The following is a 72,089-nucleotide window of genomic DNA, read 5'->3' as shown; positions in this document are numbered from 1 at the left end:
GATCTTTATTTTAGAAGATAAGCTTGAAGTTTTAATGCTTGTTTATAAAACCTTGACAAAATGAAACAAGTAATCTGTTAGATCTCAGAAAGCAAAGGGATAGTAAAAAGAAACACACACTTATTTTTTTTTTTCCTGTTCTATTTTTAAGCCAATCCTATGCTTATCTGGGGTTTGACTCATGATTTTGGATGGTTGAAATTGGCAGTGATGTCAAAATAGAAATCTTTCCAGTTTCAAAAGTAATGTTCTGGTTTCCAAAGTGTCTTCCCAGACAGTCTGTTTTGCTCCTTACTCAAAATGTTTATTTGTTCATCTGCTTCACTGTAGTGTATAAACAGTAGTGAAATATGCCACAGATGTTTTCTCATTCCTTATTTTTCTTTATGGTCAGATTACTAGATTTTGGTAAGGAGTAATATTACCTGTGTCCCTTTTCTTAAAAGATTGTCATTACTACTATGTGAGAATGGGAGACTTTCGAAAGATTTAGATGTTCTGTTGACGTGAATGTATTTGACATCTGCAGTATTGGTTGTTTAAAAGATGTTGATGCTTTTCATATGGTCCCTTGGCCAACTGAGCTTTATCTTTGAAATAATTATACATCCAATTATCCATCCAATAAACCTTGCCTTGTTCTTGATGTTCCCTAATTTTCTCACTTCGGTGAAAATGTGTCCTAGTTTAACCAAAACTGTCACACTACACCATCTTGCTCTTCTCTTTCACCTGCTGTATTCAAGATACCAAAAGAATTGAGGGAGAGGTAAGTGCAACATGTAAGCAGTGGGGAGGACTGGCTTTTTTGAGTTCAGCTGGCAGTGATGGTTACCATGGTGGAGATAATATAACTGTCTCAAGAAACTAGACATTTTACAGCAAAATAAAACAGATAAATTTAAATCACTTTCAGGAATGGTCTAGACACCAGGATATTCAGAGTATGCATGGAATTACTTGCTTAAACAGGGCTTGCTTATAGCCATATGCAAAAGATCATATTTAAAGTCATTCTGAGACAGTTAATAGCTGACCAAAGCACAGGACTTTCACCTTACATTGACCTACAATGTTTCCTTTTCTTTCAGTTTGTCCTATTTTTTAAGTACAGCAACAGACTGTCAATTGACCCACATAGCATAGTTATACCAGACCATGCCTGGGAACAAATGATTATTTCTAAATGCCTGAGAAGTGTCTACATTATTAATTAGAGTCAATTGACAGTCAATTTGTTCTTTTTATGAAATCAGGAAAAACTGTTCCATGCTGGGATCTGCAGGAAGATATATTTATCTGTTAAGGTTTTTAATATTTCGTAGGTTTTAATTAATATAAATCTTATTTTATTCAACAAGATTAGTGAAAATTACTTTAAAAATATATTGAAAGCATGTATGCTTAAGCAAATAACAAATGGTTCAGCTCATTAACTGTCTTTTCATACATTTCCCATAGTAAATCATTGTCAGCAAATGTTTTTTGCCAACGGATGGATTAAAGTTAGAAAGGACAGTCTACATTTAAACAGAATGCTATTCACAGCTACGGATACATTTAGCTCTTTCAGAAAAAGGGAATGGGAAGGTATAAATGGAGGACAGGAACACTGAACTGTTTAATCTCACTTGGCTTTCTGCAGCAAGGGATTGCCTCTATTGAAAAGAACGTCTCCGTTTATACTTAATTTGGTTGAACTATATGTGACATTAAGTAGTTTGCACTATGTGAAACCTCATATTCAATTATGTCACTTTCAAAAAGCGACCTTTACACTACTTTTGTGATAAAAATAGTTATGAAATCTCTACTCTAAAATGGGGTTACAAAGTCAAAGGATCTTAGTTGTGGAAGTATGTAATTATCCGTAGATTATTAATATTAAAAATGTGATTTGATACACTATGAAGTCCGCAATATAATGTCAAATCTTGTACTAATGAACACTGTTACCTTTAGTTTAAAGTGGTAATATATTAATAGGGCATGTTGTATCTTCAGCATCCTTCATAATTTAACAAGCTAATGGCACCTTGCAGACATAGTCATAAATGGCAAATAATTTTCTTGTCTAGATTTTACTTCTAGATGTCATTGTAGAACAAAACTGCTTTTTAAAAATACAATACAAGTAACTTTTTCTGGTGGTAGGCTAAAAGGCTAAGACAAAATAGAAGCTGCATAATATATATTAAAAAACATTCCAAAATTTGGAATTTTTACATTGCGTTTTGTCATAAGGAAAAGATTCTGAGCAGAATAGCTTGAGCAGAACCAGCCATCAAGTAGGTGAAAGCTGTCCCATTTGGTTTATGGGTGTGAGTTTCTATTTTTTAGATAGTATTGGTAATATTCCAGAACATTTTTACTTTTTTTTTTATTAAATACTTTTTATTTTCAGACTCAATCTCAAGGGAAGAACTTGTTGCAGCATGACAATATTTTTTCTTTTAAAATAACACACTGGTGGTAATCTTTGCACATGGTTTTCCTCTTGTAAATGCACTGAATTAGATCCTTATGTTCTGCAGGAATACAGTTTCTCTAACAGTTTCAGTAATCAAAAGCTGATAGACCAAGGCACTGAGTATATATACTGTGTGTGCAGGTGTCGGTGCCCGGGCGCTGGCAGTGGGGGTCTGTGGGGCCGCCTCTGTGGGGAGAGGCCAGGGCTGCCCCGAGCCGGACACAGCTGGCTCCAACCCACCCACCCCAGGGCACGGCTGAGCCCTGCAGCCACGGTGGCGGCACCTCGGGGAAAAGATACTGAAAACTGGGTGATAAATGCTGAGAAAAAGGGACTGCAAGACAAGAAGTGAAGGAGGTGCTCCATCTCCAGTTCCCAAAGGGACTGCTGCCCACGGAGGACCCTGATGTGAGCAACTGTAAAGATGGCCTGGTGAGAAGGGGAAAACTGGTGAGCAAAAAAAAATGTCTGCTGAAAGTACTGATAGAGAAATTGCCTGTCCCCTGGGAGCTGCGAGCCTGGGAACTAGACCTTGTGACCAGAAACACCTTTGAAAAGTGCAGCTGGCTTCTTCGAAGCACACCCGGGGTACCTAGAAACTGGCACATCCTGAGATACTACTGATAACTGCAAAAACAAGGCACTGTAATGGCAACTTATTATCTGATAAGGTGGAAAACAGGCTGGGAAAATATTATGGGTCAGAAAGAATAGAAAACAGCATCATCTAATGGCTGTTACAGGTGAAAAATAGAAATTAACAGCATTGAGGTAGGCTGCTTGAAGTAAGATGTCCTATGCACTCTTATGTCTCTATGTTATGAAAATGACTTTATTTTTTATCCAGAATCGAGCCTCTCTGATAACTTCCTGTGCTGCTTGTACTTTTTCTTTCCTACTCAGGTTGAATTTCACACCACCTCTGTATGAGACCTTGGACTCTCACCAGGGCCACCTGGATGACTCCATTCTGTGACTTGGATCACCTTTGAGGCGAGACTCTGCCTGTTATCTTATTGGTCCTCCTTTGGTCTCAATTTTGGGTCAGTTAGGTTTGTCCTCCCACCTCTGGGATGGGTAGGTCCCCCTTTGGGATCAGTTTGTCCTCCCCTTTGGGATGGTTTGGCCCCTTCTGAAGTCTGTCTAATTCACTTGATGCTGGTATTATATATTCATATAAGAAATCTAGCACAAGCATATCTGCTGTTACATTGTTGATAGATTGTTTCACTAACAAGAAATTTGTAGTAAGCTGTAATAGTATATACCTCCTTGGTTGTTGCTGTTATTGGTTATTGCTAGACGATTGATTGCTGCTATTATTAACTGCTGCCATACTATTGACTATACTATATTATTGCTGATAGTGACATGTAATAGCTTGATTATATACATTCACTTTATTAATCATAGGTATATTTCCTACTGGTGATTTTTGTGTATTTGTGGTAATCAGTAATAAAGTAGAGAAATTTAGAGGATAAAGCCTCTGCATCCTTGTGTGTTACAGAATTCTATGAACCCACAGTTGCTATCTCTACATGCCTGCAGGTCCGGTAACCCTTTAAATCCTGACAGACCCACAACAGAGCAGAGGAACTGGGTAAAAAGGAAGGAGAAGCTGGAAAAAAAAAGTGAGAAGCAAGGACTGGCAGAAAGAAAGCACTTTGTCATGACCCCAGTCTCCTGCACTGTGGGTGGCCCCACTGAAGGGGCTGAGAATAATCTGTGACAATATAGAGGGGAAGAAGACCAGGGAGTGGGAAGGAGAGATGTCTGGAGTGAAGCTGAGCCTGGGAAAGAGGGAAGGAAAGGTGTTTTCATGAAGTTTTTAAATGTTTGTCTTCCTTGTTTCCTAACACCCGAATCAGTAACTACACGTTTTAAAATAAGTCATTTCCCAAGTCAAGTCTGTTTTGCCTGCAACAGCAATTGGCAAGCGATTTCCTTATCTGTCATGGTCCTATCACTGGATGCTGCTGAGAAGTGCCTGAATTAATCTTCTTATTCCCCCCCACTATGTGGTGTTTATCCACATAGATAAGATCCACCTGAGTCTTCTCTGGGCTGGATAGTCCCAGTTCTCTCAGCCTTTCCTTATAGGAGAGGTGCTCCAGTGCCTTCAATATCTTTGCAGCCTTCCACAGAACTCACTCCAGTAAGTCTGTGTTTCTACTGTACTGGGGAGCCTAGTACTGGATCCACCACTCCAGATGTGGTCTCATCAGTACTGAGTAGAGGGGAAAGATCACCTTCCTCAACTTGCTGGCAATGCTTCTCCTAGTGCAGCCTAGGATACCTTCACTCTTGGTCGGAAGGGCACATTGCTGGCTCACGATCAGCTTGGTGTCCACCAGGAGCTCTAGGGCCTTCTCTGCAAAAATGCTTCCCAGCCAGCCACAGCTGTTGAGTATTACTTCTTTTCTGATTACAGCAACTACTGCTGACTCTGGATCTCATGCAGTGTACTGAGTGTGGGGAGAAATTCTGTGGGGAACTGTGAAGTTTTGATAGTGTTCCTTAAAGCATTTGTGACAGTTCCTACAATGTCCTGCAGATGTCTCTGCTTCTGCCTTAAGAAAATATGAACTACACTAGTCAAGTTTGAAAATGTTTCTGATTGGAGCTATACTACATCATTTAAGTGAAAACATCTTCCATAGATCCAGGAAGCTGAGATAAAGGTGCATGGAGTGAGAGTTTGGAGTGAGCATCTGAATTGTTTTCAAATTCATTGTGTCAGTTGTGACTCACTCGACTGGATATGCAGTCTGCAGCCTGACTTAGTCTCTGTCCCAGCTTCTTTTGACAGTCTGCAGAGTTTTAGCCACTTCAGTCCATGGAGTCCAAGGTGTGACTCATCTCATCCTGAATGAGACATCTATATATGGTTAGAGAGTTTGCAGCCTAGTGCCTATTTCATTTCATTGACTATGAACAGAGCCTACATTGACTTGCTTAGGTATCTACAGTAAAAAGGAAAATAAAACTGGATTGAATTACTCCAATCTATTCAGTGTCCTTCAAGAACTTGTAGCAGGCTATCCTCTTTTCCTCATTTATTCAGAGTGTAACTGTTTGAACAGAGATAAACACAGGTATAGATTCAACAAGATAAGTCCTCCTACCAGATAGCAGAAAACAAAACCAAAAAAAATGTGGTTCCATCTTCTGAATAGATTTGTTGTTATCAAACTAATCTTGAAGATGGCCATAGTCTCTGAAGGAGTTTCATTCAGAAATGGTCTTGTACATGAAAACAAACCACACATTATTACATGCAGGGCAATTACTTTGCTGTTTTGTTGGGTGAACTGTTGAGTTTGAGAGTCATAAGGAATTCCACAGGATACTTTCATGTTCCCAAGTGGAATATATGGGGCAAAAAAGCTGTCTTGTGTCACATTTCTTCTTCAAGGAGCTTTGGAGAATGTGACCTGTCTGAAAGTTTGATGAAGCACTCACAACTGTGCTAATTATTCTGTGTGTAGCTCTACTTCACTTCTCCTTTACCTTGTTCGCAATGTATTTCAGAAGTTTCACTAGATCCAAGAGTAATCACAGTCAGAGAAAACAAAAGTTTTTCTGTTTATGTGTTCCTTCTGTTTATTTCATGTGAGAAAATAGAAGAGTTGGAAATTACAAGTACCTTCTTTCAAAGAGCATGGTCTAGTTCTCTACAAGGAACTAGCACGATAAAAGGCTAAGAAAGGCTAGTTAGCACCAGAAAGAAGGAATAAGGGTCAGTAACCAGTAAATGTACACACCATCTTTGCACCTAATGCTGCAATGAAAGGCAGAAAACCAGAAGCAGAAAAAGCAGATTTATCACAGGGATTTGAGAAACAGTAACTCATGACAAGAGATGACATTTTTTTGACTCATGGAAAGTGGTCAGCCAAGATGAGATTAGCCACAGTAATTAATTAAAGCAAGCAAGATCATTAGAAACCAGAACATCAAACACAGATGTAAAGCTTAACTGAAATGTTTCTTAGCTAGTATTTTGGCACATCTAGGGTTCAATAAATTGTTTGAACCTTTTAAAACTTCCCCTATGTAGGGTAAGGGCAGTTCAAATAGAGGAGAGAGCATTCTGTTACTATACAGATCATCAGACAGCAGTGGGTAGGTTTATGCAACCTCAGTTTCAAAGTTCTAGGGAGAATAAATAAGTAAAAACCTCCACCAAGTTTCCATTACTATCTCAATTGGAAAGTCAATTCATTGTTAAGTTTCAACTATTGTTTTCTTCTTCTATATATGCTTTAGGAACTCTTGCTATTTTTCCCCTTAAGAGGTGAAGTAATTTTCCTGACTTTTGGAAAATATTCCTTCCAACTTACCACAAAAGTGCTGTTGTGTGGCCCTCAAAAATCTAACCATATGTATTCAACCACAATTTCCAAGTGATATCTTTGCTACTTGTGATTTAACTGCTTTCCGAAATGGATCCAAATATGCTCATGTATGCATGGAACCGGGTGATCCAGGTGATAAGTCATCTTATTATTTACTGTATGATGTTTCTGCAGAAAACCCACAACATTACTTAGCTTCTGGAGCTGCTGAGAATGTTTTATACCTGATGCTTGTAACTCTGAACATTGAAGGAATATTCTTTACTAGTCATGAACATGTAAAGTGATTACATTCAATTAGGTTTTTTTGTTGTTTTATCTTTTAGTACATGAGGCTTAAAATGCTGCTTGAGAAATTAATAGAATTAATTCATAGAAGACATTAATAAAAAATCAAATAAGGACAAATTGAAAACTGAGGAGAAGACTAGACCTTGGTTTAGAATTTTACAGATTAAATGTGGACTCTCAGTTTTACATTACCCCTGGTGTATACAGGCTGTGTGTTTAGGTTTGTAATGGGAAAGAGTGATCAATATCAATTGAAGAGCAGTATTGTTCTATTGTCTTTAAATATTACTTATGTAATATGTAAAGAATTAAAACTCCTATGTGGTAGACATGAGTATAAAATAGAAATGGCAATAATGAAAAAGAGAGATAACAAACAGTCCCTCAAACTGTAATTATAGCTCAATCACTTTTTTGAGGTTTTTTCCTAAATACAGCAGTTTCTTTCTGTAGAAGTCTCTGTAGAGACTTCATATATGCACATGAAAAACAGACTCATAGATATGGATTCAAGTTCATAGAAAATAGAATGTCAAAACTTCAGAAATTGAGTCACAATACATTTACAGTGAAGTGTGACCAAGAATTATGAAATTATTATTTATTGAAGTATGACAAGGGACCATCCTATATGATAGATTTAATGGTTATGAAAATGACCCTGGCATATGTAGATATCAAGATATGATCCATAAAACACTCATAAACCCCAGCAGCAATGAAAAAACTAAAAACAAAACAAACAAGCAAATAAAAACCAAACCAAATAAACAAAACAAAAAAAAAAAAAAAAAAAAAACCCACAAAACCCAAACCCACAAACTCAGAACTGAAAACTAAAACTAAGCTATCCAAGGCTGATTGCTCAGGCATTGACTAACATCTGAAAGTTTTAAGCTAGCTTCCTTAAAAATGATCTAATAAAAATCTTATCTTAACCTACAATTTTGCCTAGATTTTTAAATGTATGTTATAGGAAGGAAATGAAGGCAAAATACAGGCTGGGATTTTAAAATATATTTTTGGTCAAGGAAACTTACTTTCCATTCAGTCAAGTGAGGTAAAAATGGAAAAAAACCAACCATCACAGTAATTTGTTCCGTAGCTTTCAATACCTTAGATGAAAGTTAAAATGCCAGTATTTTTAGAACCTTGGATGTAGGAAACAATAAAAACATTTCCTTTTAGTTGCATATCAATATTTAAGCAACAGCTTAGAAGTTATAATGAGCTGAATTCAATCAAACTCCCTTGACCTAGCAGGAGAGGTATCAAAGCACAAGCGAGACTCTCTGTTGAAGTAAAAGAAATGTTAAGTCAGAGCACTGCAGTTAAAAACCCGTAATAGGCTCCCAAGAATATCTGAGAACCTTCAGACTTGCACTTATTTATTAGAGATGAGAATCTGAGACACTTAGCTGATTGCAGGTGCAAACTGTAAAAGTATAAGGTCAAAAGTTAAATGTCTTGAATGATAAATTGCTTCTTAGATCTTTAGTGATGTTACAAAACATTAGGATTCTTTGTATGTTAGTGAAACTGATCCTAGGTGTTGGGTTTTGCTTGGACCTAATTGAAATTCCTCTACATCTTAGCATAAAATATAAACCCAATCTGGTTGAAAAAGTCTGTGGGCTTTTTTTTTCTTTTTTTTTTTTTTTATTATGAATGTCACTGCTTTTTGTATTGACTAGATACAAAAATAGAAAGTTCCACTAAAAAAAATTTCATAATGTAAAAAAATACACTATAACATAATAAAATATTTTGTTACCATTACATTGTCATGAAACACCTGTGATATTTCTAGTTCAAATCAAACTGAAAGAATAAACTGAAGATTTCTATGGGTATTTAAAAGTTGCTTATTTCAAACTAAATTCTGAGCTGTTTTTACACCTATACAGAAAATTCCATTAGTCTTGAAATTGATCACTGCTGACTTCAGAAGTCAAGATTTCTATATATTCTTATGTACCACCAATCAGGTAAAAGGGTGTGGATGTCAGGCTTAATATCTTATATCACATGCATCTGTGATCTGATCATGTCTCATTGTCTGAGACATGATCTACTACTTTCTACACAGCTACAGTGTTTTTGAGTCAGCAGCTTCAGTTTAAAGTCATCCTTAAACTTAGCAAAGAGAAAGAACATTTAATCAAAATGAAGATCTACAGAACTCCTGTATGTGTTATGGGCTCACATACTGGTTTGACAGCTAAAGCAAAAGGTGTCTAAAGAAGGTAACCACATTAAAAACAGTAAGTATTAACTAGTCACCTTATTAATGGTTGTATGGCAGAGTGAATGCTCAAAAAATTTCAGAAGTGTTGTGTTATTCAGTGTTAAGATCAACATTGCTTTCCTCTGCCTCTGAAAATTCATTTAATTTCACAGATTATTATATATTAGTTTTGGATTTGGCCATATGTCATCTTTTAGAGTCACTTTCCTTCAAATCTATTAACTGTAGGCTTAGTGGACCACTCTTTCTGTCCACTGTATTTATTAAAAAAAAGAACAAAGCCAGAATGAAGGTATCGAAGGTTCTTACAGCCCAGCCTCACTGGACCTTACTCTAATAGGTGAGAAAAAAAAGTTTACACCAATATTACTGGAAAGCATGGTCCAACAGGAAGAAATTCATAAAGCCAAATGTTTGGTCCTGAGGGCCTGACATCCACCTTATTTGCATGGGTGGACAAAGGATGTATACTGACCTACTGTCGTGAGTTAGCCGTGGTAGGCAGCCAAGACCCACGCAGCCACTCGCTCACTCCCCCCTGGTGGGATGGGAGAGAGAATCGGAAAGGTAAAAGGGAGAAAACTCAAGGGTTGCGATAAAGACAATTCAACAGGTGAAGCAAAAGCCGTGCACGCAAGCAAAGAAAAGCAAGGAATTGATTCACTCCTTCCCATTGGCAGGCAGGTGTTCAGCCATCTCCAGGAAAGCAGGGCTCCAGCACGCGTAATGGTTACTTGGGAGGACAGATACAATCACTTTGAACATCCCCCCTTCATCCTTCCTCCTTCCCCACACCTATTATTGCTGAGTATGCATCACATGGTATGGAACACCCCTTTGGCCAGTTTGGGTCATCTGCCTGGTTGTGTCCCCTCCCAACATATTGGGTACCCCCAATTTATTCAGTGGAAGGCCGGAGTAAGAAACAGAGAAGGCCTTGGTGCTGTGAAAACACTGTTCAGCAAAAGCTAGAACTTCAGTACGTCATGTGTTTTTTTGGCACAAGTCTGAAAAACAGCACCATGTGAGGTGCTATGAAGAAAATTAACTCAATCCTAGCCAGTACAACTACACATCTGGTCCTAGGGACTGAGTGTCTGTTAGCCACTGCGATGCATCTTCAGGTTTAACTTCACTGAACAGAAATTCAATTTGTGCACCCTGAGACCACACTGCAGTATGAGCCAAATCATGGCTAAAGGGTTTGCTTCAAGAGCAAAAGTTTCAGACTAAGATACTAATGTAGATGTACCTGATGAGGCCACACAGGAATAAATTACTAAGGAGGAACAGAGCCATACAGAGCTTTGAAAACTGCAATAAATATTTTTTATTTAATGCATGGAAAAGACCATAGAGGAATTCAAAGATTAATTAAGTGACATGTTTAAGTCTGTGGCCGGGGAGAAATGGTGTGTAGTGAATACAATGATGTCTAACGAGGCTTGTCATAATCTCACAAAAGTTACAAGGATCAAGCCATAAAATCTAGACAAAAAAGCAGGCGTGTCCAGTAGCAACTCACAGAAAAACACTGGCACATCATCATTGGGAATACTCTATCTATTCTGTTCCCTACAATTTAAGCCAAATACCAACAAGCATCACAGAAGATACTACAGGATCTTTCCTTGTTTAGAATAATTGGTGACTGCTAAGAAAATGATTCCTTCCTACATGTTAAGGATGACTTGCAGGAAGGGAATCGAACAACTGAAAATGAAGCGAAACAGCACTTCAATGTAATCCCTAATAAGGACATTAACATTCTAGTAAGTTTGACTTTATTTCTAGCAGAACTTTTGCTAATTCGTAAACTGAGACTGAAAGAGTATATATTTCTTCTATATTCCTCCTGAGCTAAAAATTATAACAGCTGAATACCTATGTCAAAGATGTTCAGGCAAGTGACAAATGCAAAGTCATTATCATTACTGGAGGATCAGAAAATCATCATTCAAGCTCCATTAACACAGGACAGGAAATCTTTCAGAAGATCTCTTGGCAATAATTTGCAAAATCATCTGTGTTCTTCCAAGTAGAATTTTTTTCCTAAAAACAAGATGTTTAAAATAGCTGCTTCTATTTGCGACTTCTCTTGAAGTTGTTAATCTTGTGATTATGACAATACAGATGGTGAGAAGATACATAAGACACTACAGACTTGGGTTAGTTTTGGGTACTGAATAAGTAGTAGACAGATATGAACTCCTAAAAGACATCCATTTTGCATCAAAAGAGGGTAAAAAAAAGACTAAAATGTAGGACATATGTACATTTCTTTTCAGACAAAACTCTACTTTTGTCTCACAGCAAACTTCCATGGCCCTTACAGAGAACTTTATCTTAATTTCATACATTCTTGTCATTTCCATCAAGAGAATTACATTCAATAAAGCCAAAGCAATCTGATAAAGTACCAAAATAATCAGAATATAGGACAAAACATAATTTACCTGGCTATGTACAACAGAAATTTTAATATCACAACCTGCAAGAGACCTATTGGCAGCGAAGTACCGGCGCTGAACTACTTCAGAGGATTAATGGTAGTCTGGTATATTATACTGCTGTTAGGAAGTACTACAGTACTTGAGAATCGAATAAATTTGGGAGTGAACAGAAATAACTAATGGAATACTGAACAAGGCTTCTGCTAGTTAAAGATAGGCAAATTCATTTTTTTATTAACCCCCTTGAACATCCTGAGCTTGAAATGTCAGCCTAGGCTTGAGTGATTTATTTTGTGCTCTTCTAAAGGAAGAATGAGATAAAAGGAGGAATGACAGATGAAAAGCTAGGGAAAAATATGCTTTGAGAGCTGGAAAAGATGGTAGGCACAGTAAAGTAATGATATGGATTAATTTTAGAGGTTTATAAATAGAAAAAATTCTGCACAGAATATTATTTGTAGTATAAGTATTAGGTTTCTCCTAAACTGAAGCTGAAGTTAGTTCCTTTGCTTGTTCACCTCTGTCTCACCTTTCCTCCAACTAAATCAAGCCACTTTTCCAAGGATTTTTTGAAGGCAGTGTATGGGATACACTGTATGTATGGGATACATTTAAACAGCTTCACACAAAGCAAGTGTCCTTCTTGGTATAGCTCTTTCCACTATTGAGTGAGGACATCTGAGTAGTTACTGTTGACTCACAATTTATTCTCCTTTCATAACTTTTTTTTTGTGGTTATACTTTGGCATTTATTTTCTTAATTAAAAAAAAAAAGAAATTGTACCGTTATGACCTAACCAGCTTGCACACATAAAGTGGACTATGCAACAGCATCTTCGGCTACGTTTGGGGAAAATGTCACTGAGATAGTAATTAAGTCTGTTAATTCTTGTCCATAAGTGGCAACGGGTACCTGGGGTTACTCACCGTATATACCCCACATGTGCATGCTGCTTTGTGTTGCTTGCTGTCAGGGGACAGCAAGAACAATCTGCTCCCCAAGAGAAGGAGAAGTGGGAGCCAAGGGTGACAGCAAGGCAGGCAAGGCAAACAGCTCCTTGACTGCCATCAAAAATTGCCTAAGCAAGAAGAGCAGAGGAGGCCCAGTGAAAATAACCAACTTCAGCCAAGAGTCCAGTGAGTGCCAGACAAGTCCTTGGAACAAGACAGGTATAAAGTTGAGCCAGGATGTCAAGTCAGCAGTCAGGATCAGCCAAGCCAAGCACAGGCATAGCTAAAGCATACCTCATACTGTAGGTATGGACCAAATGCAAGGGCCTGAACTTAAAATGCAGTTCTCAAATGAAGAGGGTAAAACCCTAATGAGCCACAGCTCGTTCTCACAGCTCTTTCTCACACAGCAGTCTGATACAGGGTTTCATAGCTCCACCACCATAGGGAGCTGGCAGGAAAGACATTGCAGAGGCTGACAGTGTACTTGGCTCTCTGGTGCTTGCTTGTATGGTTGAAAGTGTAAGTTAAAGCCCAAGATTTATTGTATCCACTCCTTTTTACAGACAGGTAGGAAGGTAAATCTCTTGAAAGTTAATAATTGTCAGAAATTATGGGACAGAATTTCTGATAATAGGTAGAGAGGTTCTTCCACATTCCTTACATGTATATGGAAAATATATCTTAGAAAAAAGAACCATGGACAATGGCATAGGAAGGTGGGCTACAGCTACAGTTTAGATTGTTCTTACATTTCAGTTTTGTAGCTTCTAACGTGTTCCAAGCTTTGTACCTACTTTGATTTTCAGGACTCTCTGTTCCTAGTATAGCATAGGGAGTTTATAAAACTGCTCAACAACTTGCCATTTTTTTTTACCCTTGCCCTTTTTTCTTCCCCCAAAAAGATCTGATTTAGCTATTTTTCCCTTATATGAGTTGTTTATGCATTTCTTATGTAATTAGGGTTAGATAGACCCAGAGTTGCAGCTGCTGTATACCAGCTCTTCACAAAATATTTGCAGGAATTAGAATCTAACTGACACTGGTTGGGTGTTTGAGTGAATCAGTAAAAAGTCTTGTCTTTACCCTGAAAAGCTTTAATTACAAATCAAGCAAATTTCCAATTGGATGAAAAGCTTTAATGTGATAACAAAAGATTACAGCATTGGCTGAAATAAATCTTGTCATTTCCGCAATTTTTGTCATATAACTTTTTTTTTCTTTTAGGATCCTTTCAGTCTGCATGATCCTATTTTAAATGACACACTGACTTGTGTTGACTGTACCATACACTTCAGTATTTTGGCTCTTCTTTGCATCATGAGGCGCGAATTAGTTGATTTTGTTCTTTCTGGAGCTGAAATGCTATGTAACTGAGCTGGCAGAAGAACCTAAGAGAAGTGACTCAGCCACAAAAATGGAAGGGAGTGATAGGCTTAGTTTATGACCAAAGTGTCTTTAATATATATGGCACAGAACATAATATTTTGTAACATTCAAAGGGTATATTCCTGTTTCTGAACTTAAGGATCGGTTTCTATCTGTCCAGGTTTCTGATTATAAATATATAGACACGTTTATATGCAAGAACTGATGAAAACCATAAAATTATTTCATCCATTATAAACTGGAGATACAGGAATGTTTTGAGATACAACTGTTAAGTAAAAGCCCGTTTATCTGAGCTGCCACCTATCAAATTTCTGGAAAGTATGACTCTAATAAAGAACTAAAAACATTGCTATTTTGATAATAACAGGTAAACTGAACTTGCCAGCTGTTGTTAGCAGAGTATTTTAACTCTCTTTTCCTAAGGAAACAATGCTTATGCAGTCATGTAATTTTAATGTGTGCATGCAGCAAAGTGTGAACTGGTTTGCCAGTTTCAGTTCACATGTGGCAGAGTGGTGGGAATCTCAAACATGAAGAAACTCTTGTAAGTTTTGGGAAACTGGGTAACTAGATAAAAGCAAGACCCCTTATTAAGGACCCTGCAGTGGGGAAAAGCTGTAGCGTGAGCTGATGCTGAGGGGTTCAGATACAATGCAGACAGAGATCCATGTGGGAAATTTTTAATTGGAGTTCATACTTTATTAAAATCTCACAAAAATAATTCATCCCAAGATAATTAATTAATTTAGCCAAGGAAAAGAGTGTTCATTCATTGATAGAATGATTTGTTTAGGCACGTTTTGGAGTCAGACAGAATTGCTTTGGTTTGCTGTACTGATGCCTTGTATCGATTTATTATTTTCATGTATTCATTGTTAACATTCAAAAATTTTTTTGTTTCTCTCATTATTCTCCATTTCCATCCCACATCTTTTCTTGTTTCTGCTGAATATGTCTGAGACAGCTTTATCTGCCTGAGGTATGAACATTCCTCCCCACTTCCTAGGCTACAAGGAGCCATTTTCAGGTTCACTGAGTATTATAACTTCCTTGAAGCTGCTCTGACCTGTTCAGTGACTTTCTGTAGAGTTAAATGACTGGAGGGACAGCAGGAGGAAGCAGGACAGGAAAAGTGGCTTATCAAGTTTTCACTAGTTGGGGTTAGGCGGGGTCAGCCACACAGGAAGCCTTTTCAGAAGTGCTTAACTTCCCTTTCTGCCTAGTGTAGGACCCCAGATGTTACTCCTTCCCCAGCCCTGAAGAAATCTACACTTGAAAAAATAATACTATTGAGATACTTTTCACAGGGGTTCAAAGACATGGGATCTACTTTTTATTTCAGTTTATTGGAATGAAAACTATTACGTTTGGTTCCAATGGGAACCAAAAGGCCATACTTGCACTTATCAGCCTCATCTGGGACCTGCCTGTGGATCTGGAAGCTCCATTTAAGCTAAGGTCTGGGGCCCCACTAACCACTGAGTGATGTGGTTAGTATACATGTGCCTAGTCCTGCTACCTACTGTTCTGCCCTCCTGGCTGGGCTTCCTGGATGGGCCTTGGACTGAGCTTATTTATAGCTTTATCTCTACTTCTGCCTCTAGCCCAAACTCCTGCCATTTTTGACTGATCTTCAGGGCTGGACTGTGGACCTGACTCATTGCCTTGCCTTGACTGGGATGGTCATCTGGGCCTGTTGCTACCACCACCCCTGATCAGGTACCATGGGACTGCAGCCTGCAGGAGCAACACTGCCCAGCCTGGAGTACTGGAGCCACTGTGGCTCCCAGCTCATCTCCGTCCCAGAGCAGCCGCACTCCTGCTGCTTCCTGACATCTAGCTTAGTTTTTCTGAGAAAATTATTTTAAAATGAAACATATATAAATTAAATATGCAAACATAATTTTTAATCTGTTAATGCTAGTAGCAGTTTTACTGAAATATTTAATATAGGAAGAGCTTAGAAATTAAAATAATTAATTAGTGAGTATATATTGTGGGATTTCAGTTCCTTATGTTATTGAAATACTCTAATTGATGGCAGTGGAGCAAAATGCAGCTGTTCTAACTATGAACGTTTTCTATATTTGTAATGAAACTTTAAAACAACCAGCCAGATTGCTTGCGTAACTGTTTAGAATAAAATCATCAGTACCTGCTAGGATAAGCCTCAGATTAAGTTTCTCATAACATCTGGCCAAGAAGCATAGTACATCATTTAGAAAAAAAGTGCTAATCTAGTGCAGTGTTTACTTTCACAAGGCATCTGACGCATAGTTCTGTCATCAAGAAAAACTGATATTAAAATATAAGAATTTAGATATGACTAAGTTTGGCTAATTTAAACTTCAGGTTGATTAACATGAGAATGTAAAAATAAGATACACAAAGTGACTGATACAGTGGGTTCCATCAAAAACTCAACTCCTATTCCCTCAAGAGCTACGTTATTTTCCAATAGCTAGGAGAATATAATCATTAATAAGAAAGGTGATTAAAGTTTCATCATTCTGCTCTTTTAGTTTCAGGGAAACTAAGATGAAATCAAGACTGAGTCTCATTTCTGTCATGGTTACGGCATCATTAGGAGTCTTTCCATTAGTTCCAGGATTACTGACTCAGACATCCTGCTGTCTGTAACAGACTAAAGTGTTTGACTGAGATCTAAATCCACCACCTAGGTTAGAAATGAGTATTCTATGGCTGCTGTATGTGAAAAAACAAATAAAGTGTTATATGGTTTGAGGCCAAGGTGACTGGGATGCCCACACTAAGAACAGAATTTTACTGAAATCTCAGATTAACAGATAAATATTTGAAAATCTAGTTTATATCTAATGTTTGCCATGGTCTTGTTTTCATCTCCCCCACCCACCTTTCATGTTTAAACTATCTCTACTTGGCTAGGACGGGAAGCAGAAGTGCTGAAATACATAATCTTGTAAGACTTCCAGCCCAGCTGTGGCAAATCAAGTGGCTTTAGACAGTTGGAATACAGTTCAAAAAAGCATTCAGAGTTTTTGGTGTTTGTCCAAGCGTTGAGACTCTTTGTGGCTTACCCATCACTCTTTGTAATGTATTAGAAAGTAAACATACTCTGTCAATGCGTAAAAATGATATGAAAGTAAATCTGCTCCTGACCTTACTGTCCATATACAGGCACGACTCTGACTGACTTCAGTGGAGGTTCACATAGGGATTGGCTCCATGATTAGACATCTGTACTGCAAACGAGGTAATATGTATTAATGTGTGTGATTTCTCTCTGGAATCAATTACAAGTGAGAAAAGAAAACTGTGAATATAATAACTTTCCCATGGACTGAGACTGTACAGCTACTACCACCTATGCAATGCAATTCTAGAAGTAAGCATAGCAGGAAAAAATGCAGAATTGAACGGTACGGGGAAATGAAGCATGCCCTTTTTCATATTATATTTGAAACTAGAGGAAGGGGCAAGGGATACAAAAAGTTTTTTCTTCCTTCAGTCACAGAACCTGTTAGAGGGGCTGAGAACAAAACTCTTAGACTGCCCTGGAAACAACCTGTAAAAGAAGCTACCTGGCTTGTGAAAAACACTGAGACATCTTTCATCCTCATGCCATGTATATAATGAAAACTTAGCACCAAGAAAGGTCATTGTTATGGACATTATGGATCTATGATGCTGTGCAAAAGTGGCCCCAAGATAACGTTAAAAGACCGTTTGCCGTTAGGGATCTGGAGTGGCCAGCTACTACATTTGGAATGACAAAATTGTTACTTTGAGGAATTCAGGAAACTCCTGAATTATTTTAGGCTTTACAGACTACTAAATGGTGCAATTCCATGCAGTGTTCTTACCCCAGCACTCTGTGCAGAGCCTCCCTCTTTCTCTGTGGTTCCCAGTCTGAAGGAAGTGCCTTCCTTATTGGGCTGTGGGGAGCAGAACTGTGTGCTAGAGGGGGCTGAAAAGCAGGGAGGCAACTCTAAGTCACTCAGCACTATCTTCCCTTTAAAACTCCATCAATCCTGCTGGCTCCAGAGCATCAGTGGGAACCTGGGGAGCTGGTGAAGATTTCCCCTTATATTGCTCTTTATATTCCTTGGTTGAACTGAAATCTTTGAGCAGAGAGATGCAGTGAAAATGGCTAATTGGCCTGTGACGTAGGAATAGTGCTGTTCTTGATGCTCTGATATATAACAGCCTTAGTTAGGTACAAGATAAAAATAGCCTGTTTTCCCCCCAGTTAATTCCTTATCTGAAAAGGACAACTGTGAGCTGCAGTAGTGAGGTATGGCAATTTTAACTAATTTATCATGTTCAGGAAGTCCTCATTTGCTTCCCACTTCCTAACAGAGAGTAAAATCTTTGTTCTTCATTGAACTTCCCACAATGTCAGATGTTCGTATGAACTCTACCAGAAAAAAAGTGATGCAGATGTAGGATTGGAAGTGAGCCTAAAAGCTGAGCTGGATACTAAAGTCAGTGAGAAGACAGAATAAGTGGTAGATGACTTTTTAGACATAGTAGGTAGAAGGTGCCACTTTAGAATGTTGTGTTTTGGTATACATTGGAAATACTGTAATTACACAGGACTGGAAACCGTTTCAGAGAAGCAAATTTAAACTCAGGATAGATGGAAAGGTGCTTTAGTGTCTTGCTTATGTCATCATAAATAGGCATGTGCTTGCTTTCACACCCTTGATAAAAACTGTGCTTTTCATAAAAAATGTTGCCAGTAAGAAACTTCATAGCCCTCCTTTCCTCAGATACCATAGGGAACAGATTGTCTGGAAGTCCTGGAGATCTTTCAGAATAGGTTAAATCTGCTAAGAATGAGATAGGTATAATCAGTCCTTTGCTGGCGTCTTTTGACCTTTTATTGGTGTTGGGATTGTTTTATCTTACTCCTTAAATCCCCCCCAGTTCACAGCTTCGCTGACGCAGAAAGTTCATGAGCAGCCATACACCCTGCTTCCAGAAAAGGTCGTTAAAGTGTAACAGTTTCGTGTAATGAGAGACTTAATATACCTGTTTACTCACTTGCATGTTTACAAACCCCAGGAACTAGTATGCTGTAGCTTTCAACATTTTTAGAATACATGGAGCTATGGGAGGTTTGTATGACAGTATTTAAAGACCAAATAGCAAGCATCTTCCAAATCTGCTGGAGAACTGCTGTGGCCCTAAGGTGGCTCATTTCAGAGTTACATGGTCTCTGCCATACTAAAAAGACAATCTTCCACCTCTCTTATGCACACAGAGGCAGTGAGGTATCCCCGTGCATATGTTTTCTCCAATTTCACATATACTACCTCATCTTAATCATGTCACCTTGCCCCAGGCTTGTATTCTGAGAGCAGACTCGATCCTCTGCACTCCATGATTTGTCTGCACATGGATGCTGAAGAGGGAATTACAAGGAGGTTGGAATTACTCAGAGCTTCTGTTCTTATGTGTTCCTTTCAAATCTAATTCAGAATTTCATCACTTTGAAGCACCAATAACTATGTTGTCATAGAAGGCATAAAGTAGAATTCTAGAAATGGTCTTTTCTTGCTATTAAGTTTATTTTTCTTTCTATTCAAAATACGTTTATAATTCATAGATTTCTCATCCATGAAGAGAATGAAGGAACTTTTCCTTTACTATAGCTAAAATGTGATTGGGGGCAGAATCTAAATTCAGATAACATAGCTCTTTGCAGTAGCTTATATTAAAACCAAACTCCAGTGCAGTAACAAAGAACACTTACTTATCCTTAAAAATGAAATCATATATACACACTAGATAGCGGATATTTGGATTAAGGGGTGGAAAAATGTTTAATATTGTTCACAAAGTTATTTCAGTGTTATGATTGCAAAGTTAGATGTTATTTCAAATTTTTTAATGCTCAACTTTCTTCTGTTCAACTGTAGATTACAGTTTACTCTTAAAGACATACCAGTACGTAAAAATAATAGTAAAAGAAAATATGTTGTACAAAGATGCTTGGGTTGCCAGACTTAATGTGTATATAGATAATGTATATATAATGTATTTCTACTGAACTGAACCGAGGTCACTAAATGGAACAGGGAAATAAGTCTGTGGGAAGGGAGGGAGGTTGGCACAGAGTGTTATTTTAATTTAATTCTGTGGAAGAATTTTATAGAATCTATAAGTGACATTTATAAACAAGGACAAATTTACAATGACTGAAAGTCTTATTTATTAATGTATTGATCAGCTTTCATTTGAATATATATGAAGTATTTGCAGTATGAACGTTATCTGTTAGCTTGGAGTATTTTTTAAAAAGATGAGATACTTCAAAGTGACCCATGTTATTTACATAGCTGAAAGATTTACAGAATATCTTGACAAAATGATGTCTTGACTGTATGTGGTTAATGCTCTGATGTAGCTATCCAGCTGTAGAGGACAATATTGTTCAGTGAAGTCACTTATGATAACACCTCTTTTTGACCATTAGGAGTCAATTTTGTTGTTGCTGTTGTTCTATTCTTCATCCAGATCAGCTTAACACTTCTGCCTTGCATAACCCAAAGCATGTCTGAATCTGAAACTGGAACTTGGTTTCAGATTGCATTCATATTTTGAACTCCTCCTATGTATTGCTAGAAAAAGAAGACTGTGAACACTGTTTTTTCTCTGGTCTGTTCTTTGTGTGTACAATTGTCAATGTGATTACTTACCTTAAATTCACTGAAGAAGAAACATCCAGAACTGTTAACTTCAGGCACAGCTTTGTAATCCTTAATTAGATATACTACAGTGATTTGTCAAGGAAAATGGAGAGTCTAGCCTGTGTAATTGAGTTCCACATTATTAAATTTTTATTTTATTGTGTATCATTTAATATTTTACATTAATTTCAGGTTTGTCATTTATATATATGTTTATGAATATATAAAATGGGACAGACATTTTCAAGGTAATTTTAGAAAAGATTTAAAATCCAAAGGGATATCCTGGAATCCCATTATGCTATTTTAAAGATGTTTGTCAGATCTGAATTGAGCTTTTGGACCCAAATGTATTTATGCAAAAAAAATATATTGCGTAGATTAATACTCACTGCAGAAGCTAAGCAAATATTCTAATGAAACTGAGAATATATTTATTTAAGAAGTAATCAGTTTTGCAGTATATTTTATTCTTTTTTTGTTATTTAAATGTTGCTTGCAATAAATAGCAAAATATACCTAAGTAAGGCAGTTTATGAACTTCCCATTACTGTACTGCCTAATTGTCAAAATTTTTATCTCTTTTTTCGTAGGACAGGATTAAGATACATCATTTATGATCTGGCACAAAGTAACATGAATTCCTATGTTGATAGACTGAATCTTTCTTCATCTAAAATCAAAATAAAATCAAATACCTCTCCTCTTGCGTATGATACATAACTGTTTGAACAGCTCTTCAGAACACTCTTTATGGATTTGAAAGTTAATGTGTCAAGGTGCAGAAATATTACCAGTCATATATTTTTCAAGAGCCAGCTGCAGATATAGAATGATGCAAATATCAGTGAAGGTGGATAAGTTGTGGTTTAACCACAGCCAGCAAACAAGCACCACACAGCCGCTTGGTCACTCTCCCCCCACTCAGTGGGATGGGGGAGAGAATGGGAAGAGTAAAAGTGTGAAAACTCATGGGCTGAGATAAAGAGAGTTTAATAGGTAAAGCAACAGCTGCATATGCAAGCAAAGCAAAACAAGGCATTCATTCACTCCTTCCGATGGGCAGGCAGGTGTTCAGCCATCTCCAGGAAAGCAGGGTTCCATCACACGTAATGGTTACTTGGGAAGACAAAATGTCATAACTCCAAATGTCCCCCTGCTTCATTCTTCCTCCCCCAGCTTTATATGCTGAGCATGACAACATATGGTGTGGAATATCCCTTTGGTGAGCTGGGGTCAGCTGTGTCCCCTCCCAGCTTCTTGTGCACCCCCAGCCTGCTCACTGGTGGGGAGGTGTGAGAGGCAGAAAAGTCCTTGACTCTGTGTAAGCACTGCTCAGCAATAATGAAAACATGCCTGTATTATCAACACTGTTTTCAGAACAAATCCAAAACATATCCCCAAACTATGGAGAAATTTAACTCTATCCCAGCCAAAATCAGCACATTCTCCACCCCTTATTCCATACCATTTAATAAGGCTCAAGAATATTGTGCCTAACAGGAATATAATTTTCCACACAGATTCAGAATTTAGAGAATTAAGAAATGCAAAATCATAAATAATTTATTAACGTTTCTTTGTGCACCTATTTATTAACTTATTTATCAATGGATAGGGTAGCAGTATTACTCACAATTAGGTGTGCATAATTTGCCAGATACTAACAGAATACCTGTCCTTTTAGCTCCTGACCTTTTCCCCACCTTTGGATTTCTCTGCACTGTTTGCTCTTTTCCACCTGAGTAAACCATTAGCTTTTTCTACCTTTAAAGAGTTCTTCTTAAACTTGGGAAGCAGGAGGTTAATCTCAGTGTAAGCTCTATTTTCAACTTTTTTACACAAAGAAAGATTCAGTCCTTTTTAGCAGTTTTACAGGATTAAAAGCTCACAACTTTGGAAACTGGTCAGAAAGTGAGGTAAATTAGGAAACAGCACAAAGTAACTCAATGGATTTGTCTAAACATCTTTCCTCCTTTGAAAGGATTTAATTTTACTTCAAGCATAAATGAGAAGTGTTTGAGGCATTCAAACTCCTAAGTGAGCAGAAAATCTGTAGAATAAAACTAACATACCTTTTGATACCATTAGCAAAGTCTCCAAAGACAACGCCAGGAATGATTGTATTTGGAGTCTGAATCAACCTTTCACCACAGGAAAGGCTTAAAGTTTATTGGTATTGCACTGTTAGTGACTCACAGCTAAAAACTATATCATCATATCGTACTTAGGCAAGGAATGAAGTAAAGACCTTTCTTCTAATAGTATCAGTCTACCTTGTTTCACATGCTTTTATTTAAAGCAAATATCATTAGTTAAATTTAAATGAATAGATTAACTGATGGGATACTACCATACTATATTTCTTTTCATTTCAAAGCAGGACAAGTACCCCCTACCTTACTCTTAAGAGTAAGAACCATGTTGTATAACAAACCAGGTTTGGTCTATCTTTTTAAAGTAGTTTAATTAGGCTGGTGCTGTATTCTCTCCCCAGCAGACAAGATTTATTCTTTTGATTTTTAGAGCCTAGTTTTCTTATAATCACAAATTAATGTAAGAAAGGTCTCTAAGAGAGGAAGTGTCTAAAAACACCTTGCTCTGAATTCTATCATGCAAATTGAGCGTGCCTTAACAAGGCCAAAATCATCAAATTAACAACAGCACATCTCTACATAGCTCAAGATTTTGACATATTTTTGTCTATAACCACAGAATCACAGAATCACAGAATGGTAGGGGTTGGAAGGGACCTCTGGAGTTCATCTCGTCCAACCTCCCTGCTTTTTGAGCAGGCACACCTAGAGCAGGGGACACAGAAACGCTTTCCCAGGTGGGGTTTGAATGTCTCCAGGGAAGGAGACTCCACAACCTCTCTGGGCAGCCTGTTCCACTGCTCTGTCACCCTCACAGTAATGAAGTTCTTTCTCATATTGAGGTGGAACTTCCTGTGTTCCAGCTTGTGTTTATTGCCCCTTGTCCTGGCACTGGGCACTAATGAAAAGAGCCTAGTCCCATCGTCCTGACACTTACCCTTTAGACATTTATAGGTATTTATGAAATCCCCCCTCAGTCTTGTCTTCTCCAGGCTGAACTAACCCAAGTCTCTCAGCCTTTCCTCATAAGGGAGATGATCCAGTCCCCTGATCATCTTGGTAGCTCTCCGCTGGACTTGGTCAAGGAGTTCCACCTCCTTCTTAAAGTGAAGGGCCCAAAACTGGACACAGTACTCCAAATGTGGTCTCACTAGGGTGGAGTAGAGGGGGAGGATAATGTCTCTTGATCTGCTGGCCACACTCCTTTTAATGCATCCCAGCATACTGTTGGCCTTCTTGTCCACAAGAGCACAGTGCTGGCTCAGGGTCACCTTGTTGTCCACCAACACTTCCAGGTCCTTCTCAACAGAGCCGCTTTCCAGCAGGTCAGCCCCCAACCTATACTGGTGCATGGAGTTGTTCCTTCCCAGGTGCAGGACCTTACGCTTGCTCTTGTTGGATTTCATGAGGTTCCCTTTGGCCCAGCGCTCCAGCCTGTCCAGGTCTCACTGGGTGGCAGCACAGCCTTCCGGTGTATCAGCCACTCCTCCCAGCTTGGTATCATCAGCAGACTTGCTGAGGTTACACTCTATCCCATCATCCAGGTCACTGATGAATATATTAAACAGGACTGGACCCAGCACAGACCCCTGGGGAACACCACTAGTGACAGGCCTCCGTCCAGACTCTGCCCCGTTGATCACAACCCTCTGAATTCTATTGTTGAGCCAGTTCTCAATCCACCTCACTGTCTACTCATCCAACCCACACTTCCTAAGCTTGCCTGTGAGAAGGCTATGGGAGACAGTGTTGAATGCCTTACTGAGGTCAAGACAGACAACATCCACTGCTATATGTCTATAGTAAGCAGTCCACCAGGAGTCTACATCTCAATAGAAAATGCAGAGAACTCTCATGTAGGGCTAAGACACAGAACTGTTCATGGTTTCTAATTTGAAATTATTTTCCTTTGGAAGCCTGTGTAATGAGAGGCATAGTTTTATCTTTTGTTACAATCAAAATCTTCAACATTTCAGTTTGAACTTTTTAGTGGTGTCTTTCATTCTCCTTATATTCAGTAGAATGAGCATCTCACAGAGTTCTGCTTCCATCCCCACACAATATTTTTTCATAACTCATTTCAGCAGCCCTGCTTTTTTTCTAAAATTTGTCATCTATAGAAAAGCTTGAAATAAAAAAGAGAAGAAATAGGGGCAATGACGTCATTCGTTTTGTTACAAACTCTGACAGGGAAATTGGATTATTTATTACAAATGTCTTTGACCACAGAATAATACCTGAATGTCCAGAAATGTTTTGCCCAAATTCAAGTGCAGACAAAGATCAAATAATTTTCAAAGCTTATTCCTAGATTAATTTGTAGGTGGGACCAAAGCAATCAAAACACAATAGTGTAATTTCATTTTTGTGATGACAGAAGACATATATGTAAGTTAGACAAAACAATTGCAAATAATTTAGCTGAGTAACCAAAGAATCTGTCCAACTTAAGACTTCACAATTAAAACAAGCAGCATTTTTTTTTGTCTTCAAAAGGCCAGACTTCAAGAAATTAAGGAAAGCTTCTTTTAACTCAACTGAATCAATTAGGCTGAGAAGATTAGAGAATTAAATTAAGCTAGGAATTTCTTTAAAACATTAATGATAAAAGAACAACAGGAATTTGTATCTGAAACAAAGGGAACAAGCTGTAGGACACAACTCCAGGCTCAGTTGGATAAACAGCCACTTCAGAAAGAATACTAGAAACCAGCAAAGAAGAGTATGTCTCAGACGTCAGGCAGTTTAGAGGTAAAATGAAAACTGCCACAAATCAAGCTGAGTCAGACCTTGCAAAAGAAATTAAAACTAAAACCTCTTTAGCTATACCAGTTGAAAAAAAGAACAAGGAAAACCAATGTGAAATAGCATTATGTTACAGGAAGAGAAGGATATAGACGATAATCTGTCAGTGCCCCTAAAAATAGATGAATACTCTGCAGAAGTTTTGAATGGAAATGTCAATCATCACTGCAGACAAGAGTGAAGAACCAAAAGCTACACATAACAGAAAATTCAAATGATGCATTCTTGCTAGTAAACTCAAGTAATCTACATCACAGAATTCCCAAGAACTATGACAGAAAGTTGCAAATACAGAATATCTGGAAAATGGATTTAATCGATGTCTCAACATTAAGGTCATGCCATCTGACTACAAAAGAGCCAATATGGTGCCTTTGTGAGAAACAGTGGGGAAGTGGTTGAAAGGAACAGGTTTGCCTGATTTTAATATGATATAATACTCCTTAATAATGGAAAAAATGGAATCTAGACAAAAATGTAAGTTCTATTTGCAAAAGAAAATTATGCCAGATAAAATATTTTTCACTGAAGATATAGCAAAAGTACATGATTCTGTTGTCAATACTGTTATTTTTTAAAAATGGCAAATAAAATAAATCCAGTCTAAGGCATGTAATGGTGGAAAAGGAGCATAGTAGAATAATTGGGGACTGATGACTTTGCTGATGGGATGAAAAATTACAACAGCAGATTATGATGAAGAAAGTCATTACTGTAGCAAATCCTTAAGAATCAGTACTGTTGGCTTTATTTTGGATTTTATTAATCATAAGGATAAAAAAGTATGCACCTGAAGGGCTGTCTTTTTGTAATAACCTTGCACTAGTGAATTTCAGTGATGGCACACAGCTGACAGACATCAATAACATCTTCACAGACAATCAGGATATTAGGTAGGAAGACATAAATGATCTTAAGTTCTAGAGGAAGAGAGATGGGATGTCATGTAAAGAAACAAATTGGAGAGGCATGTGCCTGGAGTCTACTCCACCGGTGGCTCAACATTTTAAACTTTTTGAAGAATTACCTCCCTTTACAAGTGTAATTGTGATCTCAGTATAGTATTGTAGAAGGTATTGGTAAGCCCTAACAGAGAGAAATTAGGAGATCTCCAAACCAGTTAAGAGTAATGTTCCATAATAGTCTTCTAACAGTAATTGTAAGAACAAGCTAGCTAATTGTGTTTAGGATGAAGATTAATTAATTCATAAATGAGGTTACTTGGGGGAAGTCTAGGATACAGTTCTTGTCAGCTCATTGACTGTCTCATAAGAAAATGCCTGCAGGGTTTCTAGGCCACACCTGAATCTTGCCTGCCTAACTTGTCACAAAAACAGCTGATCTTGAGTGTCTCTGAATTCATGTTTACAAATGTGTCTCAGTAACTCCACCACACATCTGAATTCTTTTTATTTTTGTAATTGTCTTTAAGCTTGAAGGCTTTGGGTTAGGTTCACATGAAAATTTAAGTACATAAGGACGAAGCCAGAAGGCTACTGGAAAGTACCGAATATATTTAGGGAACTAACTGAATGGCCACTGAGTATAGCAGTCCAGAAGGTCCTATGTTAACTGTTCTCTGTGACTAGGAGGGTTTTTATAGCAATGTGCTTGTTAGCTGTGATCAGGCACATGCTTAGTGGTTGATTTATTTTTAATGAAAATCTTTTGTTAATTTGATGCAGTGACTAGGAGGAATTGTAGATAGTAGCACAGTTGGACAGATTTTTAAAAGCAGCAGCTTTCAAAATGATTGCAGGCTGTGTGTTTGTTTGAGTCACAATGGTGATAGCCAAAACTCATGACATACTGGTTTAATGTTGCCCTTGCCAACAATTTTCAGAGTTTTAGTTGTTGAAAAGTTACTCCCCTCAAGGCTTCAGGGATTTGTTTTAAAAATGTTACAATTCCACATATAATACAAAACTTGGTATCTTTTGACTTCTACTTTGGATTATCAATGGGAAGAAGAAAAGCACTCTGTCTCACTAAAACAGTTTTGGTTTTTACAACTGCGGCTGAAATGGCCATCAAAACCTACTTGTTTACTGTAACTGAGGTGGAAATATATTTGTGGTGACTGGGGTTTGTGTGGAATGTTTTGTCTGTTAGTCCGTATCTCTGAAATGTAGGAATGTTAGAACTGGTATGTAGGTTTGGTTTGGGGTTTAGGATTTTTTTTCAGTTTGAGATGGAAACTATTAACCACTCTGTGTTTCATACTTCTGAGCAGGCAATGATGAAATAACTCAAAAATGATAAGAATCATAGACTCATTTCTTTTGGAAAAGACCTTTAAGATCATCAAGTCCAAGTGTAAACCTAGAACTGCCAAGTCCACCGCTAAACCATGTCCCTAATTGCCACACCTACACCTCTTTTAAATACCTCCAGGGATGGTCATCAACACAGCCTGGGAATTTCAATATTACCTTTTTAAAAATTATCATTTTGACTATATTCTTATCTCAGTTGTTGCCTTCAGTCAGCATTTGGTCTTATTCTTATATATCTGCTATTCCTATTTCTCTCTTACAACTCATCAGGGTTCATTTTGTTGGATTTGGGAAGACTTGTGATTATGATCCAACTAGATAATTTTATACTTTACATAGGTATGTTTTAAGTGGTTGCTGTAATCTCTCTGGTATGATACCAATTCTGTGATGCTACAGCTGTGGGACTGGGGGAGCTGGCATACCAGTTGGTGATTCTGAGAACTGGGGCCTATGAGGACCCATTACAGAAGCTTTGGTCACAGAGACAGTTAACCTCATGGAAACCGAGTATGTGCTCGCTCAGAGCATATGAAAGTTGACCTGAAATTTAAATGCACTTCAGGAATCAGATATCAGCCTCCTATCCAAAATTCTGATGTTGAAACTTCCTAGCAAACTTTTTTTTTGCAAGGATATTCAAGAAGAGTAAGGGAATTTACGTTTTTAATTATTGTTTTCCAAAGTCTACCTGCAGTCTCAGTATGAATTTGGCAGAAAAAACAGCCTAGTGAAAAGCATGTCAATCCATAAATGTGAAGATTAAATCTTTCATTCCTTCCCTGCTACGGCTTTCTCCTTTGAAAATCCTTAACCCCTCTGTGACTTAATTCCCCATTTGTTTAATCTGACACCAAGGTGTCATTATGCCTTTGGGTATTATGAACTCCCATACATTAATAATGTGCTATCTGTCATCCAATTATTGTAGCAACAGAGGCTGAATAAGGACCATGGGGAGGTAAAATAAAATCTCTCCTGGATTATGCCAAGTTTTTTACTTTATTGGAATTCTTAAAGACAGCCAGTCCCAAGAATAGCCCCCCTACTTTGCAGACATTGTAGTTAAATAAACATAGAATCAATTTAGAATAGAATCAAAAAAAGAATTGTAGAATGGTTTAGGTTGGAAGGGACCTTTGAAGGTCACCTAGTCCAACCCCCCTGCAAAGGGCAGGTCCATCTTCAATTAGATCAGGTTTCTCAGAGCCCAGTTCAACCTGACCTTGACTGTTTCCAGGGATGAGGCATCTACCACCTCTCTGGGCAGCCTGTTCCAGTGTTTCACCATCCCCATCGTAAAAAAATTATTCTTTATATCTAGTCTGAATCTACCTTCTTTTAGTTTAAAACCATTACCCCATGTCCTATCACTACAGGCCCTTCTGAAAAGTTTGTCCCCATCTTTCTTATAGGCCCCCTATAAGGCTGTGTCGAGATCATTCTGGAGCCTTTTCCAGACTAAGCAACCTCAACTCTCTCAGCCTTTTCTCATAGGAGAGGTGTTCCATCCCTCTGATCATTTTTGTGGCCCTCTGGATCAGTGCAACAGGTCCATGTCTTTCTTGTACCGAAGGCTCCAGAGCTGTACTCCAGGTGGGGTTTCACCAGAGTGGAGTAGAGGGGCAGAATCACCTCCCTCGACCTGCTGGCCATGCTGCTTTTGATGCAGCCCGGGATATGGTTGACTTTCTGGACTGCAAACACACATAGTTGGCTCATGTCCAGCTTTTCATCCAGCATGTCAGGACAAGGAAAGAAAATCTTGTCCAGTGTATTCTTAAAGTTAAAAGAAATACTAATAATAGCAAGAGTGAAGAACATGACCTGATTTGGGAATGAGGAAGCCTTATTTAGTGCATTCACTCACTAAAACTTAGTACTTGTCCTGTGCTGGATTTTTTGCCTCTTTCACTTAACACATTTCTTTTAATCAGAGCTCCTTACTACCAAGTTATCTTCAGATAAATTTCATTGTATTATCCAAGATCTCAGTGCTCTTATGGGTGGTTAATTCTGGCCAATTCTAAATGTAGCTGAGATGGGGTCCAGCTTAGTACTTTATGATGTGCTACATCCTTATTCTATAACTTAACTTTTTTCCATCATGTCAGAGTCATTTCTCATTAAACATCTCTTTTCTTCTTATAAGTGCACTTGTCCTAGTTTATAAAAACCCTAAGCATTTTTACAAAACTTTATTGGAGGTAATGCTCCGTGGGGAAGAGATGAATGGGGAAGCCACAGACACGTGGTTTTCTCTCTGACATGCTGGATCCAACTTTAGTTAAAGTTATATATAGATGATACATGAACAGGCATGTTTTAAATCACCTAATTACTTACCTGAAAATTTAAAGATTATATTGAAATTTCACCTTCATCCCACTGTGGTAAACAGATATTAATTTATAAGCTTTCCAAATAAAGGATTTTTAGTATTGTCATGCCTAACCAAAGCATAGATGCCTAAAGGCTGAGGTTTCAGGTCTAACTGGAAGTTTGATGGGGTTTGGCATCTAAGGCTTCTAAGCTCATTTTAAAAATCTTAGGGACTGAAGCTATTTTTCTCTTGGGAGGAATATTTATTGAAGGGAAAAATATCAGGCAATTAACTTGCATTGAATGAAATACATATTATCCACTAATAAGGATTTACTGCAGTTTTCATGCACTTCAGTGGTCAGGAACTGGTTCATATAAGAGAACATGTGTGGTACTAAGACGTATAGTTTATATACATATATATACGCCTGCATTAGACACATAGAATGGAAACAATACTACAAGTATTTCTGACTAATTTCCCTACCACCAAATGAAAAGTTTTATTAACAAGTTTTACTGCAGAAAAGCATGACAAGTGCTAACTTTTGCAGGGAATGTTTTATTATTTACTTTCCCTGTGTAATACTGTAGTGAGGCCTCGTTCTAGTCTTCTGTGAAGTTCAAGGAAGGTGCATGAGTTATTTCCATGCTTACTTGGCTGCCACAACAGAAACATGCAAAACAGAATAGTTTTATATAAAAACATGCTAGCAATAACTTTCTGCAGCTGGCAGCTTGTAAGACTGCTTCCTCAAAAACAGTATCAAAAGTATAAGGTTTAGAAACAATGCTCTTACCAGCATGTGCATAGACACAAGTGCATTGGTAAATATTTATGAAGGTTAGTTATGTAGCATTTAAAGTGTTTTGCAAAGAATTTTTAAAAAGTGAAGAGTAAGCATTATTTTATTAAAAAGGAGATGGATTATGAATCAGAAAATATGAAAGAGCATTGCAATGACTTAATTTAGATGTATTTGGTGTCCAGAGCTTTTCCTGCTGCAAGGTAAGAGGCTTTTGGCATAAACCTTTGGTTAAGCGGCCAGTAGCGAGCTCTTATCCAGATGTCTGGGAGCTCTTAGGGGTATAGGAAGCTATTTTAACTTTACATAAAGTTTTAGTAGTATTAGTATAGCAGAAACCTTTAACTTTCTGCCTAATAAACTTTATGAAATCACCCAGGTAGAAGACAAATAACTATTGAAATTTAGTTGACATTTTGATTCAATCTGTGGCTTTTGCTGATTTTTACTCAATATTGATTTTTAATAAGTAGTTTTAAATCAGAATACTCTAAGTAGCTATATTTCCTTTACTGTATTTCTGGGAACATTACATTTGATAAAATTCACCAGAACATGTAAACCACAATGCTTATATCAAGAATATTGTGAAATAATTCTTTCATTTTTTCACTGACTAGGGTGACTTCAGACACATTTATTCAGCTGTTCCACAGACAGAGACTGGGAACTGTTTAAACTCACTGCAGATATACTGTACTGAATAACTCCAGAAGAGACCAGTTATGTCTCACACAAAATATGTTTATGTCGGACAGTGCTAGTCTGTCAAACTGAACCCTTACCTAGAAAGGTTTCTCATCTCTGTGTTATAATACCTCAAGAGAGGAGAGATACCTTCTAGTGACAGTCTATGGTGGAAAATCAACTTGGAGTTTGTAGACTTGGATTACTAATTCTGAAGCCACAAAGCCCTGGAAAAGAAGGATTTGCAGTTGGACCTCATTTTGACCTCCTTGCCTCCTGTCTGTTGTGTGCACAGTTTTAGTTATCTGGATTATAGAAAGAATATCTCTATCTGCAATATAGAAGAAAAAGAAAACAACACATAATAGGGCAAAAGTCTTGTTCTCTTGAAGATGAGGGAGGATCCATTATTACAGCATGACCTTTCAGCTTTGGGAGATCTCTTGAACTTCTATAAATTCTCTCTGAAGAAAGAAACTTTACTGAAGTGAATGCTCCAAAAATAATAATCTTAACCCAAAAAATTTGGGCTTCACTTTGCTCACAGAAGCTACTGTAACTGCTGAGAAAACACTTTTCTGAATCATGTTCCTATTGTATAATTTGGCTCTTTTAGCAAAGTGCCAAAAATAAGTGGACAATTTTCAACAGAAAAGCTAATAAGCATTTGTTACAAACCAAGTGACAGTGGAAGATCAAAGAAAAGATGGGAAGCAGCCAACAGTTTGAAACTAATAAATTTTTCTTCTAGGTATGGATGTCAGACTTAATACTCTAAACTAAAAAAAAAAAGGAGTACATGTTCAAACCGGGCATACATGTGTGACCTACACTCCATGAATGATACCTCACCCTTGGTAAACAGCATCATTTTTATGTATAACTTTACTCAGATCTATTGACTAGTACTGTAATAATGGCATTATTACACACAATAAATCATAGTATATGCAGTTCAGGTAGATTGGATGGTTTGTCCCCATGCCTGTACTTTTAACTGGAAAATGTCAGCTCCAAGACAGTAAATCTAGAAACATATTGAGTTGGGTTTGGATTTTGTTTTTCTTGAAAGTTTCTTAAATCTATGATGGATTTGTTTTGTTTTATTTTATTCTTTGAGTGAACAAGACATCAACATGTAATTTGTTAGGTCAGTTGCCTGGAAGGCCAATATTTTAAGTTCCTCTGTATCCTGGTCTGACCTGACTTCTTTCCCTTACCAGGTTAAGTGGCAACCATTAGGCTGTTGGCTGTTGAAGCTAATTATGCAGCTCACTCTATGTATAGATATGCAAATTGGTCTGAAAGGGACAGGTATACAAAATTTTAAAAGTTTTAATGTTGTCCCTAGGCAGAATAGAAAAAAATTTTGTTTGGATTATTCACCAGATTTTACCACAACCTTTTCTGTTTATCATTTGCTTTTGTTAAAGACTACAGTATGGTTCATTTTCCACACTCCTCTTTTAGTATAATCTTTCATCCTTCCTGAAGGATACAATATGGTATTTAGTTTTTGATTCACAAAGCATATTTTGAGCAGTATGTCTAATAAAGACATACACTCCCCTGGTCATCTGGTCTATTTAGATAGTGGTATTTCATTAAATTGATGCTGAGAAATCTGTGCCATTGGGACTCTTTTCTATTCCTGAGCAGGGATTTAGTACCTGCTGACAATTTTTCTGTTAATTATGATCTATATCTAAGCCTGAATGAACTGTTAACAGAGAAGTTCTTACTCAGTATGAGGAGGGAAAAGGAAAAGAAGAGAAAAAATAAAGAAAAGAAAAGAATACCGTTGCATCAAAGCAAACTGTGAACGTAAGAGAAGGATTTAAACAGTGTTGTCATTGGATGTCTTTATCTATATTATAACTGTAATTTTGTTTAAAATATGAAAAAAAGGAAATAAACAAATAATTTTGTATTAAACATGCTCTGACAGAAATATTTACTTTCCAGCACCCAAATAAAAGCTGACCTCCTTTCTTTTGTCACATCTATGACAAATTTGGTACATTTGGGTTAAGAAAAACAAAAAAAGGAATGGATAAATATTTATTAAAATTTCAGCAGCATGACATGAAACTGACCTATATGGACCTTTCATTCGTTTTCATGTAAGAATTCTGTAAATATCTTCTTTTGAATATTTTTGTGCTTAATTTAGATTTGGACAAGTTTGAAAAAAAGTAATTGGACTTCTGATAGTATTTCAGAAAATGTCGAGGCTCTCAACTCCTATTGGAACTGTCTGATTTGATTGTATGAAACAAAATAATTTCCATTGAATGGATTCTAAAGACAGATGCTGCCACCAGGGGAAGAATAGTAGACCCCATCTGACAAAAATTGTTCATTATGCCTATACTGTGATGCAGCTGTCTTCAAGTCCTGGATCAGGTCTTGTCTGTTCTTGAGCATCTGTACTCCTGTGCTCAAGTATTACAGCTTCAAGATACAGTTGACTCCTCTTGCAGAAGAGTATGATGCAACATTCAAGGAGGGACTTGATGTTCAAGTACAGGCTTGATCCTCCCAATCCAATGGTACAAATACAATGCCACATTGCACTCAGGGAACAGACACACTGCCCTCAGTGCTTAGTGGTGTTTTCGAAGAAGTGGCTCCAATCTTTCATAGTATTTTCTCCTGCAAAAGAGGTTGGAGACAAAAAAAATGGAATGAAAAAAAAAAGAGTTTGTGTTAGTAATTGTTTAGAAAAGGAGAAAAGTATCTCAAAGTACTGAATATTTTTTTATTAGCTATTAAGATGAGGGAAGATTTTTCTCCTCTTCTTATTAATTATTTCACAAGGACCATTTTCTCTTGCAAAACAGCACTATTGGCATTATTTAGAGACTTTTATTCATCATATTTTCATCTTTTAATGACCTTACAGTATTATTTAATGATCTCATTATCATGAATATCATATTTTTTCCCTAGTTCCTGTTCTGACTTTTTGTCTGAAAATCCCCCCATGTATGGAAGTCTCAGATTACCTCAATTCCACACATTTTAATTTTTAAATTAGCTGATGGAAAGATTTCACTGACTACATATGAACTATTCAGTTTTGCATTTAGTGATTGGTTTTTAGCACAGTCTCATGCTGGACATTTAGAAAATATATTTTCTTATCCGGAATAAAGCTAATGTGATTACTAACATCTGTACTGGCTCAGGTGAGTGCCATATTTTATTTATTTCTTTCTTTGTGAAGATGGATCTCTTTTCCAAATATCACATCAGCCCAAGTCATGTCTTTGGGATCTTTTAAGCAGCTGTTAAGGTATTAATAATGAAAATCTGCTTTTTGTGCTGCCAGTTCTGCACAGATGCTGTGGACAACTACGTTGGGAGTAGAAAAAAAAAATCCTTAAAACTGCTGAAAATCAAATTATAGTGTAGTGAGGAGTTAAAACTTCACAGGGTAGCTGCTGAAATAGCATATGTAAGCAGTTCATGAAACACAGACAAGTAGACTATTATATTACTCTCTTCCATTGACTTCTAAAATCTTTCTTCTGATCCCCTCTCTCTGAAGTATCCCACTGACTAAAAAAATAATCAGATATCTTTAGTAGACAGCAGGCTAAATTCCAAGATGCAAATCCATGCAAACTCTACATGTACTTGTTTAACTATTCTTTTTTCCTTCCAAGTTCATGACCTATTCTAGCAAGGAGCTGTGAATTCAAAATGTAGTCACTGATATGTACATCCGTCTGCTACAAAACTTCATTTCAAGTAACTCATTGCTGCTTGAACAAGGGCATTCCACTTTAGCAGCTGGGTAATCTCTCTCCAGTTAAAGATAACTTACTACTGTTCCACAGTCAAATGTCCCACATTTGAAGAGAGCAAAGAAACGTGAACCATACATTTTGCATGGTGAGACCAGTGTCCAGCAAAATTGCTGAGTGTGATACAAAACTATTTCATTATACCTACCTGCATGATCCCTTGAAGTTTTGTGGCTTGGTATAGTCTTAGTAGAAAACAAAGGAATCTTTGTAGACAAAAAACTGTTTTACTGTGTGAAACAGATCAAGAATTTTGCAAAAGTGATAAAGCTATGCAAGGGTCTAAACAAGTATAAAACCTGTTTCACTCAACTTTTATTTTTAATAGCAATGATTTACTGAAAGTGTGCTTTGAGTATAGATGTATAATAATCACATAAGCATTTTACTACGCAACTCTGGTACTGATATATTGAGCTTTTTATAAACTAGAATGTAAAACACGTATCAGAATCAATTTGGTTAATAAATTCATAATTAAATAAGACTTTCTAAAGAAAACAGGGAAATTGTGCATCAAAGAAGGAAAATGTGAGCAAAAGTAGACAGAAGGGAAAAAGAAGACAGCTCAACTTTCTAAGAATTCGTATTGAACTTCATAAATATTTAAAAATTATTTATTTAGGGATGAAAATGGATGAAAAGACAGTCAACACAAACAGTCCTTGGGAAAAAATGTCATTTTCCATAAACTCTGTAAAGACTTGAAAGGCCATATTGGCTCTACAAACTAGTATCATCTGTCAAGAGCACTTGTAGGCTGCCCAGTGGCATGGAGGTTGCCTGTGGCACAAGGTGTACACAGAGTGAATTCCTAATGCCAACAGCCTTACCTCAACCTAGTTTGAGTTAAGTGTGACTGAAAAAGAAAGCTCAGGGGTTGGATGAATCAATGAGCCGAGGTACAGGAGCGCTTTAACAGGTAAAGATCCACAGCACATTTTTTCAGAGATTCTGAATAACAGATCATGTGTCTATTTCAGCTGTTATGGCTGAAACAGGGAACAAGTATCACAGATGTGTCTCTGGTATCAGGGGTGACATACCATGCAAAGACCAGTGGCAGTCAACAAGGCTCCCTTTTGTACAGCTAAGTATTGGAAACATGTTTGAACTGTAAGGTTCACAGGGAATGTGGGCCATTTCTTTTCCCGGCTGAGTGTAAAGCACACTATACATCTTCATTTTTTCTACTAAAAACACAGAAGGTCTCTTAAAAACATAAATCTTCTAGGATTTTATTTTTCCATTTACTAGTAAAAGAGATGATATTTTTCTACAAAATATATGTTTAATTTTACTTAGAAATTCAATAAAAATCCAAGTTTTTCATCAGGTCAGAATTATGGCTTTCTTATACCAGTATTTAAATTTTATATATTATCCTCCTTGGTGCTCAGTGGCAAAAATTATGTTCTGAAACATTTAGAAATTGGTGACACTGCAAACTTTTGACCTTAATCCACAATTAAGCCACTGAGCCACAGCCAGATCAATTACAAGGTTCACGGCACTCATGTCTCATATTAAATGCAACTTGCCATGGGGAAAAGGCAGGAAAAGGGAGGCCAGAACTGATAGTTTGGGGTGTTTCTTTATAAATGTGTGTGATGACTGTGATCACACAAAGTATTGTTTCAGGTAACTGTTCAAAGAGATTAAACTCAGGCAGATGGATCATCCTTATTGCACTGCAGAGTCCCTTAGTATATTTCTGTTAGAATATAGTGCTCATATATCTGGACATATTAGGACAGAATAGGCTCATCTGGACAATATAGGCTCATTGCTGGACATAATCAGCTTTAAAATAATTTTACACTGAAAAAAAAATTTAAAGTTTTCAGCTGTTGGCATAATTTCCTGTGAGTATAATTTGTAAGCACCTTCTGTAGTCTCCTATATAACTTTAAGCACAAAGACTTGGTACAAGGGCTTCCATGGCTGACAGATATTTTGGATTCAAATCTCTGTATCCAAATCCAGATGGGATATACATTCTATAATGATATCTAACTGGTAGCTGCAGCTCTTTCACGTGTTGAGTCTGATGCAGTCTTGTGTGCGCTGTCCTATAATGGTTTGTATTCCAAGTACGTACTGTGCTGGAACTGTTTTCTGCTTCCAGCCCTGGAGATTGTGCACCTGTTAGCACAGGAGATATACTGTATATAGGGGTCCTCCCTTTTACTGAGTAGAAAATAATCTATACGTTAGCATTCTAACCAAAAGACATTCTTGCTTTTACTCCAACGCTAGAGCAGATGTATCTGAAATGTGACATTCCCTGCTTAGGACAAGTCTCTTGAAACCTCATCAGGAATAATGTGGGGTGCTTGAATGTATTATCCTTGGAGATCTATCATCCTAAGATTATAGTAAAGAGCATGTAATACACATCTAGATAGCCACTGGAGATAATCTATTCCACATTTGAGAGTTTTGTTATGTTTTTAAAGGCAAAGTTTTGAGGTCAAGATTGAAAAAATAATCCTAGGAATTTTTGTGCAGCTTGAAACAATTTTATGGCTCTGATTTTTAAAAGATGCCAACTTGAAAGGTCTCTCAGTACATATGTCATAAAAATGAGCACCTAAAGCCACTTGAGAAAATCTGACATTGGTACCTACACTGCAAACTTCCGTTGAACTCACATGACTAACAGAAAAAAGGTATAAACACTCAGGCTCTAATGACTATCTTAGTATGTATTTACTTGTTCAGGTATATCACAACCATGTCTGAGTATTGATATTCTTATCTTGTAAAATATCTTGGAAGGTGCTGTGAAAGATACAGTAACATTATAATCCAGTTTAATACATGTAAATGCTACATCATTATTATTCTTTTCACTTATCCCTCTATGTTCTTCATATTTTCCCATAGAATATGTTTTTACACAGATTTTTCTCTCAGTTCAATGGGCTTTTGTTCATTTTCAAAGAGTAAAAGGTTAGGGAAGAAGAAAATTCAAAGGAAAAAGAAAAAAAAGAAATTATGTAAACCCATTCCTGAAATATTAATATTAACTATTAGGAACTTTCTGCAGGACCTGGAAAAGAAGCCTTTAATCCCAACTAAATAATGACATTATTGAAACAATATTACAGAAACTGTTTTAAACCTCTTTATGGCTTATCCCCATTTAGAGCAAAAACACATTTAATGTAACTTAATTTCTAGGACTCAATTCTGTTGTGCTAATTGAGAAGTTCTTAGCCACAAGTAAAAGCCCTTCGGTGGCTCCAACTGCAATGTAAAATATATCAAAATAAATACTAATATTTTCTTGTAAATCTTCATTAAAAGTGAATTAAGCTAAACTTCATTTAAATAACTTTAAAGCTGAATAAGAATATGATATAAATAGTTAACTGAGTTTAACTAAGTCACTTTGAAATTAATTTTTCTGAATAATTCTGTTAAGCAGTCCTCATGAAAAGTGTCAGGATGCAACTAACTCTGGCATTGCCTTTGAATTTCAGTAATTTCAGTGATTACATGGGAAGAAATAAAAACTACTGTCAAAATAAAACTTTGCAGTCGATAGCTCTGCAGTCATAAAACACACAGTACATACTGAAAAGCTGGTAAACTGCATTTTGACTTTTAAGAATGTCACACACCAATGATAATGTAATATTTTTTTTTTTTTTAATTTGAAGAACATTAAAGAATCACTGTGTCCAGCTAACAGAATACACGCACATGATCACAGTAATTTTTTTGAGAGAACTGATGGTGACATCAGTGGTGACAACTTGGTGATTCCCTAGGAATGTGATTTATGAGCCTGTGGTACATGACTTGTAAGGGTGGTTGATTCAGCTGTTGTCTGGAAAGATTTACTCCCACAGAAGGACAGGTGGCATCTCAGCTCCCATCCTTTAATAGCTTGTGCTTGTCTAGGATATTTTTCAAGTGCACCTGCATATAGGCCCTAATTTAAAAGGCACGATGAGCTGCTGCATTACTTGATAGATGCTATTCATGTTCCCTTCTTTATCCCTTTTGACTTAAAAGCAGATTAGTGTTGCAGGTATTTGCAGATGCAGTTTTCTGAGTATTTTCTTGCTTCAAGAGGAAGTGTCTTTTTACAATGACCAGGCACAAACCATATAATCTTCACAGCAGCCCAACCTATACTATAACAACAGGTAATACTCCTGGAGGACTGCATATTTTACTAAAACTATAGAAAAAGGAGACTTCCCACCACAATAAATCAGCACATAAACTAAATAAAGCCAAACATCATTACTCCAACCAATTCCAAAACACTGGGAGGTGGAGGGGGAAGCATTTCTCCTAACCCCAGAGCTGATTCACACTGGACAATACTCTAATGCATGTGGTGTTGGGCTGCAAGCAATATCCCTGTGCTGTGCTCCTCCGTGACCAATTTAGTTCAGAGCTATAGGACTCATCTCTATCTGTGTGAGAGAGAAGTAAAATTGACAGCTGAATACAATGTTTTTCTAGTTGGAAAGCACACAGAGCATCACAGCTATACTGCTAAGGAAGAAAACAGAAGGGAAAAGCAAAATAGGGAATACAAAATATGTAAGGCAAGATCTACTTTATGCTTGCTCTAATGAATTATTTCATTTACAGATTGGCTGGGATTACTGTATGATGATCTAGATACAAAATATTTACTGTTATATACACAGATTTTCTATCTGAAGTCTTGGCTATCATGCAAAAAAGTCACAATAAACTCATCTATTTTAAAAATCTTATATATTAATGGAAATGATATTTTAGGGGATGGGGATGAAAAGGTGAATTAACATGACTCTTTTCTCTTTCAAAACCAACACGAAAAAATCTACAAATTACCTGACAGTTTTTAAGCAGAGTGAGCATTCCCTGTTGACCCTTTACTGTCTGTAGACAGAAAACAATAAGTCAGTCAGCTTGAAAGACAATGTCTTTGGCTTATTTCCTGAAAACATTGTTGCATAGTCAGATCATATATTGAGTACTATTAACCTGTGACAGACTGAGTACACAGAACAGAACCAAGCTCCTGTCCAGATTTCCTGGTATTTAGATATTTCCTGTGCTTTTTCAATGACTAAATAGCTTTAATAGTCAGTATTGTATTTTGATTTTTAAATAGTTGCTGTTTACAGAGGTTAAAAAATATTATTTCAAAAAGAGATTTGGGTTTTACCAGGATTAATGTGTTTAACAATATAAGAGTCTATGAAGAGGACTCAGAATGTAGTGAACAAAAATAAAATCCTTCTATCTGCCTTAATTTATTGCTCATAATAGGCAAATGACAGTATTTAACTGATGAAGACACATTTTGTGTACTACTGAGAACAAATGAATGGATCAGAAAGAATGTCAGCTTGGACTTTGAGTCCATGCCTATGCTGACAGGCATTAGGTACCCCTAGGAATGTGCACTGGTGCTCAGGCCAGTTGGCCTGGAGTAGCCATCATAGTGTTAATAAACTATCTTGGCCTCTAAAACAGTGTGAGCGCATTCAAACTGCCTGCTGGAAATGACCTCTGCAGTGTTGTAGCTGTATTTGGAAACTGCTGGGAGAATAATGGCTGACATGGGCCAGAAGTCTGCTAGGGACCATGCTATTAATTTAAAAATACAGATGATCAGATTCCAGTGCTAGATGACATTTCTGGTCACTATTTAATTTATTAGTACAAATGCAGCCTCTAGGTCCCTACCCACAATCCACTACCCTTAAATAATACAGGAATCTTCCATAAGGCTAGCTATAAGGAAGACATGTTGGGTTCATAAAGCTGTTCCTATAAAACAATGTGTTTGTCTTGGAAAAGCAAAAGAACATGCAGATGTCAACCATTCAGAATCTAATTTTCAGTAAAGAATATATTTGGACACGCCACTGTATCTGCAAAGATTATTATATTTTTGTTTTCCCAGTTTATGCTTCTTTTCTAACAATCCAAAATAAATTTTTTTTAAAGAATTCTTTTATACTGAAAGGCAAGCATCTCTGTAAAGCATAAATACATGTGTATGTACGTGAAATATTAAATGCAGACACACCAATGCATACACATAAGGACAGCAAAATTAATAAAGTTCCAACAATGTAAAATTACAACAATGTTGTAGGTCTTCAATAAAGTGGGAATAGGTTTTTGAATGATTGACAGAGATATTCTCTAAGCGAAAAATACCTTTTATTATTGTCAATGATGTTGAGAGGCTTTGTATTTCTGCGTTTTTTTTTTTCTATCTGAAAATGGGATCCATGATGAAACATCCATTCTTCAGCTCCTTTCTACTCCATACACCCATGCTGCCACAATCTCAGGAGTTTACTGCAAATCTTGAGGGACCTTTTTCAACAATCTTTAATTTTGTCATGCAAAATATACTGCACTTAAAAAAATATGTGTTCTAATTGATTAGGGGCAAATTTTAAAATGGTAAAAAAGCTCCACTTCTGTTTTATGTCCAACAAACTTAATGGTGATTGTAGGAAATAAAATTCTAAAACAATTTAAAGAAGTCTAGAAATCAATAAAATTATATAAGAAAAATAGGGATGAATTGATCTACTAATATTCTTTTTATGAACTTATTTTATTCTAAAGTTATTGTAATAATGTCCTTTGTTCATTCTTAAATACATTTAGGTGCTTAACTACTATCACAAGTGGTAATGACATCTTCAAACCCTGAATTTTCATTATGCTACTCTAGTTCATGTGAATAGCAATGCTTATGCTTCTGTGTGTTTCATGGATTTAAGGACAACAAAATTAATCAAGTTCCAACAACATAAAATTACAACAATGCTGTAGATCTTACTTGTGTATTTCAGTAATGTGAGAACAGGATTTTGGATTATTAACACAGCTTTCTGGTTTTTCACCTACATAAAGAATGTAATCCAGTGCTTGGTCTACATTAGTATCTGGAATGCTTTCTTAGCTATAAAATCAATTAGAGAATTTTGACTCTGTGATGTGTGTTGTGTTGGTTAATCAAATAATTCAGAATTCAATAAACACTGTACAGAGTTTTCAACAGTCTTAAATTGGCTTGTGCGAGAAAAGTAATTATTTTTCAAATTTTAACATATGTTGCTTTTGTCTTAACATGCAAGCTGAAGTGTGACTGTATCATCCATATAAATGATATAGTATAGGGTACTAATACTAAGGAATGAAGGAGACATTATTCTGGGTGTATCTTAGACAACACTCTGTAGTTCTGACATCGACCTACATGAAGACAGGAGATAATTGTCAGTGTGGCATTTCCAAATATTTCTGTGCTTTCTTTAGCCTAAATTTAATTAAATACAAGAAGCAATTTACTTTGTATTCTTCAAACAATTGCAATATTTTAAAACAGAAAAACAGTATAGCTGTTCTAAGTCATTATTTACTCTCTTACTCTGTCATTTTGGTTCTATTGTTAGAATTTTACACAATGGAAATAAGTCAGAATAAGGGAACAGAGAATCAGAGCACCACAGCATTATGTAAAATAAGGAACAGAGCAAGCTCCAAGCTAAACATCTCTTGATAGTTAGAAGTTCTTAACCTCTGGAGTCTGAAATTATGACAGTTAACATTTTGGGGCGGGGGGGCTTCTTAATATATATTTGGCAATAGAATGGCCGATTTTCATAGCATCCCTAATGCAAAATATATGCCTGTGGTGTTTTTGGTCTGAATCCAGACTTCAGATTTCATGACTCAACTTTCAACACCTCTTACTGTAATAAATCACAATAGGCAGTGAGGAATTTACTTGTAATGCACAAAACCAAGACACCACAGAAATCTGGAGTTTCCACATCTGAAGAGCAAAACAAATAATTTTAAGATTACAAATTCATATTAGTAAATGGTGGGCTAGTAAGACTACAACAAAAAAGCCCTGTTGGACAATGAAGTCCATTGAGTTCTTTCACAATAGCTAAATTTGTCAGGTTAATATGAAACAGTGAAGATTCAATGTGAAAAAATCTCCAATCTCAAAATTACTACAAATGTGCACCACAGGACTGTTTTGGGAAATTAAAAATAGCTTTTAAAGGTTAGACTTCCTGGAAGATACAATGTGGAAAAAGAATTGTTTTTAACATGCAAGTATTGCATCCTATAAAGAGCTCCTCATGCAGCTGAAATGGGCTTTGAACCTCTGCCATTTGAAAACAGATTGAATACCTGAATACAAGAAGATGTCAGAGACATCGAAGGGCATGAAATTAGGCTGATAAATGTGGTAATTCTCTAAAACTTCATTTGGTTAAATAACACTTTTTTATGGATGTTTTCCACAGATTGCTACTTGCTTTTAATGTTTTCTTCAGGAGCAGGTGGGAGGGCAAAAGAAAAAATGGAAAACAAAACAAAACAGACAAAGCAAAATAAATAAGAAGTGGAACACACTTCTTAAAGAATAGCATTTTTGTTTGGATTAATTGAAAAAAATTACAGTAAAACTACTTCTTTGTCACCAAAAGTGCAGTGTTTTTTTCCCTAAAAAATAATTGGTCCAAAGAAAGTAAAAATTAAGACAAAAATCCAGATTTTAATTGCAGATGAGATAAAGGATGCAATGCGTAGTATCTTCTTGTCCTAGTTCAGTGTGTGAAGCGCTGGAAGCCAGTGAAGGAGGAAGTTACTGTTGTAACAGTAATTTCTACTGTTTTGACTGCACAGATCATTTGGGTGAATGAGGGGGACAAGTTGCATAGAAAATCTTCTCCTTTACCTCTTTTCACAGTGAAAGACTTACTCCTCAGAGCACATTTCCAATAGTGGTAGAGGAAGGAAAATGGTTTGTACAAGATCTCAGGAGACGAACACAGGCTGAATTTTCTTAGCGTTAGGAAAATATATGATTCTTACAATGTTAGGGACTTTAGACTGTATAAACAAATAGTGCAAGAGAGACAGGGGCACACTGTAGTAAGTCCAGTGAAGGACCACGAGATGACTGTGGAACCAGAGCATCTGACACACAAGGAAAGGCTGAGAGGGCTGAGACTGTCCATCCTGGAGAAGGGAAGGCTCATAGAGATCTTGTCAATCTGTATAAATACCTGATAGGTTAAATGAAAGAAGATAGAGCCAGACTGTCCTCAGTGATGCCCAGTGAATAGACAAGAGTCAATGGGTACAAACTGAAACACAGGAAACTCTTCAAAAAGAAGAAACCTTTCTGCTCTGAAGGTGATCAAACCCTGGAGAACAGGCTGTGAATCTCCAACCCGGGAGCTACTCATAAGCCAGCTGGACATGGCCGTGAGCAACCTGCTTTAGCTGACCCTGCTTTGAGCAGGGGGATGGACTAGATGGTCTCCAGGAATCCTTACCAACCCCATCCATTCTGCGATTCTGTGTGAAATATTCCCCCTACTACAAAAAAAAAAAAATTATGAGACTAACATTTCATTTTTTGATAACTTCCTTTGATGATCTAAGTGGTCAAAAAAAATCTGGAAATCAAATAAATTTGGTTTCAAAACTGAATGTTTTAGAAAATTATTGGTTTTATTTCTGTTTGCCTTTTTACAGTTATGCTTCACTAAAAGTAAGTTTTCTTCAAACCTAACAGACAAGTAAACAAAAGGCACTGTAAAAAATATGGCCAGCTGTATAACTACATTTCACAGAATCACAGAATGGTAGGGGTTGGAAGGGACCTCTGGAGATCATCTTGTCCAACCCCCCTGCTTGAGCAGGCACACCCAGAGCAGGGGGCACAGAAATGCTTCCAGGTGGGTTTTGAATGTCTCCAGGGAAGGAGACTCCACAACCTCTCTGGGCAGCCTGTTCCACTGCTCTGTCACCCTCACAGGAAAGAAGTTTTTTCTCATATTTAAGTGGAACTTCCTGTGATCTACTTTATATCCCTTTTATTTTCAAAGTAATAAAAAGGATCTTTTTCACAAACAAGGTGTTAGCTCAGAGACTTCTTCTTTTATATTTCCTCTTGAAACCCCTTTTGCTAAATCTTCATTGCTGAATAAGTGGACGTTCATGATCCAGATGCAAACTATTAAATATTTTACTTAGGAGGTCTTTTTGGGTTGAGGTCTGAAAGATACAGTGGAACCATTTCACAGTACATGGAAAAAGGGACTGGCTTGGGAGGAATATAGGAATGTTGTCAGGGTGTGCAGAGATGCTATGAGGAAGGCCAAGGTCCACTTGGAATTAAATCTGGCGATGCATGTCAAAGATAACAAGAAGGCCTCCTTTATATACATCAGCAGTAAATGGAAGACTGGGGATACAGTGGGCCCACTACTGAACAAGGAAGGGGCCCTGGTAATGCAAGATGCAGAGAAGGCAGAGTTACTGAATGCCTTCTTTGCCTCGGTCTTTACTGCTAAGGCTGGCCCTCAGGCATCTCAGCCCCCAGAGAAGAGAGGCAAATTGGGACAAAGGAAGACTTACCATCGTTTGAGAAAGACTGGGTCAGAGATCATCTATGCAAACTGGATCCTCTGAAATCCATGGGCCCTGATGGGATACACCCACAAGTGCTGAGGATACTGGCGGATGTTCTTGCTGAGCCATTCTCCATCATCTTTGAGAGGTCGTGGAGGACAGGAGAGGTGCCCAAGAACTGGAGGAAAGCAAATGTCACTCCAACCTTCAAAAAGGGCAAGCAGGAGGGCCTGGGGATCTATAGGCCAGTCAGCCTCACTTCCATCCCTGGAAACGTGATGGAGAAGTTCATCCTGGTGGTCATCTCCAGGCATGTAGAGGACAAGAAGGTTATCAGAAACAGTCAGCATGGATTCCCCAAGGGAAGATCATACTTGACCAACCTGATAGCCGCCTATGATGGCGTGACTGGCTGGGTCGATGAAGGGAGAGCAGTGGATGTTGTCTGTCTTGACCTCAGTAAGGCATTCAGCACTGTCTCCCATAGCCTTCTCACAGGCAAGCTTAGGAAGTGTGGGTTGGATGAGTAGACAGCGAGGTGGATTGAGAACTGGCTCAACAATAGAATTCAGAGGGTTGTGATCAACGGGGCAGAGTCTGGACGGAGGCCTGTCACTAGTGGTGTTCCCCAGGGGTCTGTGCTGGGTCCAGTCCTGTTTAATATATTCATCAGTGACCTGGATGATGGGATAGAGTGTAACCTCAGCAAGTCTGCTGATGATACCAAGCTGGGAGGAGTGGCTGATACACCGGAAGGCTGTGCTGCCACCCAGTGAGACCTGGACAGGCTGGAGAGCTGGGCCAAAGGGAACCTCATGAAATCCAACAAGAGCAAGTGCAAGGTCCTGCACCTGGGAAGGAACAACTCCATGCACCAGTATAGGTTGGGGGCTGACCTGCTGGAAAGCGGCTCTGTTGAGAAGGACCTGGAAGTGTTGGTGGACAACAAGGTGACCCTGAGCCAGCACTGTGCTCTTGTAGACAAGAAGGCCAACAGTATGCTGGGGTGCATTAAAAGTAGTGTGGCCAGCAGATCAAGAGACATTATCCTCCCCCTCTACTCCACCCTAGTGAGACCACATTTGGAGTACTGTGTCCAGTTTTGGGCCCTTCACTTTAAGATGGAGGTGGAACTCCTTGACCAAGTCCAGCGGAGAGCTACCAAGATGATCAGGGGACTGGAGCATCTCCCTTATGAGGAAAAGGCTGAGAGACTTGGGTTAGTTCAGCCTGGAGAAGACAAGACTGAGGGGGGATTTTATCAATACCTATAAATATCTGAAGGGTGAGTGTCAGGACGATGGGACTAGGCTCTTTTCATTAGTGCCCAGTGCCAGGACAAGGGGCAATAAACACAAGTTGGAACACAGGAAGTTCCACCTCAATATGAGAAAGAACTTCATTACCGTGAGTGTGACAGAGCAGTGGAACAGGCTGCCCAGAGAGGTTGTGGAGTCTCCTTCCCTGGAGACATTCAAACCCCACCTGGGAAAGCGTTTCTGTGTCCCCTGCTCTAGGTGTGCCTGCTCAAGCAGGGGGGTTGGACAAGATGATCTCCAGAGGTCCCTTCCAACCCCTACCATTCTGTGATTCTGTGAACCAGGAAGCTGTAACTTAGCATTTGGTATTTAGAGGCAAACTTTTTTTAAGCCACTAAGAGGTAGTTTACTGGTACTAATGTGAATCTAAACAGATAGAGAATGAATTATAAATAATTACATTTGTATTGCTTTTTGACTAAGTGATACTTAGTTGTAGCAAACACAATGATGCTGTGAGAATATTGAGTGGAGAAGGCTGAATTAAATAAGCAACAAAGTACATTATACAGTTTAGAAAGTAGAAAAGGGGTGCAAGGGCATACCTGTTTTACTTACAGTAAAAGGCAAAACAAACAAACAAAAATAATTGCACAGAATGTAGTAGACAAACCTCTCAATTTAATTTTTACTTTGAAAAGACTTACGAAAAACATTTTCACAATAACATATCACTTATTCTTACTCATAATTATATTTCTCATTTATGTAAGACAGTTGGCATCAGAAAGATGCCTGTGTTGGGATGACATCTACAAAGGGAAATAAATCCATTTACATTTGAAATCTGTCCCCCAGGGATGGATATTTTCATAAGGGACATTCTTTGAAAAATAAAGCAAGGAGGCACTTTTACTTTTACTGTACACTACCTTCCATGTAGCTGAAAATCAGAAAATGACAAAGCTGTCAGGTGAAAGTACCACACAGTTCACTTCCTCTCCCAATGAAATTCCTTCCCCAATATCCCTCTCACCCCGTATAAAACCTTTTAATGTGGGATCAAAAGAAATGTCTGAAAGGACCCAACTGGAAACATTTTTGCCTATTAGAAAGTTATCTTATTCTTTTGCACAGAAAAAAAGCATAATAATATTAATTAAAGTCTTAAAAAATGGAGATACTTTGTGGATGATATGAGAATGTTTGTGTTTGTTGATTTTAAGATACAAGCTTGTGACCTGTTTGCCCTTACCTTAGAGTCTGATTTTTAATGCTGTGTAAGTAGAAATTAGAGAAAGGGAGAAAAATATTGGCAAGGTTGTAGTAATAGCACATAGTTAACTCTAAAGAGAGGTAAAAAATATATTTAAGTAGTCAAGGCATTGAACAATCTGATCAAAATTCAAAGTTGGACCTAGCTTTGAAGTTGTCCTTGCTTTGAGCATGTGGCTGGGCCAGGTGACCTCAAAGGACCCTTGATTCAACCTGCATGACTGGGAAAAAAATTCAAACTAAGAGTTTTTCTATTCATAGGAAGGGTGCTGTTCCTCGAGCATTTGTTATTGCTTTTGTAGTTTGCCAATAGCTGAGGCTATCCTTTATTTTACATGTTTTCTTTTTTTATACTTTTCATGAAAATATTGTTTTAGTTTAATAAACAGTCTGGAATGCTGTTTGAAATTGAATTTCCTGGCAGCTTTTGATGTGGCTATCAGAAGAAGTTACAGGGTATCATTTTTATACTTTCTTAGAAAACAGTTATTTTCCTTACACAAAACAATGACTGATGTCTTAATAAAAGCAGGCAAGATTTTTATATAAATTTCATACAAATGATACAGACAATTTACAAGAGAGGGGTGAAACTCCAAGAGAGAGCATACATGCCTCCTTGACATCCTTTATTATCCTGATAATCTCTGATATATTTATTCCTTAACTACATTTCTGGATTTCTATGGGTATATTTTTGTTCTTCCAGATAGTATTGCATTTGCTGATTGATGTTTGGAGAAAACAATACCTAGATCTTTAAATGTATAAAGAGATACATTTGTCACATATTAAAAGAATATTGTTTCATAGCTTAGGTATTTGAAGACAAGGTAAGGAACGCAAAAGTAATCCTCTAGTAACTGTCAAAATTAATTAAAATCACACTTATTTGAGACTTTGATTATCTGTCTTTGATTATTTGGTCATTTGTCCATACTAAACTGTAACTATAAAAGGAAGAAGAATGTCAAGTGATTGTGAAAACTAGCTTTGTGACCCTGAAGGAAGAGGATTTCTCCATAAAAAAGATCGAAGACAAGGCTGAGAATAAAAAGGAAACTGATATTTGAAGAATCATGACTAACCAGAAATATTTTTTTAAAAAACTAATATTTTTTTAGTGTACGAAGTATTATTGAAAATTAGTAATATCCAAAGGCAACATTATAAAAGTACATTTGCCAAGGAAGGTATCATTACTGTTTATATGACTCAAGCAAATAAAAATCTTGTGGGAAACAAATGGAGCTATTATCAAGCCACTGCCATGTAACCTGAAATCTTCCAGATGACTGAAAACTGACTACAATGACTGATCTATGTTCAACACTAAGAAATGAAAAGCTAAGACCAGCTCCACCAGTATACTCCAAACTCTACATGGTTCAGGAAATTGCTGAGCAATAGCAAGCCAGTCCTACTCTATCAACAATGTCTTTCACTCCAAATCTAATTATCCGAGACAAATTTTGGGAAAAGGAAACAGAGGTCTTTGCTGGGAGCTCATGGTGGGGACTTCTCCCTCCTCTCTGCTGGGAGCAGTGTGATGTAGACGCTTCCTTCCACAACACTCTTGGAGTCTGCTCGGTTTTCCTTCTACACATTGCCTTTACACAGGCTTCTTCCTTCTCATTTGTTCCCCCCAAAGCCTGGAACAGCTTCCCCAGCCTCAGGGGACACAAAGGCATATTGTTTGCTTTGCAGTCACTTTGTCCGAGGTTTGTCAGGCCTTCACTGTAAGGTATTCACAGAGTTTTACCTAGAACAGTCTGGGCAATAGTCACTTGGCAGTGGGATGGCAGTTAAAATAAGGTGAAGCCAGGTCAGGCCAAGACAAGCCCGGACAAGTCCTGATAGCCTGTACGCAGGAGCCTGCAGGTCCACACAAAGCTTGCGAGCCTTGCCAGTAATGGCAAAGTCACATTTACTGCGGCTACAGTTAAAATAATTATGACATTTTAAAACTACTTTACTGGAATTTAGATTGATTTACTTTTAATTAAGACATAGAAGTAAATATAAGTACTTATTCTGATACAGTTTAAATTATGATTAGCAGTAGAAAACTGAAACACCAGAGAGTATTAAACATGCTTTCATTCAAAATGGAAGGGACCATGAAGAGATTTAAAACAGTTTCTGTAAAATCTTTTCATTAGAATCCTTATTTAATGGGATTAAAAATATTTTCTGCATCACTCCAGAAAAGGTCTAATAGTTAATATTAATATTCTCAACTAGGCTAGATGCTATTTAAGAGGGAAGAACAAGTCAGTCTTCAACTTGCCTTTCTGTTTTACCGATTTTACCATTCCGCCTCTGCCTAATGGAAGGCTACTATAATTGACTGATTTTGTCAGGTGGATACTAGCTCCCTAGAAGGCAATAGAGTTATAAAGCTGAAAAGGAACAGCTACTTCTCAGTGGAAGAGAAGCCTGGCAGATTAAGGGCAAAAGAATTAAAAGAGAATCAGGGTTTGAGATAGTTTAATTGCTGCCACTGACATAAAACATAAAATATATATTAAAAAAAAGACCACTTCTGAGAGGAAACAAGATGCATTAATTCTAGTAAATTATAAATTTGAAATGGTACAATTAATAGCTCATTTGTATCCTCTTTTAAGAAAACTAGTTGCATAATATCTTCTATTCCAGCCGGCATAAATTTCAGCTTTGAAATACAAAAAAAAAAGTTAGATTTTACTATGTTGCACTTCAAATGCAGAGGTGTCTCTTCTTCCTCTTTGTTGGATTCACCTGACTCCCATGAAAATGAAGACACTACTTACATAAATACAAAGCAATCAAATGGAATGGAACGGAACGGAACGGAACGGAATAGAATAGAATAGAATAGAATAGAATAGAATAGAATAGAATAGAATAGAATAGAATAGTTCAGTTGGAAGGGACCTACAATGATCATCTAGTCCAACTGCCTGACCAATTCAGGGCTGACCAAAAGTTCAAGCATGTTATTAAGGTCATTGTCCAAATGACTTTTAAACACTGACAGGCTTGGGGCAGCGACCACCTCTCTAGGAAGCCTGTTCCAGTGTTTGACCACCCTCTTTGTAAAGAAATGCTTCCTTATAAACCATGACATATTATTTGGTTTGTGAAAAAGCAGAAGGAAGGGAAAAGCAATTTTTTTATATTTGCCCACAAAATCTTTTTGTTAGATTTTATACCATCTCAATATAATTGATTGGGAAATTAGTTATTTTTGCTTACATTTATTTTCACTACATCTGGCTGTAAGGTTTCTCATAGAATGGTTTGTCCCAGAAAATGGTCTTGGGGGAATTTCTTGATATTTTGTTTTCTCCTTGTGAAATAAGATTTATTTTTCTACTCCTTGTTATCAAAATATTTTCATCAATTTAGAATGTGTTATTTCAGTTTTTATTAAAACAAACATAAATGAATAATTTCAGGATATTCACTGATTCCAGGTTTTCAGTCTTGCCTAACAGAAGACTGAAAATGTAACCTTAGAATCTCTAGCTGATGAGAGTCAATTTGTCAACCACATTTACAAGTCTGTGTTTTGTGTATAAGTGCAATTTCTCACTGTAATTTTGCAATATATTCCAAAATACAATATTCATTACTTTGCCATTAGTTTAATGATAACTATTTATATAGCATGTGGTAATAACTTTGAGTATTACCACCCCAATTTTAGCCAGTGAATTAAATAACTATTAATGGGGATGCAGTGGGCCAGTCATTTTATTCTTATTGCTAGTTTTTTGTCATATAAATTTTAATCATGACAGGTATTTTTTCTTCAGTGTGGTTATCAAGTATCCTTAATACCTCCTTGTGAACAACTTTAATAGAATCTTTCATTAAGTTTAAATAAATTAATGCAGTTGACTTATCTACCTACTGCTACGACAGTAAGGAAGGCATAGCCGTGTAAAAAGATGTGCCTTTCTTTGCTCTATATATTGTATTGGTCCAGGTGATTTATAAGTCTAACTTTGCCTAGTTCTCCTGAAGCTCCTTGTCTTCACTATTTCCCTACGTGAACACAAATCATTTTCCTTCTGTTGTCTTATGAAAAGTTTCTGCTTAGAAACATGAAGCCCAGAGTGGGATGAACACTGAAAAATGTCCTACAGCGCTCTCTTTGAATTCCTACACTTATTTACATTTAAGTGTGTGCGCTCTTCTTATATCCCTTTGTGAAGTTCCTAAAACTGAATTTACTGTTGGTAAGAGATACGATAATAATACTGTAATTATCTCCTTAGGCTTCTTTGCTCAAAGTACAAGGCTTTTTAAGTTTTAAAAAAGGTTTTTTGCCTTTTTGCGAACTAGTAACTTGCTATTTGGAGTGTGTGTCCAGCTGAAAATGTAAACAGCACAACACTAACTTTTTTGTTAAATACTTTAACACAAATCACTGCCCAACAAACCTCCTTAACATTATCTCTGAGGCCCAATTTATATCAGCTCTGCTGATGCAAAGGAGTCATAAATCACCTAGAGCTGGCCCTAAAGGAAGATCATTAGTGATCTGGAGCTGATGGGACAAGGCCTGCACTAAACACCCTCCTGGCCCAGCCTGCAGGACTCTGGCACATGGCCAAAGGAGAAGGTGGCAAAGGAGGTGTTACAGCAGCGTGCCTATGCTCCAGCTGCTCCTGGCTGCCACAGTAGTCATTTGCAGTTGGACATATGTTACAAAAGGGTTTTGCCTGCCCCGATTTTTACTGAGGACCAGCCTGATTTGAAGCAGCCTGGACATATATTTTACGACTATGTCTCCTCACTGTTGTGGCATTGTACTTCATGGAAAAATAGCAGTACAGCACAATAGATGATGAAAAGCCAAGGATTTATTGAAGCTAAGTACAACGTTTAGGATGAACAGTTTGCTGACATAGTGCATTTCTCCAACTTGTCATTGCTAAGTTTCAGCTTCCCAAAAATATACACTTCTGATTTACAGTAAGCTCAAGTGTTTGATTTGGCAAGGAATGGAAATTTAAAAAGACAAACACAATAGTCTAATATTTAGTCTAATATAAAACACATTTTTTCTCAGCTGTCACAGAAAATTGCAATGGATTTTAGGGAAGGTGGAGTGAGTCAAAACATTTGGCAGGGAAAAAAAGAGGTTCAGCTGGGGCAACTCTAAAAAGCAGATTAATTAAATTGTAATAACAACCCCCAAGCACCAGTCAGTTTGAATAAATATGTTTAGAACTTCTTATGGAGCGTTTTATACTTTGATCAAAACCGCAAAGATTACTGTCATGCAAATTATGTCCCCTTATACTGCTTATGGCTTTTTAATGGTAAGTCTGGGTATTCTGTATTTGCAAGTGGATAGCCACTCCCACATGCTTCTGAGCTCTGCCCAGGCTTATATGATTTCCTTATTTTCTCTCTTAAATATCATTAATATAAAATATCTATAGAAAACACAAATCCTCCTATCCAAAGCACTATTATTTTATGTCTTTCTGCAACTCAGATGGGACTTACATGCTCTAGGCCTTTTGCATCTCTGTCTTCCGTGCAAAAGGGCTATTTGCATTCTGTCACACACAAAGTGTATCCCACTTTGGACTTAGAAATGCAAGACTGTCATATGTAAAATATGGCTGTAAGAGCAGTGACTTAGAGTGGCAACGAGCTTTTAATTACAGAGCTCATGGCTAAATAACTTCAGTTAGGGCTCTTGAACTTAGTGGAACCTCTGGTAATGAACATTAAAATGCCTGGAGACTTCTGACACAGAGGGAGAGGAGTCCAGGGTGTGAATCTAACTGGAGTAACTTAACTCCATGCAGAGGAAGGCATCTAATTCTAGACAGGAGTGCAGCTTGAGACTCAGCCTCGTGCCTCGCTCTTTGTGGTATTTTAGGCAATTCTTCCCTAAGGATGTTAGTTGTAACAATTCCCTTTTTGAGACCTTAAATGTTTCCATGCTTGCAATCTATGAAAGCAAATTTCAGGTACCTAAGCAAAGGTTTCCATAGCCATTTTAGATGCAATATGGTACCCCAGCCAGTGTTCAGCTGCTGTTGCAAAAAGGCATGTTTTTACTGTAATGCAGCCTTGTGCAGATAACTCACTCTTCAGAAGCCTAAATTGGCCCTAGAGGACTACATTTAAGTACATGAATTTTCATCTATGTGTCCAGGTCAGACACATAGAATAAATCGAATGTAACAGTGTCTGAAAATATTGATCTGTTTTCGCTAAAATGTTCCTGGGATACTACCCTTGATGGAGATGTGTACACTGACCCCTACCCTTTGTACTGATGTCCTTTAGCAGATTGAGGTCTTATGTTTTGTAAATCATGCTGAAAAGATGCAATTTTTAGTGACTATTCAAGAATTCCTGTAGGGTATTGCAGTGTATATCCATTTCGGATGCTATATTTTGGTGGCTATGAAGAATTCATTGTGTTTTATGCATTTGCCAAAATGGGAGGTGATTTTCCCTCCTAATACACAAAACCCAACACAAACTAACAAAACAAAAACCAACCAACAAAAAACAAAAAACCAAAACAAAATCCCCCACAAAAAAAGGTATTAATACGTATCCTCAGTGAAGGCAAAGATGGATGAAATTGAGTCTGAGAAAAAACCTGATAGAGAGAATATATGCAAACCTTCACTTACTGTGTAAGATTATGAGAACCCACACCTATAATTAAAATGTAATTGGTTCAAGCTAAATGAAATCCAAAGTTTTTGGAAAATCTCATAGGCTAGCAGAACCCTTGAAACAATGAATGTTAGAAGTTACTGCATATTTTTTTAAAGTACTTTCATTGTTAATGTATCTGAATCAACAGTAGCTTACATCTATGATTTATTACAAGCTAATGAGTTAAGCCTTTGAAGTATTCAGAACAAATTTAGAATATTACTGGGTAAGTCAGAAGCTGATACACTGTTTGACATTTAAAGTAATGATTAGATTGCTCTTAGTTGAAGTAACAACCAAGAAGCATGTACAAGTGAGTTTTCCATAAAAATGAGATCTTCAGGTCTTATTGTTACTGTGAGAATAAACTATTTTATAATCTACAGTGTGTACAGAAAATACTTGAGATTTTTTTTTCAATCCTTTTTTTCTTTCTGTACACACTGTAGATTATATAGGATGTAGGAAGCTTTGTCAGTCTGTTGAGCAGCTATCGCTGAAACAGCACAAACAGAGAGAAGGAGAAAGACAGGCTTTCAGTAAGCTACTAAGATACTTAAGAAAGGAACTTCCCAAAACAATTATCTGGGGACCCTGCAATAATGATTGCAGCCATAGCTTGGGTGTAAAACATTTTCCTGTGTGTTCAAATGTAAACTCTAAGAGAAGCCAAAAATATTCTTTTATACTGGTTGCTTAAGTAAATAGAAGATAATACAGATTTGTAGAAGATAAAACTTTTCTAGCCACAAGAAATAGGGGCAGATATTTACCAGGGCCTTGACTGTACAGGCCTTAATTTCTCTGAGCACCTCCACCCCTGTTCCCAGGAGCCTCACTTCGACTCAAGCCTGAGCAACCAAACCTCTCATGAGCTGTCAGGGGGATACCTGCCTCCAGCCCTGGGGTGGATCTTGGACCTACGTTACACCCTCACCCTTTCTGGGGCTGTCACTGAACCCCATCACCAGCATCCAGCTCTGCTTGCAGTGCTCAGACCCTGTGGGACCACATTCTGGTAGTGAAGGCAGAGCCTGTGCACAGGTCACCCTTTTTTCCTGCCTCTTCACCCTCTTGAAGCAGACGTGCTGCTGATGAACTAGGAGAAAGCTATAGAAATAGACTGAACATCCTAAACTGTTCCTGATTATTGCCAACACTTTGCTTTCATACATTTTGTTCATGTGACGCATTGCCAATAATTATACATATGTAATAAACCCAAGGGTGTCACAAGATCTTTTAAAAACCCTCACACATGTCCCTTTTCTGCTGTGACTCCCAAGGATATCATTATGACCAGTGTAATGGGCAGAGGTGTGACTCTTTAGAGCAGGAGAACCAGAACCTTAAATGTAAAAGCAATATCACACCAGCTGAAGCACAATGTGCAAACATCAGCCATTCCGGTTTATGCATAGCTTCATGACCCTAAGTTTCAAAGAAAAGCAATCCTGCTGTGTGAGTCTGAAGTAGGAATACATAACTCATTTGACAGATTCAATCAAATAAAAAAAACTTGGACAATTACCACATTTAGCTGAGCCAACGTAACTCCTGAGTTTGTCTTAGACTTGAGGAAAACTTGCCCGCATATGTTCTTCACTGAGACTTTAATTAACAACAGGTGGTGCTTAGGTGCATAGACATTGAACCAATGGAAAGTACATTGCTAAAATGGCATAAATTAGTGATGTGAATACAAACTCGTTTTCTACAGATGAAAACATACATGGCAAATTTAACATTGGACAGTGGAAACCTATTCTCTTTTATCTTGCTCATTAAGACCTGCTCCACCTATTTTAGTCATATCCAGTTTTTTGTGCTATAACAAAGCACAAAGGGGTCTTTCAAAATGTGGATGTTTTGCTTCTGCCTTTTTGATGGGAATTAAGCCCGAATGTATAATAGTGTTATTGGTGGGAGGTATTTAGAAGTTCATAAAGAATTAGATCTAGCTGACAACAGGCACTTTTTAAAAATTAATTTTAATTTATAGAATTTGACAAATCTTATGAGCTGCAGTTAGGACTGGGAGAGCCTCTTCAGGATTTGTCGCTTGACATAATAACAAAGATGCTGTTGTACATACCTCTGCTTATCTTTGTGACCCACTCCTGTTGCATAAAATTAAATGGATTAGAAACAGCACTTAGAAATATCCACTAGTAAATCCTATACACATAGGTCATAAATTACAGAACACTTAAAGTTAAAAGGGACCTCTAAAGGTCATCTGGTCTGAACATCCACCCCACAACACCAATCTTTCCTTTTTATCCTCTTTCTAACTTCTGATTTAAAGGAAGATATCAAGGAATGTAGTATCTTCCAGAGGGTTTGAATCCAAACAGTCTTTTATGTACACAAAACTGGGGGTCCTCTACCCTAGATAACTTCTTTACCTACTGTAAGACTCCTAGTCCTAATTATATCTGGAGAGGTGCTGAGCTCTGAGGACAATTTAAAGATGTTATCTTTAGAAATTTCAACCCTAAAACTTGGGACAAAAGAAAAATGTTTGACGGCCCATTTGGCCCATCTTTGATTTTGATGATTTATACATTACTCCTATTTTGGCAAGTGTTCTGAGCAGTAATGGAAAGATTGGGAATAACATGTACATTTCAAATACCAGGGGACAGGCCTGGAATGGATGCTTAGCTTATGGTTTCTGAACAATTGCCAAAGATAATATGTTATGGGTTTCTCAAGCCAAAAAGAAAGAGGACAGCGGGAAGTGACATGTACAGAGGAAATTAGTGTGAGAGATGACTTTTGCATGAGTGCTAGTTGCAGGGATACCTTAAGTCCCTGAACTCTGGGCTCAGCATGAACAAGTAAAGAAGTGAAATTGCTAAAAAACATTTTAGCAGAATTGTTGATTTCATGGGAAAAAACCCACATGGTTATAAAGAAAAAGAGCTGAGAATATAACTTTTGAGAATCTTTCCTCACAGTACTTGCAATACACTAAGCCAGATAATATTTTAGGAAAGAGTCTGACATATTACTTTGTTCTTATCTTTATTTAAAAAAAAAAAAAAAGGCAGGAAGATTTCTAGCTTCCTGTATGTACAACTGGCTGCTTTCCTTTAGACATCTGTTATATGTAAAATGATATTTTGCATTTCCTTTGTATGTAAGAAATTGTGGTCAATTCTTCTTGCCACCTTCCTATATGAATTAATTAAAAACATTCATTGCTAGAGTAGACTGATGATCCATGAACCTCTAGAGTAGCAACAGCCATAACATCTACATCAACTCCCATCACCAGGATGCTTACCTGTATTAAAGGGTGAATCAGTTCAGACTGAAAGAGAGTAAATGTAAATGTAAATGTCTTTATGGCAGAAAACTAGAGCAGAATACTGTGACCATAAGGAAAATAATATTTTTTACCCCTAATTCCACTTCCTGTGTCTATCAGTGGTCCTATTTTTATTCGAATAAGTCTGTAGAATATGTACAAAACCAATGAACAGCTATTTTTTAATGAAAACTGAATTTCACAGAATCACAGGTTGGAAGGGACCTCAGGGATCATCTAGTCCAACCTTTAATTTCTTTTCATTTGAAAGTACAAATAATCCTGTTTCAAGGAAGATTTCAGTTTCTATTAATGGAATTAGTCTGAGAGGCTACTACAAAATTTAATGATGTCAGTGAAAGTCCCACCATTAGTGATGACAGACTTTGGAATAGGTTTGTATCCTCTTAATCCATAAACTGCAAAATAACTATTTGAAATAAGTATCAGAGCATTGCTTTTAGTTTTTGAAAGTTTTAAATTCCCATGGTTTCAGATTTGGCTCTTCCTCCCCCCCTTCCCCTCCCCCAATTTGGTCCAAAATTGGAGCTTCTGGCAACCTTGAATCCTGCAGTTCTTCAGTGAAATACCTCCTCCTGGCTGCTTTAGCAGCAACGAAACTGGCAAGAACATAGTTTTCAGAGGAGAGGGAGGTAGATGCACAGCTAGCTTCTGGTCTTTGAGAAGGCCTGCTGAAAACCCAAGCATGCTTACGATTCTTTGAATGGCATGAAAACACTTCCCCCCACACACTGCCAAAATCAAACCACCCTCCAAACAAACCGAATCTACTAGATGATTTAAACTAACATTTAGGCCCCAAGCCTAATGCATTTGCCTGAAAGTGCTTTCACTAGAACATTTTCAAGCAACCCCACTTTGAATCAATGAGATTGTAACACCAAGAAAATTGTTAAAAAATAAGAAGTGTATCCATGGGTCTTTTCAGCCAAAATTATTAGAGTTTGATAACATTAAAAACATCCTCATCAAAGTCTAGGAACATAGATAAATACTGCTTATTACTGACAGTTCAAGATCGTTTATTAACCAACAGAAATTAAATTATGTTTCCTGAAAAGCTATTAAACTACAGTACCCTGTATTATTTGACTTTTCTGAATCAGATTTTCTACATCAGAATTCTAACATTGAAATTTCAGTTCACTAGTTAGTCGTTAGGGTGACTAATAACTAAAATCCCTTTCTGTCTTCACCCTTTTATCTTACAGTCTGTCTCTCACAAATACTGGTATGAAGAATGCCCTCTAATTGAAAGAATTGTGCAACAACTTCAATTTAAACTTTAAGTAAATGTATCCTTTTAATTATTTATTTTCAATACATCATTCATGTACTGTTTCTAATTATTGAACTGATGCTTTTCAAAACAATTTTAAAGACATAGAGCATGCTGCAAAGATTTTAACAAAATAGTCTCTCGTAGTAACAGACATGAATATGTGAAGCGTGCAAGTTTCATTTAATTCTATTTTATCAACTTATCCTTTATACTATCTTTAAAAGATACTTCATTTAAAGCTTTAGCGACATTATTCTGTTAAAATTGTGACCCTATTAAAATTTATACTTTTTTCTACCCTTTCTGACATAATGTGATTTACTGAACTTCCAATATTAACTCGGGTGTTTGTTTTAACCCTAATGACAACTTTTACTTTGAAAAGTTTGTTTTATGCAGAGAAAACAACCTCCAATGGGAGAGAAATCAGTAGTGGTATGCAGTAAAGACCTGGATTTTCATTCCAATAATTTAGTTATATCTACAGATTCAGCCAAAAGTGAACAGTTGATGGAGTTAATGTGTCTGTTCTTATATTACACCTACTTACTTGGTGTTTAGGGCTGGACATATTTTCATTGGACTTTCGATCTGAAGTCAGAAAGTACTGAAATATTTTTAATGCCAGGTATCATGTTCAATTTATGAATTTATTAATAAAATACTGGAAGCACTTTACAAAATTGGTACATCTCTATTTCTGGAGTGGAGTGCCATTAGTTAAATCAAACTGAATATTTCCTGATGTCCTGGTTTCAGCTGGGATAGAGTTAAATTTCGTTGTAGTAGCTAGTATGAGACCATGTTTTGGATTTTTGATAGAAACAGTGGTGATAATGCGGAGGTGTTTTAGTTGTTGCTAAGCAGTGCTTACACTGGTCAAGGACTTTTTCAGCTCCCCGTGCTCTGCCGGGCGCACAAGAAGCTGGGAGGGGACACAGCCGGGACAGCTGACCCAAACTGACCAACGAGATATTCGATACCATATGACATCATGCTCAGTATATAAAGCTGGGGAAGAAGAAGGAAGGGGGGACATTTGGAGTAATGGCATTTGTCTTCCCAAGTAACCTTTATGCGTGATGGAGCCCTGCTTTCCTGGGGATGGCTGAACACCTGCCTGCCCATGGGAAGGAGTGAATGAATTCCTTGTTTTGCTTTGTTTGCATGTGCAGCTTTTGCTTTACCTATTAAACTGTCTTTATCTCAAACCATGAGTTGCCTCAGTTCTACTCTCCCATTTCTCTCCCCCATCCCATACAGGGAGGGGAGAGTGAGCGAGCAGCTGTGTGGTGCTTGTTTCTGACTGGGGCTAAACCACGACACCTGTATAAAAGGTGATGCAAAAAGTTTATATCAACATTAATCTGATTGAAGTATAAAGACTAGAGGAAGCTTCCCAGGCTTAGCAAAATAGCTTTGATCCCAAATAACTGTATGGCACAGACTGTTGTAAACAATATTTTTTTTTTAATTTTCAGTTAACAGACATTAGTAAGCAGCATGTCACAATATCGAGAGTAACTTACTGTAAATATAGGAGTCACAGCAAAAAACCACCCAAGAATACATAAATAACTTCATCTTTGCCTGATCACATAAAAGGCCCTCATATAGGTGAATATCAACATATTTTTTTAATGCTAGTAAGAATTACATTGCTCTTCACCGTTAAGTGAAATATACTTTTCTTGATTTTTCCACAAATAAAATAGGATATTTTGAAAACTGGCAGTGCAAGGCAGCCCATATTTAGGAAAAGAATCCCGCCTGAAGACAGCTTTCTAAATCTATATTTATCATAGAATCACAGAATGTCCTGAGTTGGAAGGCACCCGTAAGGATCATCAAGTCCAACTCCTGGCCCTACACAGGACAGCCCCAAAATTCACACCAAGTCTCTGAGGGCGTTGTCCAAGTGCTTCTTGAATAGTGTCAGGATTGGTACCATGACTTACCTCCCTGGGGAGCCTGTTCCAGGGCTCCCCAACACTCTGGGTAAAGAATCTTTTCCTAATGTCCAACCTAAACCTCCCCTGCCACATCTTCCTGCCATTCCCTCGGGTCCTGTCGTTGGTCACCAGAGAGAAGTGATCAGTACCTGCCAATACTCCTCCCCTTGGGAGGAAGTTGTAAACCACAATGAGGTCTCCGCTCAGTCTCCTCTTCTCCAGGCTGAACAAACCAAGCGACTTTAGCCACTCCTCATACGGCTTCCCCTCTAAACCCTTCACCAACTTTATGGCCCTTCGCTGGACACTTTCTAGTAGCTTTGTACCCTTAATGTCCTGTGGTGCCCAGAACTGCACCCAGCACTCGAGGTGAGGCCGCACCAGTGCAGAGCAGAGTGGGACAGTCACCTCCCTCAACTAGCTGTAACACAGGGCTTGATGCACCCGAGGACACAGTGGGCCCTCTTGGCTGCCAGGGCTCACTGTTGGCTCATGTTCAACTTGCCATCAACCAGAACCCCGAAATCCCTCCCCATGGGACTGCTCTCCAGCCTCTCGTTCTCCAGTCTGTATGTACATCCAGGGTTGCCGTGCCCCAGGTGTAAAATCTGGTACTTACTCTTGTTAAGCTTCATACGGTTGGTGATTCCTCAGCTCTCTAAATTGTCCAGATTCCTCTTCAGGGCCTCTCTGCCCTCGAGAGTGTCAACAGCTCCTTCCAATTTTGTGTTATCTAAAATAGCTGGTCGCTTGACAGTGGAATAGACTGGTTATGACGCAGCTCTGGAGGTCACATAAGTCTGTACTTTTGACATCAGGGTGTACGTAAATTGCTGGACAAAAGACGCTTGAGGTGCATCCAGATGAAGGTGCTCAGGAACTGGAGGAAGTATATATTACTGAGAATCAGCTAATTAGTGCTGCATTGAGATGGAGCTGGTTAGTTTGGCCACTAACTACCATGCCAATATAGTTTTACTGTGACCCACAGTTGTTCCAATATCCTTGACTTCCCTGGGTAAATATAGCAGTTCACCAGGCAATCTTTCACATAACACTATATTGTGCAGTGCAGACATGTCCAAAAGTGTGAATTTAAGAAACAAGCCCTATAAATGATGATTTATGGCTAAAAGTCAATTAAAGAGCTAGTTGAATGTCCAGGGATTAGGGAACACAAATATTTTCTTTTCAGGGAAAATATTACTAGCATAAGATAACTTGTGCTAATGAAGTCTCAACAGTGGAACAGTTCAGGAAAGCTAATTTCTTTAGAAGATAAAAAGCACCATTTAATATAACAAATTCTTTGTTTCATTAAAAAGAAGTGAAAAAGCTGAGATATATTTGAGATTAAGTAAATCTGTGCTGAGTTTACAATAAAATCACTGCAACAATCACATAAGATAAGGGAATCAGACCCATGCAGCGATTAAACAGAAAGGATGTCCATTTATTAATAAAAGGTGGGAATTAGTAGCTTTATGAGTTCCTGTAACTGATTTACAACATTCATCAATTTTGGTGGGTTCCAGGTCTGTCTACGTTCACTAGTGGAGAACAGGGAAGCCATGTCCAAACAAGCCATAGTACCCATACGCAGACTGAGGCAGTTGCTTACCTCTGAATTTTTTTTAATATCAGCAAAATGTTTTACCTGAGCTAAAAAATCCTACCATGATGCTATCCTGGGCTCATGTTGCTCAGGTGCTGGTAGTGGGGTACCGGGGCATCTGTGGGGAGAGGCCAGGGCTGCCCCATGCTGGACACAGCCGGTTCTGGCTGACTCCAACCCACCCACCCCAGGGCACGGCTGGGCCCTGCAGCCACGGTGGTGACATCTCTGGGAAAAGAGATTTAAGAAAGGGAAAAACACTGGGCAGAGTTTGAGGTCTTGCAGCTCTCCAATGTCAGCCCACCACAGCCACATTATTCAGAAAAAAAGAAGGTATTAATGTCCATGGTTTATTATTCAAAATTTATTGGCTAGATAGGATCCCACACATCTGTGCTCACTTCTTTAAAAAAGAAACAGTTTAGTTTAAAACAATAATGCAAAAGGACTGTCATTCATTGTAAAGCCTCTTTAAGTTTTTAATCTTTCCTGGTTTCTCTGGTATGTAAAGTTTTTTATTTGGATGGGTTTTTAATTGATATGTTCTCCCTCCACATTAGAACAACGGCTTTCTTTCTGTCTTTCTTCCTGATGCTTTTATAACTGCCATAATCTAAAAAAAGGAAAAAAAATCAAAATCAGAAATCCCCCAAATCATTGCCAAACCCCATTTTTCCTCTGATCTCTTAAGTATGTAAGCTATGACAATTTTTAATCTCATTTACATGGTGTGTGCTATGTGTTTGTAAGTTGGGTTCAGTAAGGAGCTTTGAGGTAAATTTTAATGCCAGCATATGGCTGCATAAGCAGTAGACAAGACTCTTCTGCAGATTACACTCATAAACCATAGCTAACTGTTTAGATCTTATGTCAACATATTCTATTTGACCAGTGACATTTTAAGCTGAAACACTGTAAGCAAGGCCTGTTTTCAAGAAATCCATTTCTGTCAGGTACTTTGTTAACAGAGGTGGTGTTGGTTAATTTACACTTGTTCTACTAAATGATAATATGGCCACCCAAAACTGAAGAAACATGACAAGGTCAACAAACTTGATATATGTCATAATTATTCTGTGAGGGATAGTGTTCACTCATCTTGTTAGATACGAATGACAATTTAAATGAGAACAGGTCTTTAAAGATTTTGCAATTTTTAAAGCTTAATTCTACTATTTTGATCCATGTATGACTCCATGTATGTAATTAAATTCTTCCAGGATATGGTTTAATGAGAAATGAATGTCTGCTGGATAGCTTTGCAGTACCTCTACATTATGTGGCTTTACAGGAGAAGAAACTGAGCTGCAGAAAAACTGATTTGGTCAGGACTTTAGAAAAGCTGAAGAAATGTGACTTTTTTTCCCCTAGAATTAATTCAGTCATGTTTTCCCTGTCATCTGTAATCAAAGAGATTCTTTCACTTACTGTGTAATACAGGACAAATATCTCTCAATCATCTCAGCTTCTCTGTCCCGCTGATTAATCTGTACTTCCATCTATTGGGAGGATGTAAATATTACAATTGCATTTTTGTTTTAAAACCTAACAATGTTCTTCCACATTCACTGAAAATTTAAAACTCTGTATTCTTCTGTTTGTTTAATTCCTGTCTTTCCCCCAGTCCTACATATATTTCTGTGGAGGCAGATCTCTACAGAAATCAATCATATTAAGAGGGGGACAAGATCTCTGGATATTGTTAATTTTCAATATTCAGGACATTGATTTTGGCAACATGTTTATGACTGGTTTAATTTGTTTGCTTGGTTGCTTGTTTGATTGCTTGCTTTTAAAATTTATTAAATGCATGCTCTTGACATTGGGAATTTCCAATGAAATTACATCAGCTTTATTTAATTTTCTGACCTTTAAGAGGAGCTTGACACAAGCACTTTTCTTTATCTGGGATTTTAGAACATTCTTAAAAGGACTGGGGAAGAAAAAGGGGTAGAAGGCCATGAATACCTGAGTCTGAAATGAGATAAAGAGGTAAGTATGAGAATGAATAAACTATACCTGAATTCTCCACAGATTTTCTGCTTTCCAGTTGCTGATGTACAATAGTTTACAAGTAAAAAAGCTCCCAATATTTGAAAAAAGTAAAGGTAAAACAGCATTCTTAATTTTCTCAGGAGGACATAATGTTATACAAAACCAAGGTCAGGTAGCATTATTGGTGCTTGAATGTGATTGCCTAGTTTACCTCTTTTCATTATTTCAAACTGATTTAATTAATGGTCAGTATTAAATTTAAAAAAACATTCTTTGACTCATGGGTGTAGTGATTTTGAAATTGTAGCTTGTAGTCTAGTAGTTTTAAAAGAAAGTCTTTTGTCTGTTTTCTTGGACTTGCTAAAGAAGAATACTGAAACACTGGATAAATGTTAGGAGTTATTCCTCAAATAATTGAAAAAGTCACCTCCCTAAGCATTAGAATCCTTATTACATGAAATCGAAAACAGTGGTCAAGCATGTAATATCTAGACAATAGTGTCTACTCAGATGTTAATATAGACTCTGATAAGTAGTGTCTATCTCAAGCTTTGCCTACAGTAAATGTCATTGCACACAGGTGCAAAGACAACAAGAGCCTGTGTGAAAGTAAGTCTTAACAAAAAAAATAAAGTAGCTATCCTGTGTAATATATTTTAGAGTTATGAAATTATCTTCTTAACTGGAGTTATACCATAATAAAAGTGTGCTTACTGTTACTAAGACTGTTAGTAAGAGAATGATCTTTATGCACCAGGTGTCCAATGCTTTAGCTATTGTGGGTACCAGTATACTTGCCTATATTGATTAAGGCAATTACTCTGATTCTTTATATGTCAGATTAATACTTCATAGCATTGGACTTCTGAGTCCAATGAAACTGGAAACACCGTTCCAAATGTTCACTGGTTTATGAAACCAGTTCATTCCTATGCGGAAACTCCGGCCAATAGTACATGCTTTAAATAAATTAAGTACAGAGCACATTTTTGCTATGTTTTTTTCTTAGTCATGCTGTGGTGAGGGACAAGATATTTGATTTGTACAGACCTTTGCCAACTATTAATTGTTAATTTTATGCTCAGTTATGTGGCCAGTTTACAATGAACTTCTGTTTTTATAAGAACTCACGCTTTAACTAAGTCTGTGTATGGTCCCTAATTACATAGGGAAATTATTGATGGTGAAAAGCGTTTATCAGCGTATGTATAGAGAGAATATATAATCAGAGTTTAAAATAATAATTCAGTTCCATTTCATTTCACAAATGAAAGTTTTTTTCATCATAATGCTAAACTAATGCTTGTTTAAATACATAATGTTAACATAGTTTCAGAAATATAGACTAATGTAAAGTACAGTTTCTATACAACCATGATTGTCAATGGCAATAATTTCAAATCCAGTTTGCAATGTTTATTCTATCTGGTCAAAGATGGAGAAATACAGGCCAAATCGGGATGAAATGAGCAAATTCAGAAAAGTATTTTAGAGTAAGATCATTAAGCCACAAGTTCTGTGGGTTGTGTGATTTATTATTTTTCTGTTTAATTGGCCTTTGCAGGGAAGAGGAGGGGAGGGAAGGAAATGGAAGCTGTGTTAAAATGGTATTAGCCAGGTTCTATGTAGGGCCTCTTAATGCAGTTTGTGACTTTGCAAAATCTGTGTGGTATCTCACTGGGTCTCCTAAAGTGCAGTGTAGGCTCATCCAGAAAAATGTGAACTAGAGAATTCTTGAAGGAGGAGAGAAATTAATGTTCCCAGTGATGGGTGCAGTTACCTTTTAACATGTAGAGGGCATGTTTCTATCCCTGCTATTCTGTCACATTCTTCCAACCCTAGAATTTTGCCATCATTCTTGGATCTCCAGCATTACACTCTCCAACAACTTGTAATTTTTGTTATACACATTCTTTGTTTCACAGGGAAAACCACAGGGGAATCAACTGGCAGTCAGTAGAATATATCTTATCTTTGTGTTTGGTGAATTAAGAAAAAGCCCTATTGTGTACCTCAACCTCATCGCCCTTTACTGATACAATATTTCCTGTACTCAGATAAGGACACTTTTTCTGCACAGTAGAATAACTGGCAATCTCACCATTCTCCTTTCTGTTGGCTGCTGACATACAACAGCCTGGGATAAATGATGAAAAGAACAAAAGGAACACCCAAGCAGATCTCAGCTGCTAAGGAGTTCATTCAGTTTTTACAGCAGCTTTATAGAAGTGAGTGGTACATGGGGTAGCTATTACATTCATTTTGATATAACCATGGGAGGCTGATATTTGATTCCTCACTCCATGGACAGCAGTGTCATTGAGTTTTGTCTGCTTTTCCCAGTGTGAAAATCTATGTGTTTGAGTGAGAGGTTTTTTTTTGTTTTTTTTTTTTCACGTGAAAAAGAGTTTATAGAATGCTACATGTTAGTTTACTAATAAAGCCACAATCTGTGAGGTTTTATTTTAGAAATGTGTATTGAAAAGGCATTAATCAAGATCTAAATAATATAATCTACGTCTGTTGTTTAGTAAAGATTTTTTAATGCTCCCTCAATTAACAATTAAACTCACAATTTGAGGATTTTTCCTTATGCTATCTGAGTAAAAATAACATAATTTTACAATATAACAAAAATAACAATCTTCTTAAGAATAAACTCATTAATGTGCAGGTTCTGCCTGATCCCACAAGCCTTGATCCACTATTAAGCATTTCCAAATACTCAGTTCATTATTCTGTTTCCAAACGTAGAAATGTTACTCTAATAATGAGTGTACTTTTTAAATATAGTGACTTATTTAAAAAAAAGAAGGGCCAGTAAAAATCCTACTAGTAAGATAAAAAATGGGGTGAGGGTTTTATTTACTTGAGTAACACAAACACACAGCTTTGAAGGTAAGCGCATGAGTGCTGGATGCCCACTGTTTAGAATCTCTGTTGCACATTGTATGATGTTGACAGGCCTCCAAAGGTACTCATGGACTCTCCATCCTCAAGTCTGATATGTTACCTTGCATGTACAAAACCAATGAAATGTTTTATCCTTTGACAATTAATACAGAATTTGTCTGGTGATGTATTTTTTTTTTTACTGATGAATTTTCTAGGCATTTATTTATTTTATTTTCCTCTCATGTGATAACTTTATAATTTTTAGGGACAAAAGGAGAGAATGTACAAAAAAAAAAAGACTCTCCTGAATTTTGCTCTCTAGCCATGTCCACAGTCACTGGTTGGCCATGACTCTATTATTTTTACAGAGGTTCCTTGTTTCTGTAACTTTAGATTTGTTATTGCTCTACTTTTTCTATTGAAACATCTTTCTAAAAATTGTACAGTATTCTTTCACTAATCTACAGTTTCTCTTTGGGGAAGTTTTCTGTTGTTGTTGGCTTTACTTAAGCCTTTATAAAATTTTCCTTAACTGTTATACATATCTTCATTGCTCACAGCCCTGTTGACTGCCATTTCATGGCAGTGCCTTTTCCTACATGCAGAAAGTTATTCATAGTCTTTCAACACCTGACATATGGCACAATCACCTGTGAGAGATCAAGGTTTAAACACTGATGCACTGTTAATTATTATAAGAAATAAGCTTTCCAGTTCATAAATTCCCATAAGCCTTTTATATATTTCAAGTAGAAGTTCTCATTCCTTGGTTTATTTAGAAACTGGCTGATGAGTTTGCTGCACTGCTGGCCATAGGACTGCTTCTGGGGCCACCTTGGGGCCAGGTTGTGGTGGGGCTGGCGAGGCTTCCTTATATCATCCTGAATGATTTTTCGTTCAGGTCATATTGGTATCTGAGGAATTTTTACATGGTTTTATACAGGTAAACAAGGCCCTATACAAATTCCACTGTTGAGACAGCATCCAGTTTCAAATGTAGAACTAATGTATTATATACAAACTATTTCTCTGATCTTTCTATTTTTTCTCCCCCTCCTGCTATGGTACGAGAACTAAATCCATGTAGTCATCATATAAGAGAGTTGATGATTTCTTCCGTAAGACAGACTGTAGCAGATAAAGTTATCTTTCTTCATAGTTTTAAATGTACCTATAGCAAGTCCACAAAAAACACATCTATAAACACATTATTGCCTTTTTTTTTGTTTGTTTGTTTCAAGAAACTCACTTGAGTTTCCTTATGAAGATGACTGGAAAGTGACATGCCAAGCTAACACAAAATATCTCCAATAACCATCAGTCATCACATAAAGGTAGGCAATGACTGACAGAAAGATTAGCTTTTTTACCAATAATATTTTGTCCCCAAACAGCATAAACCTCTTTAACACATAAAATAATATTTATTTTTGAATTTTGAATTCTTATGATATTGAATTTATTTAGTTTTAATTAGTATGTCTTTTATTTACACACCATTCATCGTTTCAAATCACCATTGTTAACAGCACAGAATCATAGAATCATAGAATACCTCAAGTTGGAACAGACCTACTGGGATCATCGAGTCCAACTCCCTGCTCCTCGCGGGACTACCTAAAAGTAAACCATATGACTAAGAGTGTCCTCCAGCATCAGCATAGTAGGTAAAGTTCACAGTTCACAGTGGACTGTTACCCCTATTGCACAGCATTGGATTTCTTTATTCCTTCCTAAAGTAGTCTGTTCATGTGTCAGCATTTTAAGACATGTCACTGAAACAGTCTACTTTTTCTGATAAATTAAATAGACACTGAATTGTATTGGTATACTAATAGACAAGACTTCATGATACTTAGGCTTATGTAGTCTGACCGTTAGTGGGTTATGACATTCTCTGAAAAACAATTCTGTAATCTGAGAATGAATTATATATATATATAAAAAAAGACATGCAGTATTGGTTTCCCAAATGAATGGGGTGTTTTGTTTTGGTAGTATAAGGTGGCTACCAAACAAATTACAGCTGGAGTTCCAAAACAGCAATGGTCCACTTGAGCACAGCTAATGACATAAACACACTGGGTTTTGTTCTATCAGAGAAATCTTTGCATCCTGCAGTAGAGTTTAGCTCAGATATACCCATAGGATGTGAGCACCTTATACTTTAGTGTCGTTCACTTCACAGTAGCCCATCAGATAAGTGCTATTCTTCTTCTTCAAAACTGGAAGGAGCTGTTGACACTCTCGAGGGCAGAGAGGCCCTGCAGAGGAATCTGGACAATTTAGAGAGCTGAGGAATCACCAACCGTATGAAGCTTAACAAGAGTAAGTACCAGATTTTACACCTGGGGCACGGCAACCCTGGATGTACATACAGACTGGAGAACGAGAGGCTGGAGAGCAGTCCCATGGGGAGGGATTTCAGGGTTCTGGTTGATGGCAAGTTGAACATGAGCCAACAGTGTGCCCTGGCAGCCAAGAGGGCCCACTGTGTCCTCGGGTGCATCAAGCCCTGTGTTACAGCTAGTTGAGGGAGGTGACTGTCCCACTCTGCTCTGCACTGGTGCGGCCTCACCTCGAGTGCTGGGTGCAGTTCTGGGCGCCACAGTACATTAAGGGTACAAAGCTACTAGAAAGTGTCCAGCGAAGGGCCATAAAGTTGGTGAAGGGTTTAGAGGGGAAGCCGTATGAGGAGTGGCTAAAGTCGCTTGGTTTGTTCAGCCTGGAGAAGAGGAGACTGAGCGGAGACCTCATTGTGGTTTACAACTTCCTCCCAAGGGGAGGAGTATTGGCAGGTACTGATCACTTCTCTCTGGTGACCAACGACAGGACCCGAGGGAATGGCAGGAAGATGTGGCAGGGGAGGTTTAGGTTGGACATTAGGAAAAGATTCTTTACCCAGAGTGTTGGGGAGCCCTGGAACAGGCTCCCCAGGGAGGTAAGTCATGGTACCAATCCTGACACTATTCAAGAAGCACTTGGACGACGCCCTCAGAGACTTGGTGTGAATTTTGGGGCTGTCCTGTGTAGGGCCAGGAGTTGGACTTGATGATCCTTACGGGTGCCTTCCAACTCAGGACATTCTATGATTCTACGATTCTTTGTACAGGCTCTGATAAGAACTGATGAAACACCTAATCACAAATTCTTAGTAGTAAAGTGCTGCAATGCCCACTTGTTAGGTGCCTTGCCTCTAAGTTTAGACACTTAATTTTGCTATTGTATGATATTGCATTGTATATTATTCCAGTTATATTGGAAGGAACTGAAGAAATCATATACTTTCTAGGAAATATTTATTGCTAGATAGTAGGGATGATGTATTTTTATGTTCTTACCTCCTTTGGGAAGTTTCTGGTTTGTATTTATTTTAAATTTGAGTGCCTAAAGTATATCTTGAGTGGAAAGCATGTTTCCGTTTTCTTTTTAGGTTGAGCGCTAACCACCTTTTACAACACAGCAAGATTAAGAGAAAGGAACTGGCGTCTGATAAGGGGTTTACTGGTCACAAGACTCTATTGTAAATAAGCAAATAACCATGTGACTAACATACACAAACATATACCGACAAAAAACAACAAACAAACAAAAACCACTTGAAGTATTTATTTGCCTAGGAATGAAGAATTAAAAATATATGACTTCCAGCAGAAAAGGATAGAGCTGAACTCTGTGGATTACATATGATGAATATTTCAGCACTTTTCACAT

This window comes from Phalacrocorax aristotelis, chromosome 1 (genome assembly GCF_949628215.1).
Source record: "Phalacrocorax aristotelis chromosome 1, bGulAri2.1, whole genome shotgun sequence".
Lineage (NCBI taxonomy): Eukaryota > Metazoa > Chordata > Aves > Suliformes > Phalacrocoracidae > Phalacrocorax > Phalacrocorax aristotelis.
The sequence above is the reverse complement of the archived record's forward strand: the minus strand, read 5'-3'. Positions refer to the sequence as shown.